The sequence below is a fragment of the Macaca mulatta genome, chromosome 13 (assembly GCF_049350105.2).
Source record: "Macaca mulatta isolate MMU2019108-1 chromosome 13, T2T-MMU8v2.0, whole genome shotgun sequence".
In the NCBI taxonomy this organism is placed as follows: Eukaryota; Metazoa; Chordata; class Mammalia; order Primates; family Cercopithecidae; genus Macaca; species Macaca mulatta.
This window is the reverse complement of record NC_133418.1, coordinates 14,019,747-14,086,121: the sequence shown is the minus strand read 5'-3', so window position 1 is coordinate 14,086,121 and position 66,375 is coordinate 14,019,747. Positions and strand designations below refer to the sequence as shown.

General features: G+C 45.3%; 1 long non-coding RNA gene across 1 annotated transcript; it reads left to right on the top strand.

The window, feature by feature from the left end:
- The first annotated feature begins 48,651 nt into the window (after positions 1 to 48,651).
- On the top strand, positions 48,652 to 57,459 carry LOC144333986 (uncharacterized). Its single transcript, XR_013403117.1, has 3 exons — positions 48,652 to 48,845; positions 56,656 to 56,819; positions 57,279 to 57,459. It is a non-coding gene; the product is annotated as an uncharacterized LOC144333986 (long non-coding RNA).
- The last annotated feature ends 8,916 nt before the right edge of the window (positions 57,460 to 66,375 follow it).

Below are 66,375 nucleotides of genomic sequence, written 5' to 3'. Positions count from 1 at the left end.
GAGGCAGCCCCTTAGGCGGCTTAGGCCTGCCCTGCGGAACATCCCTGTGGGGGACTTTGGCCAGCTTGGGCTACACGGATCTTGAGAGCGTTCCTGGGTAGACATTTGCCCCAATGGAACATCTCATCAGCACGGTGCATGGCAGGCCCCTGCAGAGGATCCACACAGTGGCGTAACACTGGGAAGGAACTGGCACTTGGAGTCCAGACATCTGAAACTTGGTAAGACTGGTCTTTGGAACTTGCCCACTCCATTTGAGTGGAAGCATGGCCTGTTCACCCATGACATGCCTGTACCAGCACTTTGGTTTTTGTTTTTTGTTTTTGACTTGACTTGGATTGCTTGATACTTTGGTTTTGGTTTTGACCTGGCTTGGATTTCTTGATACTCTGATTTTGGTTTTGATTCTGGTTTGGTGCAAGCTGTAAAAGTGTGTGTGTGCATTTTTACCCATTCTTTGTTTTGTGTTGTGCGTGTGGTGTGAGCATGGTGTTTTGTCTCAAGGAAGCATGGGTCAGGCACAAATTAAGCCCACCCCATGAGGAACTATGTTGAAAAATTTCAAGAAAGGATTTAAGGGAGATTACAGTATTACTATGACACCAGGCAAACTTAGAACTTTGTGTGAAATAGACTGGTTAGCATTAGAGGTGGGTTGGCCATCAGAAGCAACCCTGGACAGGTCCCTTGTTTCAAAGGTATGGCACAAGGTAACCTGTAAGCCAGGGCACCCAGACCAGTTCCTGTACATAGACACTTGGTTACAGCTGGTTTCAGACCCCCCCACATAGTGGTTGAGAGAACAGCAGCATAAGTGACTGGCACAGGCAAGGAAAGACCAGCAGAGAGAGAGAGAGAGAAAAGAGACAGAGAGGAAAAGAGACAAAGAGAGAGAGGAAGAGACAGAGAGACAAAGAGGGAGTCAAGGAGAGAAAGAGAGAGATATATATACAAGTAGTTAAGAAAAAAACAGTGTACCCTATTCATTTAAAAGCTAGGGTAAATTTAAAACCTATAATTGATAATTGAAGGTCTTCTCTGTGATCTTTCAATACTACCTTATTGTAAGTGTAAACAAGGGTGTAGCCCAAAAGCACTGAGGCCACTGACAACCTGTAGCCTTCCTATAGAAAATCTTTAATGCAGTAACCTGCAGATGGCCCAAATGCATTCAATCTGTAGTGGCAACTGCTTTGCCTACAGAAGAAAGTAGAAAAATAATTTTTAGAGGAAACCTCATTGTGAGCACACCTCACCAGTTCAGAAGTATTCTAAAAAAAAAAAAAAAAAAAAAAAAAGGATGTTTGTGACAAGTCAGAAAGTTGAGGCATGTCAAAAAATTATCTGTGAGGCCGGGCGCGGTGGCTCAAGCCTGTAATCCCAGCACTTTGGGAGGCCGAGACGGGCGGATCACGAGGTCAGGAGATCGAGACCATCCTGGCTAACACAATGAAACCCCGTCTCCACTAAAAATACAAAAAAATTAGCCGGGCGTGGTGGCGGCGCCTGTAGTCCCAGCTACTCGGGAGGCTGAGGCAGGAGAATGGCGGGAACCCGGGAGGCGGAGCTTGCAGTGAGCTGAGATCGCGCCATTGCACTCCAGCCTGGGCGACAGAGCGAGACTCCACCTCAAAAAAAAAAAAAATAAAAAAAAAAAAATAATTATCTGTGAAAGTCATGGGGGGAAAAAAGGTAATAAAAAGAATTTATGCAAAAAATGTTGTATAATTTAAAAGTAACTAGGCCTCCTGAATATGAAACTATTGAAAAAACAGTTTATATGCCAGGTGTATAGCAAAGTAAAATATGCCTTTGGCAAAGGGATTATAAGGAGGATAAGAATGTCAATCTTTACCTACATTAAAAGGTTAAAAAAATTGTTTTAAAGGATTAAGCAAGTTTTAAAACATTAATTAAAGAAAATTCTGTGTGTAAACATATTAGCTAAAGTTAAAGGGGTATGATCCAGTTTTTCTGTGAACTGGACATTAAAGTAAAAACACAACGGGTTTTGCTTAAAGCACTAACCTGCTCTTCAACAAAGAGTATAAAAGGTTAAAAAGAGTCTATAAAAATCTTACCTTATGGTCCAACATTAAAAATGGAATAAATATGTCTACAAAGTTTTATTAGAAGTAAGTTTAACATTAATAACACACTAATATGAAGGTGAAATTTAGCTTACCTGTTATAAAAATCATACAGGAAGCATTTTCAAATATAAAATGGTATTTATCTTCTTTGGTCCAAAAACTAATAAAAATAGGAGCTAAAGGAAATTTCTCAGTAGAAAGGCACCAAGGACTATAAAGTCCACTGCTGATGTCACCACATTTAAAACAAAAGGTTAAAAATTATATACTTGGTTTATCTTCCACTTTGCTTTCCCTCAAAACCGAAAGTCTTTTAGCACATGTACCGCCCCTAAAATTTCTGGTAAACCAGCACCAGCCTGAAGATCATGTTCTCATCCAAGGGTGAAAAGAAAGGAAACTTGAACCAGCCTAGGAAGACCACTACGTTGTGCTGCTAACCACCAAGACTGCTGTTCACACAGCAAAAAATGGATGGACTTGTCACAACCGAATCAAGAAAGCACCACCCCCTCCAGAGTCATGGGCCATAGTCCCAGGGGAAAACCCTACCAAACTGAAGCTAAGAAAAATTTAACTCTTTCATCTATTCTATTACCCTTTATTCTTTCCTCGCTCTATTGCTGACCATCTAGTTATTAATATAACCAACTCAATTTCGCCTCAAACTATTGCATTTAATGCTTGCATTGTTACACCCTGTGGGGACTTGCCAAGTCAAAGACAGCTCTCGACTTAAGAAAAGTACCTCTGTCCCTCCTGACTCTCTTCAGACTGGGCATTAGTGAATGTGGACCATTTATTCTGGGGAAATTTTGATAAAGACTCCAGTGTCAACTAGGAGTCTTGCCCCCCAATGTAGAGCTTTTATGCTGTAGTTGGTCCAACATTCTGTGGACCACTAAAGAGCAAGGATGGACGGTCCCAACTGGTTTTTGTAATTTCCTAAAATCATACATTCATTTTACTAGAGGATCATAAAAGTTAGAGACTTAAAACAAACTTTGGCAATGAAGACAGGATACCAAGATGCAAATGCCTGGTTGGAATGGATCAAATATTCCATCTGCATGTTAAACGAAAGCAATTGTTATGCTTGTACATACAGCAGGACAGAGGCCCAGATTATCCCTTTTCCACTAAGGTGGTCCTCCAGTAGACCAGGCATGGGCTGCATGGTAGCTCTTTTCCAGGATTCTACAGCCTGGAGTAATAAGTCGTGCCAAGTTCTCTCTGCTATATCCCAAAGTCCGGCACCCTGCAGGTGAGTCCCTGAGGGCTATCCAGCTTCCGTCTCCCAACACTAAGTTCACTTCTTGTCTCTCATGACAGGGAGGAAACTTAGCATTCCTTGGAGACCTGAAGGGATGCAGTGAGCTTATGAATTTTCAAGAGCTTATCAATCAGTCAGCCCTTGTTCATCCCCGAGCAGATGTGTGGTGGTACTGTGGTGGACTTTTACCAGGCACTCTGCCAAATAACTGGAGTGGCACTTGTACTTTAGTCCAGTTGGCTATCCCTTTCACCCTGGCATTGCATCAACCAGAGGGAGGAAACATAAGTCATCATAAAGTGAGAGAAGCCCCTTACAGGTCTTTCGATTCTCTCGTCTATTTAGACACAATTGGAGTCCCACGGGGAATGCCAGATCAATTTAAAGCCCAAAATCAAATAGCTGGAGGATTTGAGTCGGTATTTTGGTGGATGACAGTTAATATAAATGTAGAGTGGATAAACTACAACTACTACAACCAACAGCAATGAGCTTTTCATGAGTTAAAAGAAAAACTCATGTCGGCCCCGCCCTGGGGCTACCTGACCTGACAAAACCCTTTACACTCTATGTGTCAGAAAGAGAAAAAATGGCAGTTGGAGTTTTAACCCAGACTATGGGGCCCTGGCCAAGGCCAGTGGCCTATCTCTCAAAACAACTAGACAGGGCTTCCAGAGGCTGGCCCCCATGTCCAAGGGCCCCAGCAGCAATGGCCCTCTTAGCACAAGAAGCAGATAAACTATCCCTTCGGCAAAACCTGAATATAAAGGCCCTCCATGCTGTGGTAACTTTGATGAATACCAAAGGACATCATTGGCTAACAAATATTAGGTTAACCAAGTACCAAAGCTTGCTATGTGAAAATTCCCACATAACCACTGAGGTTTGCAACACCCTAAACCCCACCACCTTGCTCCTGGTATCAGAGAGCCCAGTTGAACAAAACTGTGTAGAGATGTTGGACTCAGTTTATTCTAGTGGGCCCAACCTCTGAGACCATCCTTGAACATCAGTAGACTGGGAGCTGTATGTGAATGGGAGCAGCTTCGCCAACACTTGCAAAGTGACTGAAGAAGATGACAAGCCCTGCTCCAGTCACACCCAGAAGCTGACTGGTCCATGCACAGCCAAAGCAAGAGGAGACTTGTCACGGGACTCGTTTTCCTTGAAATTTGGACTTGTACAGTAAGGACTTCAACTGACCTTCCTCAGACTGAGGACTGTTCCCAGTGTATACATCAAGTTACTGAGGTAGTACAAAAAGTTGCTACAGTCATATTATTTTATGGTTATTATGAGTGTACTGGGACTCTAAAAAGAACTTGTTTGTATAATGCTATTCTATACAAGATATGTAGCCCAGGAAATGACCAACCTGATGGAGCCTCCCATGACCACAGTTTTTAAAATAAAATTAAAGACTGAGGACTGGTGGGGGCTCATAAATGATACAAGTAAAGTGTTATCCAAAGCAGAAGAAAAGGGGGTGCCCAAACAAATCACCTTGAAATTTGATGCCTGCACTGTCATTAACAGCAATAAGTTAGGAAGGGGATGTGACTCTTTTAATTAGGAAAAAGGCTATATGGCCAAAAATAAGTACATTTGTCATGATTTAGGACTGTGTAAAAATGAATGTGGATACTGGTCTTGTGTCATTTGGACCACTTGGATAAAACATAAAAAGGATCCAGTCCACCTTCAGAAAGGAAAAAATGGTCCTTCCTGTACTAAGGGACAATGTAACCCCTTAGAGTCCCCTCGATCCTTGCTGGAAAAAAGGGGAGCATGTGACCTTAGGAATCAATGAGGCCAGACTGGATCCTCGAGTAAATATTTTGGTTTGAGAAGAAGTTTATAAATGCTCTCCTGAGCTAGTATTTCAAATCTTCTATGATGAACTGAATGTGCCAGTACCAGAAATTCCAGGAAAAACAAGAAATTTGTTTTTGCAATTAGCCAAGCATGTAGCCCAGTCTCTCAATGTCACTTCATGCTATGTATATGGAGAAACTGTAATGGGAGATCAATGGCCATGGGAAGCCTGAGAATTAGGACCTACAGACTCAGTTCCTGATGATAACTTCTGGGTCCTAAAAGCCTCAATCATTAGACAATACTGTATAGCAAGAGTGGGGAAGGACTTCACCCATCCTGTGGGAAGACTCAGCTGCCTTGGGCAAAAACTGTATAACAGTACTATAAAACAGCCACCTAGTGGAGTTCAAACCACACTAAGAAAAATCCATTTAGTAAATTCCCAAAGTTGCAAACTGTATGGACCCACCAGGAGTCCCACCAGAACTGGACAGCTCCCAGTGGATTATACTGGACATGTGGGCATAGAGCTTACACCACATTACCTGACCAGTGGGCCAATGGACACTATTAAACCATCTTTCTTCCTACTGCCCATAAAGACAGGCGAACTCCTAGGCTTCCCTGGCTATGCTTCCCATGAAAAGAGAAGCATAGCTATAGGAAATTGGAAAGATGATAAATGGCCCCCTGAGAGAATCATGCAATATCATAGGCCTGCTACTTGGGCACAAGATGGCTCATGGGGATACCAGACCCCCATTTATATGCTCAACCGAATCATAGGGTTACAAGCTGTCTTAGAAATAATCACTAAGAAATAATCACTAGTAAGACCGACAGAGCCTTGACTAGTCTGGCCTGGCAAGAAACTCAGATGAGAAATGCTATCTATCAAAATAGATTGGCTCTCGACTACTTGCTAGCAGCTAAAGGAGGGGTCTGTGGGAAATTTAACCTTACTAATTGCTGTCTACACATAGATAATCAAGGGCAAAGAGTTGAAGACATAGAGATATGACAAAACTGGCACATGTACCCATGCAAGTGTGTGATGGATTTGATCCTGGGGCCATGTTTGGAAAATGGTTCCCATGGCTAAGAAGATTTAAAACTCTCATAATAAGAGTTATAATAATAATAGGAACCTGCTTACTGCTCCCTTGTTTGCTACCTGTACTTTTTCAAATGATAAAAAGCTTCATCACTACCTTAGTTCATCAAAATGCTTCAGCACGAGTGTACTATATGAATCACTGCCAATCTGTATTGCAAGAAGACATGGGTAGTGAAAATAAAAGTGAGACCTCCCACTAATGAGTGAGGTTCTCAACGGGGGGAATAAGGGAAGAGACCACTCCTCATATTGTCTTATGCCCAATTTCTGCCTTCAAAGAAAGAAGAAGTAAAAACTAAAAGGCAGAAATGAAATCCACAGGCAGACAGCCTGGCACTGAGCCCTGGGCCTGGTTAAAGATCGACCCCTGACCTAACCGGTTATGTTATCTATAGATGCCAGATGTTGCATGGAAAAGCACTGTGAAAATCCCTGTTCTGTTCTGTTCCATTCTGATTACCACTGCATGTAGCCCCCAGTCACATATCCCCTGCTTGCTCAATCGATCACGACCCTCTCACGTGAACCCCCTTAGAGTTGTAAGCCCTTAAAAGGGACAGGAATTTCTCACTTGGGGAGCTTGGTTTTTGAGACTTGAGTCTTGCCGATGCTCCCGGCCAAATAAAGCCCTTCCTTCTTCTACTCAGTGTCTGAGGGGTTTTGTCTGAGGCTCGTCCTGCTACAGAGGGAGGAGAATCACTTGAACCCAGGAGCTGGAGGTTGCAGTGAGCCAAGATTGCGCCACTGTACTCTGGCCTGGGCAGCAGAGTGGGACTCAGTCTCAAAAAAAAAAAAAAAAGAAGAAGAAGTAACATGCCGTCGTTTATGTTGTCTTCTGATCACACAGACTGACCCTGACACATGGGAGGGGTCATCCTAGAAACTGACAACCACAGCTCATGCCTTGGCCACCAGTGGTTCACGTTCCTCTGCATGATAGACACACCCAACCCTTCCCAGATCTTCCCCCTTCCTCCCCCAGCCAAATTGTATCCCCATCACAGAATCAGCTCAAAGTCCAGAATCTCACTCTCAAAATCAGATCCAAGTGTGGAAGAAGTTCCTCAGGTGTAGTTCCTCGGACATAATTCTCAATCTGAAGACCTGTGACGTAAAGAGACAAGATATCTGTCTGTCCTGCACACACCCGACATTGGTGTAACAGGCAGGGAATAACTGTATAAACATTCTTGTTTTGAAAGAGGGAAAATGGGAGCAAAAGGGAGTCCTGGTCCATAGCAGTCCCCCTGGGCAATGGTGGGAGTCCTGTGCTCAGGACTCAGTCCTACACTGCCCAGAAATAGCTCCATAGCTCTTAATTCCATTCTCTGGGCTCTTGGACCCACCTCTGAGTCATCTATTTTTTTCATGACAGGTACTATGTATGGTTTTTTCAGCTTCTTCTGCTTAAAGAAATTACAGGTCCAAAGTTCTCTCTTCTTTGTGAACTGTCTGTGTCAGTCCAAGCTAGAGGTGTTTCTGGTGATGTAATTCTCTTAAAAACATTGTGGGTCTCATGTGAATCTCACTGGGGTTTACTCCATTAGACAAAAGTGACATCCACAATCCTCTTCGATGCAAGTCCTTCTCCATTTTGGATTTCTGCTGAGGAACAGCCCCCTTAAGCATGGTTAGAAGCTCTCTTGTGTGATGGAGAGGATCTGTGAAGCACACTTTTAAAATTTTAGAGGGCCTTTTGTCTGGCTTAATGATATTCAGAGGCACCATCTTTGATCTTTCTGAGGTCTTAACAAAGGATTTTTCAGTCACGCACTTGGCTTCATCTCTGAACTATGCTTTTCTGAGAGTTTCCTGTGTTTGATCTTTGCTCAGAAGTCATTTCTTAATTTTAGCATCAATTGCCATCTGAAGAGACTGGGAATCTTCAAAAACAGCAAATTTTGGCTCCTTTCTCTTCAATGTATCTCTCTTCTCTCATATTTTACCATAAGCAACAAGAAGACACCAGGCAGAACCTTGAACTCTCTGCCTTGAGCAATGTCCTTGGCTAGATCACCTAGTTTATTAAATCATCTCCTAACTCCTGAATTACTGCATGCAGTGGTATTGCTCAGCTTTCCAGCACTGCATAACAAGGACCCCGTTTTCTCTCACATCCAGTCAAATTTTCCTCACTTTCCTTTATGCCCCTCCCAGTCGCCTCCTCAAATTCAAATGCTACTGACAGCCTGTCCCAAGCAATTTAGGCTTTCGTGAATGCTTTCCATAAGGCCTCCCAGCTAGTGCCTGCTGCCTGGTTCTGAAGACACTCATGTTTTAGGTATGTGTTGCAGCAGTGCTCTACTTCCAAGGTACCAAAATTATATTAGTTATCTCTTGCTGTGTAACCTCAACACAGAGTAGCTAGAGATAACAAATGTTTTTGTTACAAGGTTTCTGAGTCAGGAATCTGGGAGTGGCTTTGGTGGGTGGTGCTGCCTCAGGGTCTCTGATAAGATTGCAATCAAGCTATCAGTTGGAGCTGCAGCATCTGAGTGCTTGGCCGGGGCTGGGGATCACGTGCTTGCTGGTAGGAGGCTTCAGTTCCTTGCCATGCAGGCCTCTCTATAGGGCTAAACATGACACGGAAGCTGATGTCCTCCAGACAGCATATTCTAATGGGCAGGGGAGAGTGAGGGCAAGACAGAAACTGAGTGTGTTCTGCAACCTAAACTCAGAAGTGACATGACTTGGTACAGCATGGGAGGTGACACACAAAGACACTACGGAAAGTGGAGATCCTTAGGGGCCAGGTGGCAATCATGCTTATTGCTGACACCTGCTCTTACTGCCAGGCCCCAGCAGCAGGCCCTCGAGTCTGCTCAGAGCTTGTCTCAGACAGACCCGCTACTAATATCAAGGGGCTGGGCTGCTTCCTCCTGTGAATGCTGTACACATAATTTTAATGTAGCAATTCACCTTTTAAATATAGCCGTAAGCTATCTTCTCCACTTTACTGCCAGAGGGCAATGCTCTCTGAAGACTTCACATGGCAAGCAGGCCTAGATGGATACCTAATTTTCTCCCATAGCAGCAGCACACCCCAAACTCTGCAGTCTGACTTGTGCTTCTGAATTGAATTTGGGATTAACTTATTGTTGGAGGGAGCCATCCTGATAGTGGCACCACTGTGTGCACTTTTTTTTTTTTTTTTTTTTTTTGTGACGGAGTCTCGCTCTGTCACCAGGCTGGAGTGCAGTGGCGCGATCTTGGCTCACTACAACCTCCACCTCCTAGGTTCAAGCGATTCTCCCACCTCAGCCTCCTGAACAGCTCGACTGCAGGCGCATGCCACCATGCCAGCTAACTTTTGTATTTTTAGTAGAGATGGGGTTTCACTCTGTTGACCACGATGGTTTCAATCTCTTCACCCCGTGATCCGTCTGCCTCGGCCTCCCAGAGTGCTGGAGATTACAGGCCTGGGCCACCACACCCGGCCACTGTGTGCACCTTTCACTTTTGAGTACAAAAGTTCTGGCTAGTCCTGTATCAAAGTGTTGCATCGGAACATGCAACGTAAGAGTCTTCCTAGCTGGGAGTGGTGGCTCATGTCTGTAGTCCCGGCACTTTGGGAGGCCGAGGCGAGAAAATTACCTGAGGTCAGGAGTTTGAGACCAGCCTGACCAACATGGTGAAACCCCGTCTGTACTAAAAATACAAAAAATTAGCCAGGTGTGGTGGAGTGCACCTGTAGTCTCAGTAACTGGAATGGCTGAGACATGAAAATCACTTGAACTCGGGAGGAGGAAGTTGCAGTGAGCGCAGATTGTGCCAGCCTGGGTGACAGAGCGAGACTCCTTCTAAAACAAAACAAACAAACAAACAAACAAACAAAACCCCCCAAAAAAACCATCTTCCCAAGGCACAGTTGCTGAAGAGGCTCCGTTCTTCATTCATCTCTTCAGAGGGGAACATGAGGGTTCTTTCTGGGGCTTGCCCACGAAAGGAGACCTCATCCTGGATTCAACTGCCCCCTCCCTCTGCAGGTCAAACCCTTCAGGCAAGGAGCCAGGGGCTTCTCTGTGGATCTGGGCAGGCCAGAGGTCCCAGGCCTGTATGGGGAGGCAGGCCTCTGTTAAGGCAGCCTGTGGGAGTGCACATTCTTTGGGGAAACCCCCACATGCACTGCAGGGAACAAGGGAGCTGGTGCAGCCCACGAAAGTATTTGCTTTTAATTTTCTTGATTTTTTAGACCATAGAAGTATTACATGTTTGTTAACATTTTAAGTATTACATATATAAAGCATAAATTCTTACATAAGAGTATAATATTCTAGCATTTTGTTCATGTGTATATGCACATATGTGTTTATATAATTTTGAAATATTTAGCAGATATTTACTTGCACTGTACACTGGGGATATAATAACAAAAGAATCAGACATTATAGAGCGTACATACTTATCTGGAGAGAAAAGCAATGAGCCTGATAAATGAAAAATTATGTAAGATATGAGAAGGAACTAAATGTTCTGGGGAAATTAAGCAGGGAGAAGGAGAAGGAAAGGCAGAGTGAGAGAGGATTAGTTTTGAATAGAATAATTATGAAAGGCAGCACTAAGAAGGTAACATTTGAGCAAAGACCTGAAGGAGCAAACCATGTGAATACCCAGGGCAAAGATCATTCCAGGCAGCAGGAACCACAGGTGCAAATGTCCCAGGGCAGAAACACATCTGGTGAGTTCAAGGACCAGTTACAAGCCTGGCATGCTTGGAGCAGAGAACACAGAGGGGAAGGAACAGGAAGAGAGAGTCAGAGAGGTGTTGAGTGGCAGGAAAGGGGAGGCATTTGAAGAGCCCTTGTATTTTACTGTGAGAGAGATGGAGCACCATTGGGGAATACAGAACAGAGAAACAACATGATCTGACTTCAGCTTTAGAAGGATCACTGTGCCTGCCGGTGACCACAGACTGTAGGAAGCTAAAGCAGAGGCAGAGACCAGTGAATTTAACCTTGTGGGCTCAGGTACAGAGGAGGTGGGAGGTCAGATTTAACCAGGCTTGGGATTTAGCTGAATGAGACAAATTGAGAAAGAGACAAAGGGACTGAGGCTAAAGCAAGAATGGGAAAATGATTGGCACTACAACCCATCTGCGCTGGGGAAGAGGGAAGTGAGGCTGGGGAGAGGGAGAAAAGATGGAGGGACCATCGGTTAGAAGGGGTGTCTAAGTGGTAGAAGGTGTGTGTGGGTTGTAAGTTTGAAAGGGATTAAAAAGTTAATGGAATTGGAGAAAGAGAGGAGTGCGTGGGAAAGATAAGCTGGGGTTACTGGAGAATGGAACACCCCAAATTAAGATTCTAAATAGCGTTGCAGTTTTTGGTAATGTCATCATCAAGGGTATGAACATGAGCTGAGATGGGAAGGAGAACTTGATTATGGGAGGAAAGGACGTCAAAAACTGAAAGGCCAGATTGTAGAAGGATTCCAAGCATGGAGAGAGTTGGCCAGGACCTCAAATGTCCAGAAGAAGGGGGCTAATGACTTTAGGGTAGGAATTTGATGGCTGCAAAGAAAACTAATCATGAATTCTAGTGGTTCCAGCTTCAAAGACGAGGATTTTAGGGAGCACTGAGGGAGAATGGTCTGCAAGTGGCATTGAGGAGCCTGGAGGACCCCCGCCCACTTCCAGACCTGACGAACATGCTGTTCTACAAGCCATAGGCACAATTAATGTCACAGTTCATTTTTATAGCTGCTTCATTGCCCATTTCGTGGGTGTCTCATGATGCATATCACTCTCTCCTCTTGAAGGTCACTGAGGTTGTTTCAAATTTCCTCTTGTCATTACAAACAATCCTGAAATTACCACCTTTGTCAATAATTACAGTGCCCATGAAGGCCAGGCAAATGGGAAGCACGAACCTGGGGCCTCTGAATTGCCCACTGCCCACTAAACACTGGGTCAAGAAGGTGCAGCCTGCTCACAGCCCTCTGCCCTGATGGGGACACCTTGCGATCCAGTTTAATTTCCCACATCCTCCTTTATCCGGGCTCACTTTCTTTGGCACCCTGCCCAGGGGTCTCTAGAGAGACTGGATAGGTTGTTCCTCTGTTTGGGGCATGATGATTTGTGCAGGGTAAAGGCCGCATGACAACCTAGGGAACTGAAAATACAGGACATCAGCCAAGCTTCTGGTGGACACCTGAGAGGGAGTGAAGAGGACTGATTTCAGGCTCACAAACCCAGCATTTTGTGAAGATGACAAATTCCCATGTCTGCATCTTGAGAGAAAACCCCAGACAGGGAAAGGAATCCATTTGAGTGGGAGGAGCCGTGGTTGCCAGCTAGGACCCATGTTCTAGGGACGCTTCTGCCACAATCTCTCCGGGGACCTTGGGCAAACTCTCCATCCTTCTCAGAGCCCAAGTCCCCATTTCTAAGTTGGAAACTGGGATCCAGAGGACAGAGCACCATTGAGAGGAAGCCAGCTGGAGCCAGCTTTCTATTCAGGTGCCCTGATTTTCCTCAGTGGAGAGTCAACTGGAAGTTGATTCCTGGGGCGTGAAATGGGGACTTTAGGTACGTCTTTCCCACCCAGATCCACAAGCCCTTACCCAAAGCCTTAAGCATTTTCGGGATCGAGAACATTGCAGCTCTGGAAGAGTGGCATGCTGCATGTGCCATTTTACATGACACGCTGGTGAAGGGGCGGCTGAGGGGGCACCCATCACCGAACTTGTGAATGTGCTTCACGGAAATGCGTGCATGTTCACTCCAAGTGGGATCAGTGAAAATGAGAAATAGCCTTACGTCGGGTCAGCTCGGGTTTTGCTGTCCAATGAGCCATGGAAAGACTTCTCCTTTTAGGTCCAGTTCTTCCCTCTGGCATAGAAAAGGCAATGGCAGCAGAGCTGGAGAGAAGGTGTCTCATGTGGAGAGAAGGCATCCACAGAACGTGGGAGCCCTGGGCTCCTGCTCCTCTCAGAGCCAGGGTGTGCCGTGCCCTAAGCAAGAATGCGAATGTTGTGAAAGTGTCACATCTAACACTTGTGTGCGTTATTTTCCTCCTGAAGAAAGCACCTGTCCTCAGAATGAGCCCAGAACACCTCAGGGTGCCCTGTTCCCCTGCCTGCCCACGGGCTCCCTCCTGGGCTTCCGGAGAACACAGGGGATCCATCTGCCTGTTGCCTCTACCTTGTTCCCGTCCAGCAGCCTCCTGTATATCACAGTGACATGACCCTACCCTCCTCTGAACCCAGGTGCAGCAAAGGGAGCCAGGGAGACCTTGATACCTCATATGTCTCTTTTGCGCTTGGTCTGAGATGCACCCAGCAAGGGCAGTCGGAACTCAGGCTTCAGTGACGCTTCCTGGCATTTTGCTGTGAAAGGCGCAGCAGCTGAATTGCTTCTTGGTAAACCACAGTGTCTGCCTTTGGATTCCAGTACCAGCTCCACTACCTGTAAGGTGGCTTCGATCCCCCTGTCTGTTAGCATGGGGGTGATAATAGCCAATACTCAGCATGGTTTCATCAGCTCATGCACATAAAACGAACAGCACAGTTCTTGTCATGGTGGCCCCCTACAAATCAATGTTTGTTTTCTTTCCCTTTAACTCTGAGTCTAGACAAACAGGAATCACATTCAGTTAACTCACTTTCACCATTTGTTTAGAAGTCATCTACTTCCTTTCATGCTATTTTTGAATGGTTTTCTAAAACTGTAACCATTAGGGCAATGTAAACTTCTAAAGAGAGATACTTGGAAACTGTTTTGGAACTAATGTATCCCTCAGACACCTTAGTGAGGGAGACTTCCTCCCGGAGCCTTTTGCATTGATCTTCTCAGCATTTGCCTTAGAAAGCTTTCAGAAGTAGGTGTTATCATTTTTGTACAGGACACTAGCGAGTGAAACAAAAAAAAAAGACAGGTGCATTAGTTTCCTCTGCTGTCTGTGCACATTAAGTCACCAGCTGAAGGTGGAGGTAAAACGGGCTGCGGAGGGCCTACCTCGCTCTCCAGGGAAGCCCGTGTTGCTCCAGTTCATTCAAGTCCCCAACTCAACGGGCTTCTGCATGGTGGGGGCTCTGGCCTCCTGACACCGAATGCCAAGCAGAGGTAGCCATCTCTCCAGAAACTTACATAGAGAAAGGCTCTTGCTGGGGACAGAGGAGAAACGAGCTGGTGTGGCCACCCAGGGCTCAGCGGTCTGAATGGGACTTCTAAGTACTTTCCCACCACCCTCATATCCCACCATCCTGGATATGAGTGAACCTCACCTTTTGTGTCACTACTTGTTGTTTCTGAGTCTTGGTTTTCTCATCTATAAAATAAAGACAACACCATCTACCTCAGAGTTCTTGCAAGTTGGAGAGCACACTCATATAGTACCCGGCGTGTAACTGCATCTGCTGTTATTATGGTGGTGTTGCTTACAACGAGAAGACGGGAACCTCCAATTCAGAAGTCCAGAATGTTTATTTGGCAGGATTGATCCAACATAACTGCAGAGGGATTTCCATGTGACTGATATTGAGGGTCACTTTCCAGCTTTCAGCATCAGCAGGATTTCAGGGCTTCCCAAGGGGGAAGGCAGTGAAAGGGCGGAGTCACCAACGTACTTGTCACAACCTTAATGAAGTCTTCATTAGAGGGGGCATACAGTTTGTTCTCAAGTCTGCATGGATTTTTGCATGTGAATGAATATATATGCTTGCCAGTCAAATGAAACAATAAACATGGAAATGCTTTGAATAGAACAACAGCAACCCGTTCATATTCAGGGAAGATATTGTTTTTATGTGCAGACACTCCAACCTACGAAAAACCGGACTGGTGGTGCACTGTACTAGCAGATAGTTTGTGTCTTGCTGATTCTTTCTGCTTAGGGACACTTCCTTTGTGTCCCTAGCACCCCTACGTGCTGCAAGTGGACATAACTTATCTTCCAAAGCTTGGCTTCTGGTTCTCATCAGCTAGACTTGCTGGGTGTATTTGTCAGAATAGCCGTGATCCTGCTCTAAATTCCCCACGTCTCTGTGGCTTAGTACAATGAATGTTTATTTGTCATTCGTGTCCAGCCTGATGCAGGGCAGGGGCCCCTTCTGTGCACTCCGGGTCCTCAGGCTCCCTCGTGGTAACCAGTGCTTCCCCTGCCTTCCATGGGGGTCGCAGCGACCTGGCCCAGCTGCACCAGGCTGGGAAATGGAGGGCTGGCATGGTATTTGGTGAGCTCCCGAATCTCAGAGGCCTGGCACTGGCAAAACTAGAGTGGCCTGCCTTTCTTCCAGCAACATCTTCTTGCTAAATGTGCATCCATATGTCCCACATTTCTAGCGAAGACGCAAGAGGGCCTGCTGCTCCATTCTCCACGGGCTGGCTGGACTCATGTGGTATTGCCCTGTGGTTTCCATGTGAAAGGCACACCCTGGGGGAGGTGCCAGGCTCTCCTCTGGGGTGTAGTGGGAAAGAAGAGTTGTACTTCCTTCTATCTCGCATTCTCATTTCTGTTCTTGTAGGCTTTACAGTGTACACAAGACATGTGTGCCATAGTTCATTGATACACTTTCTAAAGAAATACATAAATATAATGGAGCTACAGCTTCAGAAATTTTTAATGATAAAAATTGTGTTCAGAATGAAATGGAGATGGCTATTTTAGAGATAAGGAGGTAACTTCCTGACTGGCTAAAATACCATATTTAGTTCCTTTCAGTATTCTGTGATTATTCTCCTCTCGTGACAGAGGTTTACTCAAATGTGCATAGTTTTTTTTTTCGTTTTTTTAAATGAGGCCCTCAGGTCTTTGGGAATGGCATCATACTTCACACGAATTTCTTAGTGTTATGCTTACCTTTAAATTAAAAAAAAAAAAAAGTTGAAGTATTTATTTTCTCTCCACTATGCTGTAAAATTTTCCGTGATGGCACATGCAAGCCATTTAGTCTTGCATGGAAGGAGAAGCAAGACTGATGATCTCCAAGCTGGAGAGCTTCCTGTCTTCCTTTTTCTTCTCTTTCTTTTTCATTTTTTGGGCAAGGGGTAAGGGCAGTGGAAGTGAGGAGACAGAAGGCAATGTCTACACTCTCTGGGCCTCTGAGCAAATCCCATCGCTGTCCAAAAGATGGCGCTGTGATCCTGTAGCCAGGGTGGAGCCCTGTGGACCCTGCTGGAGAGCCTGTTCCCAAAGGGAAGGCCGAAAATCACTTGTTTCTCATGCTCGGAGTCCCTGTGTATGATAACTTAAACACAGAAAAATGATCCTTAAAGGTAGGAGGAAGCCAAAGATGGCAAGAGGATGAATGGCCTCTGCAAAGGATCATCAAATATTACGGTCCTGCCACTTGGGTGTAGGATGGTTCATGGGGTTATCGCACTCCCATATATATGCTAAATAGAATAATTAGACTATAGGCTGGTTCTAGAGATAATCACTAACCAAACCACCTCAGCCCTGGAAATTCCTATGCAACAACAAAACCAAATGCGCGTGACAATTTATGAAAACAGGCTAGCACTAGACTACTTATTAGAAGAAAGTGGGGTCTGTGGTAAGTTTAATATCTCTAATTGCTGTCTTAACATAGATGATAACGGAAAAGCAGTTCTAGAAATTGCTTCAAACGTCAGAAAAGTAGCCCAAGTACCAGCCCAAACCTGGAAGGGGTGGGACCCGGCAAACCTTCTAGGAGGGTGGTTCTCTAATTTAGGAGGATTTAAAACGCAGGTAGGGACAATAATCTTCATCATTGGGCTCCTCCTGTTTCTCCTGTGTTATCCCACTTATAATAAAAGCCATTAAAACTCTTGTTGAAACTATGGTTAACCACCAGAGAATCCAGACGATGCTCCTGCTACGACATGGAGGATACGAATCCATCTCTCAAGAATACCCCAAAAACAAAGGTTTTCTAGGTGCCTACACTACTATGTCACACCTGAAGTAGTTATTGAGAAAGTCACCCCTTTTCCCTTTTTTCTATAACGAAATAGACAGGAATGAAAGATTCTCCCTGGGGCCTGAAAGCTTGAAGGGATGAGTAACTCCTCCCTTCTCAGGCCCAGTCCCAAGGCGCAAGGCCACTTGTGTCAGCAGCGTGCGTCAGCAAGATAGCAGAATCAGGAAGAAAGCCAGCTGGAAGACACCTACCCTGACCGGAAGACACATACCCCTGAAGATCGAGAAGGATGCTGTCTGGGTAATATGTAGCAATCACGTCAGACTGGAACACTTCCTGTTTACAGAGGACTATAAAACCCCTGTCCCATCCTCCTTGGGACTATTGCCACTTTAGGCTTCAGCCCGCCTGCACCCAGGGGCTCATTAAAACAGCATGTTACTCCATATCCACACACACACAAAATCACTTGTTCCTTCTTCTACCTGAACATTTCAGACACGGCTGCCCTGGCATCTGTGTACCATTATGAAAACCATGGCAATTTTCAATGCTGGCCTTCAAAAGCTGGTGAAGAGTGAGAAAGTGTTTTCATTTTCTCCCCAAACACAGTCTGACAGTATCTTTTGCTTTGACTGAAATTCAGGGTCTGAAGTTAGCAAAGTCACCCGTGCTACAGGACACTGCCTGGCTGGTGGGCAGTCAGTCTGTTGTGATGTGTGGCCCGAACTTGACCTTGAAAGTGGAGTAATAATGACCAACCCATCACCCTGCTTGCCTTGAGGCTGCTTAAGATCTAACAAGGAAAACTTTGGAAATCCCTGGAGCCCATAGACGTAGGGAGGGCCCACTGGCTGTCCAGGTGGCCGCTTGGGTCTCTCTCCATCAGCAGCCCCCCTTCTTAGCCTGAGCAGACACCCCCAGCTGCCTGGGGATGCCAACTGCCTATGGTACCACCAGTGACCTCTCCTGCCTCTATTCATCCATTAAACGCACTTTTTCAAAGCCTATTCAATCTCTGGTAACTGCAATATTTGATAAGTATTTGAATGGGGACTTTAGAAACCTGTTTCCAATTTAATTGAAAACGTTTTACTTTTAATTAATTATAATTTCACTAAAATTGAAATTCTGGCAAGGCTCAGGGGAGGCCAGGTAGACGTACTTAAGCATAGGAAGCCACTTGGACACCCTTAAAACCAGCGGTTTGCAGCCTCGGCTACATATTAGAACCACCTGGGAAGCTTTAAAAACTCCTGATGCCACAGCGGGGCACCCCTGGCCAGGGCCACAGTGTGAGCTGCCAGGGCTCCTTCATCTGTAAAAATATATTGAGACATTTTATGACTGCTTTGGTATAAAGACAAATACGTTAATTTGGCATGTTAAAACCTCTTCTTTGACACAAAAATCAGTTTTCCTCATTTGATTTCAAGTGAAATGTAAACCTTTTGTGTGTTCTGGGCACCGCGCCTAGTGGGTAAGTCAACCCTGCAGAGAAGGAGTTTATGGGGTGAACTCAGCCTCCAGCATTTTCTTAAGCTCCCCCAGGCCATCCTATTGCAAAGTCAAGATAACCATTTTCAGCCATCTAGGACAGAAGACCTACTTGGCTGGACTGGTCCTAGGGATCCAGAATAGCTTGGAGAGGTCTGTTTCCTTTAGTTCTAATGGACCATGTCCAACCAAGGTCAGCCTGACCTTGGCCCTGCCTGCCCTAGGCCCTGAAATTCTGGTGAAATCAAACATCCCTGACTCCCAGTCCTTACACCTTTGGGATTCTGACCTGTACCTGCTGCCAATGAACCCTCCATCTCAGAGCTGGAAAAACAGAAGGACCTTGTAGACCCGTGTAATTTCTAGTTGCAGAAGCTGTCTTGTTAACATAGCACCTGGTTCAAGGTCATGGAAATGGCCAAAGCTAGAACTGGGCCCAAGCCCTATCTCCACATCTCATGCTAAGCAAACCCTCAAGAATGAATCTCACGGCCCAAATGGGCAAAACCAGTATGCTCTCTTGAGGGTGTAACTTGCTTGGCCCTTCTCTCTGCCCAAGAGCAGGCCCAGTGGTGAAACCATAAGGGGCCAGTTGCTCTCTGGTTGGCATTAACTATAGCTTGTCCAAGAATAGGGTGAATAAGAACCAAAGTGGAAGCCTCCAGAGGCAACACGAGAAGGCTGCTTATTACACCATGTTGATGCCAGGCTCAGAGGAAGGAGGAGATGAATGTTAGTGATGGCCACAAAAGATCTGCAGATGTTCTGAAAGATGGGGGACAGCTGCTTTAGCTGCCTTCACACCCATGGAATCCTTTCTGTCCTCTCCACTTTCCCTCTCTCCCTGCTTCCTTCTTTCCCTCCTTCTTTCCTTTCTTCCTTCCCTGGATCAACAAACACCTGTTGAGAACCTATTTTTAAATGTGTGGGAGACTGCAGGAGGTGTCTAACAAGGAAGAAACACGTCAAGCCTTCAGGGCCTATGGGGAGAAAGCCCAGCACGTAGGTAAATTACAGAACATCAGCAGCAGGTCAGATATATGGGAGCACAGGGCAGGGGGCACAAAGCACGGGGCATGTCATGGCCCTGGGGCTTGCTGAAGCCAGGGTCTCATAGGTAGTACCATTTGAGCTGATTTTTGAAGAAGGCTGTTTGGTTGTCATGGAGATGAGGTTGGCAGGTGAGCATGCACAAGACGGGGAATTGAACGGGAGTCTGAGTGTTCTCCAGTGCTGTTGATTCAAGTGCTTCCCATTAGCAGTTGGGGCATTAATGAAACGCAACCACCTCAGTCATTTTCTTGATATCCTTTCTGCAAATATAGCTAAGAGCTGGAGCTGGGCATTAAAGCTAAAGGACCTTTGTTTTTTTTGCTTCTGAGTACACCCCCTGAAAGCAATTACACCGTTGTCAAAAAGCCCTGCATTTTCACAGGTTCCACAGAGCAATTCAGTGAAGAAACAGGATGGGTGCACGGAGGAAGTGAAGAAACAACTTGCAGGGAGCACAGCTGGAAAGTTGATGGGCGGTGCATGTTTTCCTTAGGGGGTCCTCAACCACCTCAAGCCTGTCTGCACAGCAGCCACAGTCCTCTCAGAACTCATCCCTGTCTTCCAGTTATTTTAGTATCTTCTCAAAGCTACGCTTCATGAAGTACAGCACAGATCAAGGGCCTTAAAATGGTTTTTATTTTGCATTACCATTTTTTTGAGATGGAGTCTAGCTCTGTTGCCCAGGCTGGAGTGCAGTGGCACGATCTCAGCTCACTGCAAGCCCTACCTCCTGGGGTCATGCCATTCTCCTGCCTCAGCCTCCCAAGTAGCTGAGACTACAGGTGCCCGCCACCACGCCCAGCTAATTTTTTGTATTTTTAGTAGAGACAGGGTTTCACCATGTTAGCTAGGATGGTCTTGATCTCCTGATCTTGTGATCCATCTGCCTCAGCCTCCCAAAGTGCTGGGATTACAGGCGTGAGCCACTGTGCCCAGCCTGCATTACCATTTTTAACCATGCATAACAGGAGGTTGAAGAGAAATATACCAAAACTTTAACAGGGTTTGTGCTTGAGTGATGGGCTTTTTTTCCTTCTCTCTCTCATATCTTTTTAACCTTTTATTTTAAAATAATCACAGACTCAGAGTAATTTGGAAAAAATAATACAGAAAATCCCCCTATACCCTTCTCCCAGCTTCCTCCAATGGTACACCTTGTGTGGTATAGACACACAACAGAATATGATAGTCTAATGAGAACAAAGGTTCTCCAACTACTCACAACGGTATGAATGAATGCATTCAGAAACATATTGTACAGCATCAAACCCAGAAAGCTGACCTCAGTGCAATGCTATTAGCTTGACTACAGACCTTATTCAGATTTCATCAGTTTTTACACACACCTATTTGTCTGTGTGTAACCTATGCAAATTTATCACATATAAAAATTCATGTTCTCAGATTTTAATAACTTTTTATAAGTGTGTATTTGTTTTATAATAAAGAAGAAAGCTTTACTTTTCAACTTTTTTTCTGGGAGTCTCTCCAAGAAAAAAGAGATCCTAAATGTGTAAATTCCTAGACACAAAGTTTTTTATTGCTAAGTTACTTACAATATAAAAAAATTAAATCAGCCGGGAGCAGTGGCTCACACCTGTAATCCCAGCACTTTGGGAGGCTGAGGGGGGTGGATCATGAAGTCAGGAGATCAAGACCATCCTGGTTAACACGGTGAAACCCTGTCTCTACTAAAAATAGAAAAAAAAAATTAGCCAGTTGTGGTGGCGGGCGCCTGTAGTCCCAGCTACTCAGGATACAGAGGCAGGAGAATGGCATGAACCCGGGAGGCGGAGCTGGCAGTGAGCTGAGATCGTACTACTGCACTCTAGTCTGGGGGACAGAACAAGATTCTGTCTCAAAAATAAATAAATGAATAAAAATTAAATCACCCAAGCATCTCACTAGAAGTAATTAAATATAATTAACCAGAGAACTTCTGCTTAATGGACTATTGGAAAACTATTTGAAATGTTTCTGAAAAAGGATGTGATAACACAGAAAGATGCTCACGATGAGGTAAAGTTAAAACCAAGCTACAAAACTGTACAACAGTGTGACAATGACTATGTAAAAAGAAATCAATGCATGGAGGAAAAACAGGAGGCAAACACTGATATGGTTTGGATTTGTGCCCCCACCCAAATCTCATGTTGAATTGTAATCCCCACATGTCAGGGGAGGGTCCTGGTGGGAGGTGACTGGATCATGGGGGCAGATTTCCCCATGCTGTTCTCGTGATAGTGAGTTCTCATGAGATCTGGATCTGATGGTTTAAAAGTGTGGCACTTTCCCTTCGTTCGCTGTCTCTCTCCTGCTTCGCCATGGTAAGATACACTTGCTTGCCCTTCGCCTTCCGCCATGATTGTAAGTTTCCTGAGGCCTCCCTAGTCATGTGGAACTGTGAGTCAGTTTAAACATCTTTTCTTTGTAAATTACCCAGTCTCAGGTAGTTCTTTATAGCAGTGTGAGAATGAACTAATACATACACCAAAACTGTCCTTCTCTCTACCTTTCCTATATTTTCCTAAATGTTATCATTGAGAAGGGATTTTCAAATTTTAACATGTGTCCACTGGTGGTCTTAAAATACAGATTCTGATTCAGTAGGTTTGAGGTTTGAGGCAGGGTCTCAGATTCAACGTTTCTGAGGAATTCTCAGATGACACAGAGGCTGCCATTATACAAGAGACACTATGTTTAAACAATGATTATTTTAGAAGTGGACCTTTGGGAATAATAATAACAGGCTTCTTAGGTTGAAACACCAGCCTCAAATGCCAAAGCATATCCACCCCCGCAAACACATACGCACGCACACACACACACACACACACACACACACACACAGAGTTCAATAAAATCCCCTCTTTTTACAGACTTCACTTGGATTTTCCAAGTAAAGGACAATGGAAACTGGGCTTGTCAAGCCCTAGAGAGTAAGATTATTCTTTTGTTCTGAATTTTCTACTGAGATGGGAAGAGTTTTCCTCTCATTGTTAGGTGTACTCCCCTTCAATTCAAGCCATGACTCTTGTCGACTGTGCTTTTCTTGGGAGGTCTTATTTTGTTCCCATATCATCATAATGCCGAAGAACAGGTATCTACCGAGAACTACCCAGAGGATGAAAAAGCACAGCCCACAGGCACTCCTCAGACAGGTAACCAACCCTCATGTTCAACAACCACCTCCTTGTTAAGAAAGGTAATGTGAGGAATTGTAGACCCCATTTATCTCTTGGCAGCCTGAACTCTGAAGCACTTTATTTTTCTTTTAATCTTTCAGCAGGCGCTGTTTCTGTTCTAGCTTTGCCAAATAGATTTCAAAAAAGTAAAGTTCTATTTTTAAAAAACCAGCCAGTCTTCCTTATGAGCCAATCAAGCAATATATAACAGCTTTCATTTATTTTGTAATTTATAGATCTCAATGCTCTTCTAGATATATTATTTGACTTTGACAGCATATTTCTTATTTTTAGAGTAAAGCATTTTCCATGTTGAATGTATGGATTTTTTAAAATGCAAAAATAAGAAAAAATATTTTATAACATTACTACTCATAATGGTGTACTATAGTCTTTTTTTCCCCCAAATAGAATACATTTTTGTCTCTTTTTTATGAAGCTGTATCATATTGTCTTTTATAATATCTGCTCTATCTCACTTGATCCTCAGAGTAGCCCTGGGAGGAGGCAAGGCAGGTATTACTAATTCCATGCCATTGGAATGGATTCATCCATGATAATGCTCAGTTGCAGAAACTCCTCTTTCTAAGGCTTGGTCCAGTACCTTTTCCAGAACCATGCACGGTGAAGGCTGATCACAGCCTGAATAGTTCTACAAATATATCTACATAAAAGAGAGTGATAAAGAAGGAGAAAGAATGTTTCCTAGATATTAGTTGCATGAAATGAAATTTATGGAGTGGCCCCATATTTAAAGAGGTGGCTGCATGAAACCATATTTGGTTTCCATCCAGCCTAGAAAGTGACACTAATCAGAAGTATATTAAAACCAGACAGCTAACAGACAAATTGTGGTGTCTGCTCACAGTGAAATGCGACAGACAACTCACAATATGAGCAAATGCTTTCAGAAACATCACACTGGATATAAGAAGCTTGGCACAAAAGGATCCACACTGCATGGCTACATTTACATAAGAGCAGAAACAGGCAAACCAACTTTCTGGGGTCAGAGGTCAGGGGAGTGGCGAACATAAGGAACCAGGGGTCGTGGTGACTGAAGGACCCAGGCAGGACTCTGGAAGTACTCGTAACAGTTTGTCACTTGATCTGGATGAACACTGGTGTGTTCCTTTTTGGAAATCCTTTGAGCTGTACTTACCCTAAGTTTTCAAAAGCCTCTTGGTTTCCAGTAGGTTGTACCTGCCTTTGCAGCTCTCACAAAATCCGCCCATTTGTTCAGTTTCCAGGATCAGGGATCACTTGCCTTCCATTGTTATTATTTCAGGCCTCACACACGCAAATCTAACTGGCCAGGACTGACCATGAAGGAGGGAGAGCTCTGGTCCATGGGTTTCCCCTCCCCACCTGGAAGGCTTCGGTCAACAGTGCTCAGAATGAAAGGAAGGTGGTGGTGCTGGCCTTCAAGTCTCCCCCAAACACAGAGGACCCAGGTCTGCCTGTCCTCCATTAGCTTTTACTCACTGGAGAGGGATAACACACTGCTAAGGAAAGGACTTGTTCTGAGAGTGAGGACTGCCCCCGGATTTTGTAACCAGTTGCAACCACCTGAAAGTAGTTCTGGGGAAGAGGTCATGGAAGAGTCTCTCCAGGTGAGGGCTTTGTCCTAGATCACCTGCTGTTTTTCAACAATGAGGAAGACTAAATTAGTCCCAGTGTTTCTATTAAAATGCTCTGTTCTCACAGCTGACAGTCAGTGTAGCAGAACAAAACAAACCTGGGACTCAGTTCAGTTCTGCCCCGAGACCAGGTAGGTGAGCAGAGGAAGTCAGTGACCTCCAAGCCTCAGTTTCCACAGCTCTAGAATGGGGATAAGTAACCCTACTGTGGGTTATTCAAGGAGATAGTGTATATCGGAAGGGACTAGTATAAAGGTTGGCACATAGTGAACTATTCATAAACTCTTCTTAGAAATAATATTCCAGCCAAGTGTGTGATCAGGATCACGCCTGTAATCCTAGCACGTTGGGAGGCCAAGGAAGGAGGGTCGCTTGAGCTCAGGAGTTCGAGACAAGCCTGGGTAACATAATGAGAATTTGTCTCTACAAATAATAATAATAATTAGCTTGGCATGGTGGCATGCACCTGTAGTCCCAGCTACTTGGGAGGCTGAGGTGGGAGGATTGCTCAAGTCCAGCAGGTTGAGGCTGCAGTGAGCCATGATTGTGCCACTGCACTCCAGCCTCGGAGACAAAGTGAGACCCTGTCTCAAAAAAAAAAAAAAATTAATATTGCCCTGGGCTTTCATTCATTCAGCAAACATGGATGTGCACCCACTCGGCACTGGGGATGCAGGAGAGGCACCAGGAGGAGGTACACAAGGCCTCCTGGAGCTTACACGCTGCAGGGTGGAAGGCAGCAAATAGGCAGACACGTGAACATACTTTACTCGAATGCGATGGGTGGTTGTGAAGGAAGTAAACAAGGTTGTGAGACGAAGAGAATGGTGGGGTTCCATCCACTTGACACAGTGGCTCAGGGAGGTATCTCTGAGAAGTCATTGTGATCCGAGGCCCTGGGATTAGGAGCAAACGAGTCCCATGAAGAACGGGGACTGCGGTGCAGAGGAAATGCAGGGACAACCTCAGGGAATAGGAGAGGGCTTGGCATTGTGGGAGACAGCAAAGAGGACACCAAGTGTGACTGGAGGGTGGTGGAGAGGATGGGAGATGGTGGGGCTAGAGGATCAGGCAGAATCCGCACCCTGCGGCAAAGCCTCTGGAGGACATCGTGAGGCGTTTGGGAGTTTGGTGCTGAGCAGGAAGGAAGGCTGTGCTGGCTCTCAGCCGGTGTGATGTAACACGACTGGCATTTTAGGCCCCTTGATTTGGATACTGTATGGAGAAGAGACAGCAGAAGAGCAAATGGAGGGGCATGAATGAGGTGGTTGTGATTATCCTGGGAGGAGGGGCGGTGACTTAGTCTAAGGAGGATGGAGGTCAAGGAGATGGAGGGACATAGACAGACTGGAGACAGGTTCTGAGGTAGGAGAGACAGGAGATGAGGAAAGGAGAAAGAAAAGAGGGCTCCCAGACCATGGAGACACCTGGGAGGATGAGAGTTGCTGCCTCAAATGGAAAAGAGCAGTAGGTTTGGGTGGTGGCAGGGGACAAAGGTGGACTCAGGCAGGAGGTAGGAATTTGAGCTGGGAGCTCAGTGGAGGGAGTGGAAACAGAAATTTGGGACTTCTCCACATAGATGCCTTTAAAGCCTGGAATATTGGGTAAGATCCCTTAGAGGAACAAGGCCTGACTCCAGCCACGAGAGTCTCCAATCTTTAAAGCCATGCCAAGGAGAGGCCAGCACAGGAGACTAAGGAATAGCAAATGATGCAGGAGAAAGACGGGATGCGTGCTGTCTCAGGAGCCGAGGGGGAGGGCTCCCAAAAGAGCGAGGGGTGGGGGCCCTTCATGAAACCAGGAGTCTGAGGAGAACGGAACAATGTTCTCAAGTTATAGCACTGGGTTGATGGTGAACTTGACATGGGTTTCAGTGGATGGTGGGTGTGGAACCCCAACTGAGGCTGTGGAGGAATGAATTGGGTGAGGCAGGGTGCTAAAGTTGGCACTCCCCATCTTGCTTGGGAACATGTGTGGGGTTCCTAACCCCTCCAGGAGGCTGGCAGCTCTCGCTGCCGGTCCCCTATGTTCCCACCCGTAGTCAGAGGAGCAGCTCAAGGGCACGGGACATACCCTGGACCCTAGCGGGAGAAGCTCTGAGCTGCTGAGCCCGCAGAGCCACCATTCACATTCTGAACATGCCCTCTTGCTGGGAGTGGTGGTAGCAGGAACATTGATTCCCACAAACCTCTAAATAGCGGATGTGGGATGAGTACGGAATGCTAGCCTTTCTCTGTTTTATAGCCAAAGGAAAATTTTCTGGAAGCCAATACCTCTTTGGGTGGATCTGAAAGGAGGGAGGATGTGGCTTAAGTTGTTTGGTGCAAAGTTTTCCAAGTGTTGTGAAAGATGTATTTATTGGGGCTGGGAGTGAAAACAAGGAAGAAAGGGTAGAGCTGTAATGTGACGGGAAATGTTTGTAAATGGAAATTTTTTTTTTTCTTTTATTAGGTGGAAAGTGAAGTAAATGAACTCTGGGGTGGTGTCTTCTAACTCTCATTTCCAACTCTCCTGTGTTTGTAGACTCCATGTTCCTAAACAAGGGAAAATACAGCCACAACCTCCAAAGGACAAGTGCTTATTCATTCCTTTAATTTATCTTTATTGAGGATGTTCAATGTACAGTGTGAGAAAAACTGAAAGTGAATAAAAGAAGCTGAAGATGTTTAAAGATATAGTTTAGAGATCTAAAACCTAATGAATTGTCTTAGAAGAGGAGTTTAAACAAAATAGGACTAGTCAGGAGGCTGAGGCAGGAGGGTCGCTTGAGCCCAAGAGTTTGAGGTTGCAGTGAGCTATGATTATGCCACTGCACTCCAGCCTGGGCAACGGGGAAAGACCTTGTATCCTTTAAAGAGAAGAAGAAAAAGAAAGAAGGAGGAGGAGGAAAGACAGAAAAAATACAAATAGATGAGAGGCAGAGAAGCTATATTTATAGGATTTCCATACATAATCAAGAACCCTGAGCAGCTGTGGCCTCAGCAAGATAGATATTGATTTCTCTTACAAATAGAAGAAATCAAGCAGGGGATGAGGTAGCCATCCCAGGGCTGTGTTGGTGGCTCTATGAATTTGCCATGGACCTACCCTGTCACACTCAACCTTGTCCCGTCCTCACGGTCCAGAACAGAGCTGAAGCTTTAGCTGCTTTGGCTGAGCTCTTCAGAGAGAATGGCATGAGGGCTTCACTGTAAGGGGATCACAGACATTGCTCATGCATCTTCTAAGCTAGAACATTCATCCATGGCCATGCATGGCTGCAAGGGAGGCTGGGCATGTGTGTGGGTTGGGCAGCAATATGAGTGTTACTATTTTGAGAGAAGGGGAGAAAGTCTGGCACAGAGGCTAATCTACAAAAATCAGAATATGCAAAACAGATGTAAAATTGGTGATTTACTTTACAAGTGATGTCTTATCTTACCTCCATTAGCACAAGCCACAGTCCTTGACTTCGTATTTGAGCCCCTCTACATAAGTGCCTCAATCTACCTCTCCAAACTTATCTCCCTGTTCACATCCCAAACAGCCCTGGACTTCTGCTAAGCTGGTGATCCCTTAGTTCTGGGTCTCTGCTTGCTTTGTACTGGCTTGAGTTTCAATTCATACACAAAGGACTGGATGAAACCACTGTGTGAATCTAAGTGGACAAAAAAAAGGGCAACCTTCAGGAGGGAAACACACATGCACACACATGTGTCGTGACTAGTGGAATCCACTGCACACAGGATCAGAGATGGGATGGAGAGCTGGTGGACCAGACCCACAGAAGGGGGGACCTGGCACATAAGCTGTTGCAACATTCCCCTGGGAAGAAAGGTTCTCAGGGGCTTGCACCATCCCCTGGGAGAAGAGGTGGCTCCCAGAGATAGCCTCACATGCCAGCAGGGTAACTGATCTTGTCATTACTCCCATTTCCAAGAAGGCTTGCCTGTTTGCAAACACTTGAAAGGAACATCTGTCACTCTTGTGGGGCTCTTACAGGTTCCAAATGTCCCTCACAGGGTTTCATTACCTCAACCCTCTAGATTATATTGAAAAGGAGAGGCATATACATGCATGCTTGCAGTTGAAGGAAGGAACCCAGGCTTAAGTTTCTACAGATCCTCAAAGATGTCTGTGCCCCTGAAAGATTAAGAAGAAGGAATTAATTTGTGTTCCAGGGCTGGCTGAGCCTTGCAGCATGACAGTGATCCTGGGGAACTGAAGATCCACACCTGGGAAAAGAGAGCTGGAGAAAGAGACCCCATGGCCACAGGTCCCAGCAGGCTCGTTCAGTGACCCCACCCCATGGAATGCCAGAGACCAGGCTAGATTCCAGATGTAGTGCAGGGCAGCCGGACACGTAGCCATGCCACCCTCACCAGCACACATTGTCAACCAAGAGGCAGATGAATAGGTCTCCGAATGGATGCGTGAGGGCGACTTTTGAATATTTTCATTCTTTGCTTAGTTGAGCTAAGCTCTGGGCTCTTAGCACTGAACTGGAGGTGGAGGAGAAAAACAAAGACTTAGCAAAATGTTTCTTAAATGGTCATTTAAAAACTCTCCTAGCTTCTTGCCGTTAAATTGGACCTTACCATTTATGTGAGACCTGGATTTTAATACATTGCTTTTTGTAAGCCATTAACCATGTAAAATGATCCACAGTCAATTTACATGGTTAGAGTTGAATAAGAGCTAATATTACAACCCCCATTTAATATTGTGGTTACATAGAAAGTTTTATTTTTATTAAAACGAGAGATGTAGTGGGGAGGAAAGCCAGGGGACTGCATGCAATTATATTAAATACGCTCTGACTTTTAATAACACCATATTCACGTGACTTGGGCAACAGCATTGAATGCTGTATTTTCATGCCACACATGTGACCCAGGACTTTATTAAAATATAAGTCATGTTTAATCATACAATATGAAAAGCCATTCTCATGTCAATGGGCCTACTTCCTTCAAATTTCCACTGTTCAACAAAGCGCCCAAGAGCTACACTGAACAGATCATGGGAATTAGAAAAGATCTGTTTACTTCCAGGACATGATTTTAGATTCCTGTCTTATTCATGCAGTCATTTGCTAAACATTTATTGAACACCTATATTTAGAAACACCATCCTAAACTTGGAAATAAGAAGTGACTGACAGCATGTCCTTCCATTGTCATGCCATGGCCTTTCAGGATTTTCAAATCTCTGGGAGAATAAATCTGTGTTTGACCTTGTTGCTTACTAATTAGAGCCCAGTCTCTGTGATGTCACCTGTAGAATTCTGTCTATTAGAGAAACTGTGGTTTCATTGCTCCGTAGAACTTAACCAATGTTCTATAGAACCTAGCAATCATATTCTAACACTCTGTTCCCAAAAAACCTTCTAGAAATACCCAATTCTTAAAAATGTTTTCTGAACAGGCATCACTATTATATGTGTTCCCTTGTTTGTAATGAAATCTCTCTTTGACACAGGTATTCTAGATTGGTGTTTTAGTCTATTTGTGCTGCTGTAACAGAGATACCACAGACAAGGTGGGTACTTTATAAAGAACAGAATTTTATTTCTACCCCGGGATCTAGGAAGTCCAAGATTAGAGCATTGGCATCTGGTGTGGGCCTTCTTGCTCTATTCTCCCATGGCAGAAGTGGACGGGCAAGAGAGAACAAATGCCATGTGCTTATGTGGCAGAAGAGCAGAAGAGCAAGCCAGCCAAACACAGCTGGAGCCCCTTTTATAAGGGCCTTAATCCCACGTATGGGGAAAAAGCTGCCATGGTCTAATCATCTCTTAAAGACCTCACCTTTTAATACGATCACATTGGCAACACCTGGATTTTGGAGGGGACACATTTAAACTGCAGCAATTGAGATGACATCACATTTTTGACTTTTTGAAAGTTATACTCTGTGGTGTGAAAGGTTTACAGATATATAAATGACAATTCCCTGCCCTCAAAGTCTGTCCACAACAGCTGTAATATTAGAAAGCGATCAGTGCCACAGGGAAGGATGGAGGAAGTAGGAAGCAGAACAGAAGCTTGATTTGTAGCTGGAAGCTTAGGGAAATCTTTATGAAGGAAAGGAAAAGCTTCGGCCAGCCCAGGCAGTGAGGAGAGGCACTGGGCTATGACATCCCTGTCCTTTAGGGAAGTTTAATGTCATCCCTCTTCCTGTTATCTCTTCATCTTTCTTTTTCTTTTCTTTCAATCCCAGATCTTCCTTTTTCTTGCTCATCTTTGCCCTTCCTCTGCTGCTCCATTTCTCTTTCCTCCGGACCCCATCCTTCTTGCCACTTACTTCAGAAGATAAGTATTTGGAAGAACTAGGCTGGGACCTCTCTGCAGAGAGGGAGCTGAGCAGGGAGCCCATGCCACTCTCGGGGGGCCTCCTGTGCTGTGGGTGGAAGGGAGCTTGTTTTAGAAGAAAAAGCTCCAGAGGATCACAGGATGAAAAAAGAGCCAGGGAGTCAGGCAATCTACATTTATTTAAAATGGTTTCATGGAGTTGGCCATTCTCTTTAATAGGCAATTTAAAACAATATCAATATTTATGGACATTTATGCAGCAGGTGCTGAGGCAGCCAGCACCTTCCCGAGGCAGCCAGGATTATAAAGACACTGGTCTGATCCTTTGGATGAGGAGAGCACATTGCTCCCTGGAGCTGAAATCACTCTTCCAGGGCCCTGGGGGGGGGGGGGCATTTGGAGTTCAGGAACTGGAGCAAAACTCAGTGGTCCCTAAGAACCCTGCCAGGTTAGTGCAGCTCCCTGAAGCAAGCCGCTCCTTTTCATCCTTCCCATCTACTAAGGCTCATTTTCTCTGATCAAGCCGGGGCCTCAGCGCAGCACAGAGACCACAGATCATTCTCCTAAAGATGAGCAAATGGCTCCAGGATGGAATAGGGCAAAACCAAAGTCCCCACCTCCAAGTCTAAGCTGAACCTTAGTCTTGGAGTGCAATAAACACTCAATGACAGGGAGAAACAAACTCTAGGGGTGCTCTCCAGGAGACACTTGGGCCAAGATCACTTAGGAAGCATTGTTTCATCCCCAGGCCTCATGGATGTTTCAGAGACCGCTTTGCTTAGGCAGTTACAGGCTATCAGGCCAGTAGCCCCAAACAAATGTTCTGTGATTTGCATCTCTAGCAGTGGACAATAAGAGATTTATGAAAGGCAGCAGAAGAGTGATCAGCCCCTATGCAAAGCTTCTCACAAGTGTGGTCTCTGAAAACCCCTTCCTTGATGAAAGGGATCTTTTTCAATGCTCTCCTCTTCTCTCCGCTCCTCTGGACATGTAAATAAGATATCTCAGGCAGGATTCGGAAACACAAAAGCAATCACACAGCAGGTCCATGCTTGAGGAGCTTGCAGTCCAGCTGCGGAGCCAGGCTCAGGAGACGGTGGTGCTTAGCCGGGCAGAAGGACATTACAGACTCCAGGTGGTGAGGATCTGTGGTCCAGGCTTTGGGAGCAGCTCATTGAAAAGGACAAACTGTGGCAATCAGGAGGCAACTTCCAAAGAACTGATGCTCCTTGCTTGAGTGTCTCACATGCCGTGAGGAGGACTGAAGATCATAGCTTTCCTTTCTTAAAATCTATAGCAGACAGTGTTGCTTCCCTACCCTCTGCATCCCTTACCACCTCAAAGCACCCCAGGGCAATACCTGCATTCTTTTACCTGAGAAAGTGGGTTTCTCCTTGCAGCCTACACAGAGGCATGGGGTGGTACAGCCCCCAACTCATGCCGAATGGTGGAGTCATTTAGGAAGTACCCCAGCGTCCTCACCCCAGAGCAGGGGACTCGGAGGTGTGTGTTCCACCCCGGCTTCCTGAGCTCCCAGAAGGACTAAGCTCCTAGTGTCCAGGGCAGTAACCGGCTTCACTTCCTTCCTGGCAGCTTTCCCTCCTTCCCTCCCTTCCCACCCCCATCATGATTGTCTCCACCTTCACAGTGAACTTGCACTCCCATTTTTGTATCTGGGTCTGCTTCTGGGGCAGCGCAAAGCAAAGACATCCCTCCTTTCCTTATTTCTCTCTTCCTTCAGCTTCGCACCCCTTACTCTAGAAAGTCTCGGAGGAAATTTTCTCCCCCGGCCCCAGGCAAAGTCATACTCCCCTCCCGCAGGCAGGAGCAGAGGAAGGCAGGGAACATTTACCTTTCCATTCCTTTGGTCTGCTCATTGAAAATATGGCGCTAACCAAAGTCTGGGATTATGTAAAGAAACCAACGAAGGGAGGTGAATAGTGAGTAGAGTGTTGACAAATAACGATAATAAGAAATATCTAGTCAAGACCTATGTCGTAGTCTATTCAGGGTGCCATACCTAAATACTAAAATTGGGTGGCTTATCAACAAGAGGAATGGGTTTGTGGAGGCTGAAAGTTCAAGATCAAGGTGCCAGCAGATGGGCTGTCTGCTGAGGGTGCTCTTTCTGGTTCTGGTTCATAGACGGCATCTTCTCCTTTAGTCCTCACTGGTGGGAGGGAAGAACTCTGGTCACTTTGGCCTTTTATAAGAGCACTGACTGCACTCACGAGGGCCAACTTTCATGACCAAGTCCCCTTCCAAAAGCCCCACTCCCTAATACCATCACCTTGGGGATTAGGTTTCAGCACGTGGGTTTAGGAAGACATAAACATTGGGACCATAGTAACCTAGTCCCCTGCCTGATCAGGCCTCCCCTGGCAGCAGCAGGAGACCCAGCAGTTGAATCCAGAGTTCTGCTCCCCTCACCCAGCTCCCGCACTGCCTCCCTGGAAGGGAGAGAGGAGGAAAAGAGCTCTGGGCAGGAGAAGGGGTGAGGAAGGCAGGAGGAAGGGAGCTGGCCGTGGAGCTGCCGGGGCTGGTAAAAGCACGACTGATGACTGTCATGCTTGGGAAAGAGGAGGGACCCATCTTAGGCTCAAGAAGGAAAGCCCCAGGGTTGTCTATATTCTGTCCCTTCAGGGGAAGCGATGTTTATCATGCACTTGTGCAAAACACCAGCACCAGCACCAGAAAATGAAGACAGAGTCTCAGCGTCCTGGCTGCCGTTCTTAATCTGCACCTCCCCACGCTTATCCCAGCAGAGGGTCATTGTGGTGATGTTCAGACAAGAGAATTCTGCCGTGGCGCCTGGCGTCCGAGCTTCTTAGCTTCTTCGTCTATCGGTCAGGTCAGTTTGTCACTCTTCCCCATACCCTCTGTTTCTTTCTCTTTTCCTTCCTCTCTTCCTTTTCCTTCCCTCTTTCTGGTGCTTTTTGCTTTCTTTTTCCATTTCTTTCTTTTCTTACTTTTTGTGAATATTTTCAGCTGCCTACTTTTAGCCAGGTATGGTGCCCAGACAACAGCACAGGGGCATCCAGCAGGCGTCTGCTGGGCAACTGGGGAGGAATTTGGTGATTTCCCACGGCCAAGGCCAGTTCCTCAGCTGGTGGCACGCAGATCTCTCTCAGGGGAGGAGGCTGGGGAGCCGCTGGCCAAGGGTAGAAGCTTGCATGAGCCTGATTGGTTAATGAGAATTCCACTTCATTTGTTTCTGTGGGTGATGGACTGGTGAGGATCAGTGGGACCCAGGGATCCTCCCCGTGGGAGATCAAGTCAAAAGGCACCCAGTTAACCAGGGAAAAGGAATTTGGATATTCTTAGCATATTACACATACCAAAGAATTTAGATATTCCTAAAGGGACATTTCCTTCCAACCAGGATATATATCATCATAAAGCTCATCTGGTTTAGTAAACCGGAAACAAACATTAAGAAGTCTCCCTCTCCCTACTCAAGACATTTTGCTTCTCTTTCGAGGAGACTCCAGGCAGATCTGTGGAGCTGCCTGCTCCTTCCCCACAGGGGTGTTGGACGTCGAGCGATCCCATGGCAGTCTCCTGGTCCTCAATTCCCCCACCTCACTCCCACCTTGGTCTTGTCACCCCATGTAGTCCATGCATGCTAAATGCTACAATATACAACCTCTCAGGTGCAGTGGCCTAATGCAGTCAAATGTTATTTCTCAGACCAGTGCAGGTTGGTGGCAATGGGAATGGAGACTTGGGGATACTTGGGCAGGGGGAGGGAACCACTCCACACAGTCTGCTGCCATCTATGGCTTCCCCTCTTCTAGAGCAGTGGAATCCTTCACTGGGTCTTACCTAACTCTATCTAGAAATTCTAGACAGCAATGAGAACCAGAATTCTAATCTCATTTCCTGGGGAAAGCTCACTGCACTACACACACACATGAACTCTGGGGACGATGCCACCTTTATCACAACCAGTGATTTGTGACATGGACTGTCAGATTCTACTAGCGAATTCGTATTTTGATCTGGCCAAAAAGCTTTTACTAAACAAACTCTCCTTTCCCATGGAAAAAATGATTGTACTTTCTCTCTTGAAAACACATTTTGTTAAACTTCCTTTTTACAGAAAGACTAAAAGCTCTACTGTATCCAAAAATGGCTCAGCCGAGGGGGGTTGCGATTCAAAGGACGTCTTCCTCTCAAATTGACAGAGGCTCATTACTCTAAATTGCTTCGAGCGCCACGAAGATTGGAATTCTTCAGCAGCCTGTGTTGATTCAGAAAGATGTCGCCTCTGAAGTTACAAGACACCCTGCTGCCTCTGAATCTGTGGGGTCTCTAGGAGCCTCTAATCAGCTGAACATCAGCTGCCTGACCTACTTGAAATCTGGACCAATGAAAATTGTGTATAGTCTTGTAGAAATCGGTGTTGGATTATAGGATTAACAGGCACTGTTGGGGGTGGGGCGGCCTTTTACTGAGCTGACACAGGGCCAGTGACTCGGGCTTTTGTCTAAGAACAATGCTGCCAAGGCACCACAGGGTCTAAGAGGTATTTTGATGCTTAAAAACCCAAATGAGGCTGGTTGCAGAGAAAAAGCGAGGAAAAAAAAGAGACGAAGAGACCAGGAGAGGAGGTCACAGAGGAAGGTTGGGTTGAAAGCAAGATCAGAGATGAGAAGAGCGATGGACAGAAGCAAAGGCTGCGTTTCTCTGCAACATTGTTCTGTGGGCCTGGAAACAAACTGCTTATCTGGCCTGAGATCATTTCTTTGTTGAAGACTGAGAATATCAGAATGGTCAGGAGCACAACAGTATTATGGTTCAACCCGATGGCTCTAAATTCTCCTTCAGCCCTGAATTATCCTGGCTTTCATCTCCCTCCTAAAACAATCCCTGTGGTTTCTAATGATGGGTGCTTACTGTTTTCTATACTTTTTTTTTTTTTTTTTTTGAGACAAAGTTTCACTCCTGTTGGCCAGGCTGGAGTGCAGTGGTGTGATCTCGTGATCTTGGCTCACTGCAACTTCTGCCTCCTGGGTTCACACAATTCTCCTGCCTCTGTCTCCCGAGTAGCTGGGATTATAGGCATTCACCACGCCTGGCTAATTTTTGTATTTTTAGTAGAGACAGGGTTTTACCATGTCAGCCAGGCTGGTCTCAAACTCCTGACCTCAGGTGATCTGCCCGCCTCAGCCTCCCAAAGTGCTGGGATTACAGGCGTGAGCCACTGCACGTGGCCTGCTTTCTGTACATTCTAAAATGTAAGCAGCAGCTAATATCTTTCCTTCCTTCCTTCCTTCCTTCCTTCCTTCCTTCCTTCCTTCCTTCCTTCCTTCCTTCCTCTCTCTCTCTCTTTTCTTTTTTGACAAGGTCTCACTCTGTCACCCAGGGTGGAGTGCAGTGGCACGATCTCAGCTCACTGAAGCCTCTGCCTCCCAGGCTCAGGTGATCCTTAGCCTTGGGCTCCCAAAGTGCTGGGATTACAGGCATGAGCCGCCATGCCTGGCCGACAGCTAATATATTTCTGAAAGCTCTGTTTAGCCTGCCTTTTTGTTCAACTAGAGGGATTGACATATTAGAATGTGTGGTTGTGGTCAGGGGTCTCCAGAGAAACAGAACCAACAGGATGGAGATACATATATATATATATATATATATATATATATATATATGAAATGTTGGCATATATGACATATATAACTAATAAATATACTAATACTAATATGCTAATATATTACTAATACTAGTATGTATACCAATATTTATGGTAAACATATTCTATACTGTTATATATATTTAATAGTATATATGCTAATATATTAATTAATATAACTAATATATATTAATATAACTAATATATTAATACTAGTATAAGTATGTTATACTGATATAAATATATATATACACATATGTGTACTAATACTAATATGTGTGTGTATATATATGCATATATATATAGAGAGAGAGGGAGATTATAAAGAATTGGCTCACAAGATTCTGGAGACTGAAAACTCCCCAAATCCACAATCTGCACAATGAAGATCCAGGAGAGCCAATGATATAGTTACATTCCAGGTCCAAGTCCAAAGGCAGGAGAAGAACAATGTCCCATCTGGAAGACAGTCAGGCCAGAAAGCCTGAATCGTCCCTTGCTCAGCCTTTGTGTTCTAGTCAGGCCTCCAACAGACTGGGTGATGCCCGTCCACCCGCACGGGGGACCAATGAAAATTAGTCTTGATTTGACTTAGTCTACTGAATCAAATGTTCATCTCATCCAGAAACATCCGCCTATGAACAACATCTAACCACACCCAGGCAATGGTTAACCAAGTATCTCAGCCCCCTGTGGCACAGTCAAGCGGATACTTAAGAATAACCATCACAGTAGTCATGAAAAACCGCGTGGTGGTGCTCAGGTAGCCTAGAGTAGTGCTTCGCAGTGTGTGTGGTTCAGGAACCAGCAGCACCAGCAACAGCTGGAACTTGTTAGAAATACAGATTCTCAGCCGGGCGCGGTGGCTCACACCTGTAATCCCAACATTTTGGGAAGCCGAGGTGGGCGGATCATGAGGTCAGGAGATCTAGACCATCCTGGATAACACAGTGAAACTTTGTCTCCACCAAAAATACAAAAAATTAGCAGGGCGTAGTGGCACACACCTGTAGTCCCAGCTACTTGGGAGGCTGAGGCAGGAGAATCACTTGAACCTGGGAGGCGGAGGTTGCAGTGAGCTGAGATCTCGCCACTGTACTCCAGCCTGGGAGATAGAGCAAGACTCCATCTCAAAAAGAAAAAAAAGAAATACAGATTCTCAGACTCCAACCCAAACCCACTGCATCAGATCCTCTGGAGACAGCCCAGAAATCTGCATTTTAATCATTCCCCAGGTGACTGTGATGCTCATTTATGTTTGACAACCATTGACCTAGACACTACAAGGCTGCATTGTTTTTAGTGGGGCTGCTTGACTCTTGGAGCATGATGTAATAGTACAAGCTCATATTTGTATAGTTCTGTGCAATGCATTAAGGGCTTGCATAAATTTGATCCTCATAATGGCTTTGTAAAATAGGTAAAGATGATCTTATTTGCAAATCGAGAAGTTGAGACTCAGGAAGATTAAAATGACCTAGTGATTCCTCCCATCATAACACATTGCAGTACAGCCACCTCCTTCCCTCTTCCTCCCCTCCCCTCCCCTCCCTCCCTCCCTCCCTCCTTCCTTCCTTCCTTCTCCTTCCTTCCTGTCTTCCTTCTTTCCCCCTTCCTCCCTCCCTACATTCCCCTCCCTCTCAGTCCCTTCTCTCTCACTTCCCTCTCTCCCTTCCTCTGTCCCTCCCTTCCTTCTTTCCAGTCATTCATTCTCTTGGTAGACGTAGCGATGTGAAGCCCAAATTCCCTTTCAGGAATTGAAGGTCTATTCTCCCAGTGGCCGGAAGACCACCCTCAGCTATCAGCCCTCTTTGGAGGCTGCCTTGTATGAAGACTGTCCCCTTGCCCAGTGACAGCCCCCTTGCAGGGAGTGATGGATGTGGGGGTGTAAGAGCCTGGCCAGCACCTCCTCCCTCCCCATACAGCACACATCTGAAGGGCCATGCTGCTCAAAGCTCCCTGTGACCAGCTGAAGCCTTAGCATGGCAGCCCACCTCCTCCCTCTTTGCATTTTGGCTTCCTTCCCCTCCAGAAGCTCCACTGGTGTCAATCCTATGCCCCTAACAAGCATCCTGCACGCTGACCACCCTCTCAGTGTCAGCCTCCCAGGGCCCCCAACTGTGGCAGGCACCAAACTGACACTGGCTGTTATTTGCAATGAAAGAAACCTGTGCTGTTGCTGCCAACCTGCTTACATCTGACGTGACACTTAGTTGAGTACCTTCACTTACACACACACACACAGACACCTGCGTGTGCACGCGCTCTCACACACACACCAATTCTCTAGACGTTTTGACACTGCTTGGTAGATACCAAGGCAAGATAGACTGCGAAATGCCTCCGAAAACAAAAATCAATTATGTAAAGTCCCTCATATGAGAGAAATGTTTGTGTATATACATCTATACATACATAGATGTATATATGTATGTATATATATTTAACCTGTTTTCAGGTTGCTGCTTGCAAATCTGGAATTCCTCTAGCCATCCAAGGCTTTGGTTTTCCCTTGAAAATCTTCCTTTGACCTTTGAAATGCTTAGTTTCTGCAGTGCCTTTTGAGAGCTTGCATCATCTCAGCATTTCTCACAAAAGACCTCAGATCTGACCCAGCGCACAACCTTTCCAGCTACCTATCCTTCAGCTGTCCATGTGGAAATCGAGGTGGTTCCTCCACTCCATCCTATTGGCTTTCTGCAGAGCGTAGATCATCCTAATGGAACTACACAGGCTGCTGCCTACGGCATAGGGAAACCAATTGTGTCTTCTTGTTCAATGACAAACATTCATATCTTTTTTTTTCCTTGACAGGAAAGTATCCCCAGGCATGCTTTAAGGCATGACACCGTTGGCACCAAATCTAGCAGAAACTTATTCTGCCTTTGTTGTAAGAAAGAGATTCCTAAATGAGCTATTGTCTCTGTGAAACAAGTACTAATTAGCATGGCTTTAGTGTGGACCTTCCTTTTCCAAAAAATCATATTTTCCTGATAGAGGAGCAGGCATGCTAGAGTCAAGGGAAAACAATGAACAGCAGGTTAATTGTGAAGCCCAAAGCTATTGGATCAGAGCAACAGGAAAGAATCCTGCTGTCCTAAGTCTGCAAAGCGATTTCACCCTGCAAGAAGGGAGACCTGTTGCCTGTGGGAGCCTGGACTGGCATTGACCTTGTACATGGGTCAGCCAAAGAAGGATGACATATAACCTAACTCATTCTGCCAGAGACAACGAGGCTTTATCGTTAGGGCTGATCCCTTGAATTAAGATTATGCCACACAGGATCAGAGAGGCCAAGTATGCCATTCAAGGTCACACAGAGCTTTTCGGCTTACAGTGTGGTGGATTAAATGTTTACAATTCATTTAAAAAAATGTTTGAATTGTGGTGAAATACACATAACTTAGACTATACCATCTTCACCATTTTTAAATATATAGTTTAGTGGCATTAGGATCATTCACATTGTACAACCATGGCCACCATCCATCTCCAGAATTTTTCATCTTTCCAAACTGAAACTCAGTCTCCATTAATTCTGGCCCCATTATCCTTGGGGCCAATCCCTTAAATTAAGATGATGTCACCCAGGATCAGAGAGGCCAAGTGCCCCAGTTGACATCACACAGATCTTTTGTACCTAGGCTTTCGTTTTCCTTGTCTGCCACCCGCCTACACCCACACACACAACTACTTTGAACCAATTAACTTCTTATTCTCCCCTTCCCTGCAGCCACTGGCAACCGCCATTCTACTTTCCATCTCTATGAATTTGACTATTTCTGGTACCTCATAGGTGGAATCATACAGTATTTGCCTTTTTGTCAGTAGTTTACTTCAGTTAGTATAATGACCTCAGGCTCATCCATGTCGTAGCACGTGCCAAAATGTCCTTTATTTTTTAAGGTCAAATAATATGTCTCACATATATATATATACACTATATGTATAATATATATATAATTATATGTATACATATAGATGAAGAAATTCTGTTTATCCATATGAATGAACAAAATATGGTATGTATATACACACATATACACATACATACACATATGTGTATGTATATGTACACATATGTGAGTATATATACCACATTTTGTTTGTTTATTCATTTGTTTGTTTATCCATTCATTAATCAAGGTATTCTTGAGTTGCTTCTGCCTTTTGGCTATTGTGAATAATACTTCTATGGTAACCCAACTGGGACTATGGGCCAACATGGGTGTACAAATATCTCTGTAAATTTAAAGATAATTTTTTTTTTGTTTTTTTGAGACAGAGTCTTGTTGTGTTGCCCAGGCTGGAGTGCAGTGGTACAATCTCAGCTCACTGTAACCTCTGACTCCCAGATTCAAGCAATTCTCCTGCCTCAGCCTCCGCATTAGCTGGGATTACAGGCGTGCACCACCATGCCTGGCTAATTTTTGTATTTTTAGTAGAGATGGGGGTTTTACCATGTTGGCCAGGCTGGTCTCGAACTCCTGACCTCAAGTGATCCACCCACATCTGCCTCCCGAAGTGCCTGGATTACAGGCATGAGCCACCACACTCTGCCTTAACGATAATTTCTAAGTTTAAATTGATTTTTAGAAAATATAAAATTGCAGCCGGGCGCGGTGGCTCAAGCCTGTAATCCCAGCACTTTGGGAGGCCGAGACGGGCAGATCACGAGGTCAGGAGATCGAGACCATCCTGGCTAACCCGGTGAAACCCCGTCTCTACTAAAAAATACAAAAAACTAGCCGGGCAAGGTGGCGGGTGCCTGTAGTCCCAGCTACTCCGGAAGCTGAGGCAGGAGAATGGCGTAAACCCGGGAGGCGGAGCTTGCAGTGAGCTGAGATCCGGCCACTGCACTCCAGCCTGGGTGACAAAGCTAGACTCCGTCTCAAAAAAAAAAAAAAAAAAAAAAAAAAAAAGAAAATATAAAATTGCATTTCCTGCTGGTGGAGCCTAATTGATATTTGAGCTAGGCTGTCACCATTTTATGGTCTGTTTCTATTCTATTCACCCTGCTTGGGTGACTTTACAAACACAGGCTGTGGCTCTTCCTTTAGTCTAACCAAAGACATAAAGACAAAGTGGGCACAATTGGCTGAAGAGTGGCTCAGCCCTTGCAGAATGTCCCTCCCGAGGACAGGGTGTGATTTGGTCCCCTGCTGTGCCAGTGTCTAAGACAGTCTCTGGCCGAGGAGACTCTCAATACATTCTTTTTTTAGTGGATAAATGAAAAAAAAAAAAAAAAAAAGGAACTTTTAAAAATCAATTGATTGTATTGATCTATTCATTTTTAAACAAATTTATCTTTTACCAAGCTTTAACGTGTATCTAGTTGTAGAACATATTTTCTGTAATAACCATCGAGGGATGGGAGCCGTGAGTTTGTGAATAAATAGACAAAAACACGCCTGGGAAACAGAGCGAAGTCTCCCTTGTTCCTTTAGCGCTATAAGGAACCTTATATCAAAAAACAAAAGGTATAAAAAAAAATTTGATACCTTGCAGCTGTACTAGAATGGCTTCAAAAAATTATAAACGCTCATCTCTTAACTGCAACTCAGGTTGACAACTCCCCCAAAATTTGTTAAAGAAGATGCCTGTGCGTCAGGTGACTAGGGTCACGATTCTACTGTGTAACACGAAACCACGAATCGCGCAGCGTACCGGAGTGGGTGGTTTCGTAGCCAGGAGCCTTGGGGTTGGACACACAGAAGTCCACGGTTCCTTAGCCGGGGAGCCTCCAGGTTGGCTGGGGCGTGGCTGATCTGGGCTGGGTTTGGCTGCGCCATCTGCTTCTGAGCATCAGCGAGGCGTGGCTTCTCTAGGGGGTCTGGGCTCAGGGTTACTTGAGACCCTGGTGAAGGAGCCAGCGCTGTCTGGGGGTAGCTCTCGGCGTGGCCAGGCACAGGCACATAGAGTGAGAGGGCGAGTTTCCGGAAGCAGCAAGGCCTGTAAAGGCGTGCCTTCATTTCCGCTTCCATTTATTGGCCAACGCTAGTCCCATGGCCAAAGTTAAAGGAAGGGGAACAAGTGGGAAATATGTTCTACCTTTTGTGGGAAAAACCGTAAAGTCACGGGGAAAAGATATAATACAGAGAGGGCTGAAGAATTGGACCAATAATGGCACATTCCACCTCCAGCTATTGAAGAATAGCAAACGACAGCTGTCTGTCCAGAAGATACAGTGGCTTGCTGGGGAGGTGGCTGCAGCGTGAGATCCACGCAGCTCAGCATCCCCGCCATCGCCACCATGAAGCCCAGGGAGGGAAGACTCTGAGGGGATCCTTTGACAGAATCCGGTTGTCATGGACTGAATGTTCGTGTCCCCCCACAATTTCTATGTCCCCCCACAATTTCTATGTTGAAATCCTAAAACCCAACGTCATGGTATGAAGTGGTCGGGTATTTGGGAGGTGGTTAGGTCAGGAGAGTGGATCCCTCACGAATGGGATCTGTGCCCTCATAAGAAGAGACCAGAGAGCTCCCTCGCCCCTTCCACCATGTGAGGACACAGCCTGGAGGCGCCATCTATGAACCAGGAAGCAAATTCTCACTAGACGCTGAAACAGCCCGTATCTCCATCTTGGACTTCCCGCCTCCAGAACTGTGAGAATAAATGTTTGTTATTTAAGCCACAAATATGCCCAGCCTATGATATTGTTGTTATCATAGCCTGAACTAAAACACTAGTAGTAAAATACAAAGGTAAGATTTACAGTAGTACTTACAGTGCTCCTTAAGAGTGTGCCTTTGCGTTATTGCCACACCAGGCCTCACGTAGCAGCTGACAGGTTAAGGCTCCTAACACCTAAGCAGGGAACAACTGTCACTTTGCCTTAGCCTTGACATAGAATCCAATCCTTAGAACCTCACTGGGTAGCACAGATGGTTTTCTGACTATTAATGACAGTAAACCTTGCTCTTCCCTGTAAGAAGAAAGGATGTCAGCCGGGCGCGGTGGCTCAAGCCTGTAATCCCAGCACTTTGGGAGGCCAAGATGGGCGGATCACGAGGTCAGGAGATCGAGATCATCCTGGCTAATACGGTGAAACCCCGTCTCTACTAAAAATACAAAAAACTAGCCAGGCAAGGTGGCGGGTGCCTGTAATCCCAGCTACTCGGGAGGCTGAGGCAGGAGAATGGCGGGAACCCGGGAGGCGGAGCTTGCAGTGAGCTGAGATCCGGCCACGGCACTCCAGTCTGGGCGACAGAGCAAGACTCTGTCTCAAAAAAAAAAAAAAAAAAAAGAAAGGATGTCTACCCTCACCCTGAGCATGGAATCCCCCATGCAAGGATAGTCACTGTCAGAAGCTATTTTGATTTCACTGCTCATCCGGCAGCTGGAAGTGAACATATGTGATTAGCTCAAAAGCCAACAGCAAGACTTCTCCGGCTGCTGGCCCCGGAAACCAGGTATAGGGCCAGGTAATTACAGTAACATTCCTTTAAGCTCATGTAACTGTGACGGGACAGGTTTCATCAAAAACGAACACGCTGGCACAGTCTCTAAGGCTGCTTTCTGGGCAGATGCTCGAAGTGGCCTATAGCAGGGGTCCTGAACCCCCAGGCCATGGACTGGTAGAGGACCTGAGCTCTGCCTCCTTTCAGGTCAGCAGCGACATTAGATTCTCATAGGAGCTCAAACCCTATTGTGAACTGCACATGTGCAGGATCTAGGTTGCACATTCCATCCTCCTCCCCCATCTGTAGAAAATTTGTCTTCCATGAAACTGTTCCCTGGTGCTAAAAAGGTTGGGGAACTACTGGTTACATCAGGCGGGCCAGCAGTGGGCCCTGGGCAGCCCAGGTCTACCCACTGTCTGGTTCCTGTAACAGCAGGAAGTGTTAGGGACAGGGGAGAGAGGGAAACCAGGGAACACCTATCATCATTGGTCCATTTCTGAGTGACTCAGACTTGAGTACATTTCCCTGAAGGTCCTCCTTGGAGTTCATTCTCCTCCATAAAGGTCTCAATGACTTCGATCAATCAGAAGGTGACTTGGGAAGCTGGGCCTGGAAAGCAGAGTTTATGTAAAAAAAAAAAAAAGTTATGGAGGTTGGTAGTGATATTGTGAAAACAGACAACAGAAATAAGGACAGAGACCCATTGGTCTAGAAATGACTAGAAAGAAAAAAACTTATTAGTGTCAACTTTGCTGATCCATTCTGGTGGACTATAAACTTTTCCATTCCATGAAATGCATTATTGAAGACTGGCAGACGTTGACTAATCTGTCACAAGCAATCTTAAAATACAGAAATGTAGGAATGTAGCCTCAGCCTTTCTGTGTTTGTGCAGTCACGGGCCACATAACGTTTCAGTCAACAACAGACCCCATATGCAACGGTGGTCTCATAAGATTATAATGGAGCTGAAAAATTTCTGTCACCTAGTGGTGTCTAGCTGCTGGAACATGGTAGCACAAGTCACTACTCATGTAATTGTGGTGATGCTGGTGTAAACGCACCTACTGCCCTGCCAGTTGTGTAAAAGTCTAACACATACAATTATGTATGGTACATAATACTTGATAATGACAATAAACAACTATGTTACTGGCTTATGTATTTACCATACTATACTTTTATCATTATTTGAGAGTGTATTCCTTGTACTTAATCCAAAACAAGTTACATGTAAAACAGCCTCAGGGAGGTCCTTCAGGAGGATTCCAGAAGAAGGCATTGCTATCACAGGAGATGACAGCTCCATGTGTGTTATTGTCCCTTAAGACCTTCCAGTGGGACAAGATGTGGAGGTGGAAGACAGTGATATTGATGACCCTGACCCTGTGTAGGCCTAGGCTAATGTGTGTGTTTGTGTCTTAGTTTTTGACAAAAAAGTATAAAACATTAAAAAAAATTAGAAATAGAAAAAAGCTGATAGCCTAAGACATAAAGAAAGAATATATTTATACAGCTGTACAATGTGTTTGTGTTTTAAGGTAAGTGTTATTACAAAGGAGTCAAGATGTTAAATTAAAAAGTTTACAAAGTAAAAATTTACAGTAAGCTCAAGTTAAGAAAAAAGTATTATAAAATAAATTTTTAATAATTTTTAGAGGCCAAGTGGACAGTATTTTTAAAGTCTATAGTGCTCTACAGTGATGTCCTAGGCCTTCACATTCACTCACTGACTCACCCAAAGCAACTTCCAGTCCTGCAAGCTCCATTCATGGTAAGTGCCCTCTACAGGTGTGCAGGAGGTTATACATCTGCATCTGTGTGAGTGCACTAGATGATGTTTGCACAATGATGAAATCACATAAGGACACATTTTTCAGAATGTATCCCTGTCACTAAGCAACACATGACTGTATTTAAATGTTACCGAAGACACTGGTCCTCTTCCCGGTAATTGCAATTGCCTTCTTTCCTCTCAATCAACTCTAGGTTTTCTACCTTCCCTGGCAAGCTAGACTGCAAGGTCCTTGAGGACAGGTATCTTCCTTGCCACATCTTCTCACTGGGGCACCTCAGGTTCCTGACATGAGTCTGGCACATTAGAAGTGTTCAGTCAATATCTTGAAATGAATGAAGTATAGGAACACGCCCAGGAGTCACCACCATTGGCCCCCACTGAGAGAGAGACTTAAACAGGGATTGGTCCCCATTGAGACTTAAACGTCCTGCCAGCATCTTTGAAGTTTAGGGTGGGAAGTGGCAGCAACAACAGGTCCCCTTGATGCAGGTGTTCTTTGTTGAGTGAGGAGGCACTTGCGTGACTCATGCTATGTACTGAATTGAGTATCCCCTGCTCCCAAATCTTTACATTGAAACCCTAACCCCTAATGTGACTGTGTTTGGCAATAGGATCTACAGGAGATAATTAAGGTTAAATAAACTCATAAGGATGGGTCTCTAATAAGACAAGATTTGTGTCCTTTTAAGAGGAGACACCAGGCGAGGAAAAGCAAAAAGGTGGCTGTCTGCAAGCTGGGAAGAGGGCCCTCATCAGAAACCAGATCAGTTGGCACCTTGATCTTGGACTTCCCAGCCTTCAGAACTATAAGAAAGTAAATTTCTGCTGTTTCAGCCACCCAGCCTATGGCATCCGATAGTTCAAACAGACTCATGCTCATCTTAGTTATTCAAAATTTCCCATATTCAGGGTCTTGCTGATTGAATCCTCCTGGTGCCTTTTACTATGTTCCTCTTTCTCCTGTATTTCCAGGAACTTGGTAGTTAGAGCTCTGGGCTTGGTTAGATTCTGACTGATTTCTTCTGGCAAGAATTCTCTCAGGTGGTGCTGGGCATTTCACACTGCATCTCATGAAGACATGTGTGATGTCTGGTCACCCCTTGCTTGGTGACATTAGTGTGGCCCAATGGGCTCAGATGCTGTCAGCCTGCTCCACCTAACAAGTTTCCCATTCATCCCTTGCCTAAGTATTCTAGCATCTGTTGTTGATTATTGTCTGGATCCATGATCTCATGAAAAATAATACCTTCTTCTAAACAGGCCTCATCCTGGGCCATGATCCCAAGTTTGTGGCCACCTGTGGGTGGGTTGGAGAGGCAGGCAGCTATAGGACAAAACAAGAGAGGATAACTCAACAGCAGGGGACTTCATGATTGACGCTATTCCTTTCCAATTGTCAGTCACCCTATATTGCATGGAGGACCTAGAGGCTGGTGACTTTTGTAGGCGCTGCCATTGTCAATGCATAGAGATACCTTCGTGTCCCCCTTAAGCTCATCTTCAGAGTAATTTTACCTGATGACCAACTCCCTGCTCCACACCCCCATGCAGGCATTCTCAGTAGAAAGGCAGTTCTGGACACAGCACCTTGTCATAAAATTCAGATTTTATTGTTGTCCTTGCCATAGCAGGTGGCCCCAAATGAAAATTGTGAACTTATCTCTTATTTCTTTTCTCATCTGTCTTATCAGTATGTAATGTGTCTTAGTTAGGTTGGATTAGATTATGTATTCATCCATTTGCATTGCTAATAGGACACCTAAGGCTAGGTAATATATAATGAAAAGAGGTTTAATTAACTGACAGTTCTGTAGGCTGTACAAACATGGCACTGACATCTGTTTCTGGTCAGGGCCTCAGGAAGTCTTCAATCACGGCAGAAGGCAAAGGGGGTGCCAGCATGTCACATGGCAAGAGCAGGAGCAAGAGAGAGAAGTGAAATTCCACATACTTTTAAACAACCAGATCTCAAGTGGAGTCAGAGCAGGAACTCTCATTACCTCAAGGATGACATCAAGCCATTCATGAGGGATCAGACCCCATAACTCAAACACCTCCTAATAGGCCCTTCCTCCAACATTGGTGACCACATTTCAACATGAGATTTGGAGGGGACAAATATCCAAACCATATTAGGTGATAATCTATCTGGTAAAAATTAAGCCCCTAAATCCGAAAGGCTTAACACAACCTAAGTTTGCTTCTATACTTGCAGTACATCTGATCCGTGTCAGATAGGGAGCGTTGATCCATGCAGTCACTCAGGGACCCTACCACATCTGCCTTCAGGAAACTCTTCATGGAACAGGGAGCCTAGATTTCCCTGAACTTACACAAAGAGCTCACAGGACTCCTGTATTAGATGGTTCTTGCATTGCTGTAAGTCCCTGAGACCGGGTCATTTATAAAGAAAAGAGGTTTAATTGACTCATGGTTCTGCAGGCTGTACAGGAAGCATGATGCTGGCATCTTCTCTGCTTCTGGGGAGGCCTCAGGAAACATACAGTCATGGTGGAAGGCAAAGAGGGTGCAGGTATGTCACATGATGAAAGCAGGAGCAAGAGAAAGAGAGTGTGTTTGGGGGTGTGCTACACACTTTAAAATGAACAGATATCATGAGAATTCACTATAACTAAGACAGCACCAAGCCATGAGTGATCCACCCCCATCATCCAAACACCTCCCACCAGGCCCCCCTCCAGCACTGGGGATTACAATTCAATATAAGATTTGTGCAGGGACAAATATCCAAACTATTTCAACTCCTTTGGGCCTGATTACGAATGAAAACCATTTCTGAAGTCAGCCTGATATCTGTTGTTGCTGTAACCTTGGGATGACCTGTAAGCCCCCTGCCTGTGTCCATTGAAACAATGGCAAGCATTGAAACACACTCTGAATGGGCAACTTGGCTGGGTCAGTTCTTCACAAGGGCTTGGCCCAGTGTCTGGCAGACAGGAGGCACTCAATAAATAGCAGTTGTTTTTATTTTATAAATGAGACACCTGAGACTCAGAGGGTCAGGTAACTGACCTCAAGTTACCCATCAGTGAGTGGCAAAACTGGGAAAAACCCCAGCTCAGCTTGATCTGGAAAGTTTGGCCTCATTTCACCCAGCACAGTGCCTCTGCAGAGACACGGGCTCCTTTGTGGAGCCCTCGAGTGCTAGACAAACCCACAAAATTACTCATCAGCTGCAGGTGAGTGGGAGCCATCGATAGCTGGGTGAGGGGTAACAAAAAAAAGTGATAACTTAAGAAACCCCATCTGGCAGCAGCACAGCACAGGGTAGATTTCAGTGAACAGAAGCTAGACACAGGGAGACCCACCAAGATGCCATTTAAATAGGAAGCTGGACTCAGCTTGGGGTGTTAGCCAGGGAAATGCCAGATGACTTCTGAAGAGCTTGCAAAGGAAGCAGGAGCAGAATGTGGTGACTGGTCAGGGAATAAGGAAGAGACTGTAAGATGACGTAGAGCTTCTGTGGGGTCACAGGAAGATCATCCCAATATTGGCGGCGGGCACACTTGCTCCCAGGGTCTGAGAATCAGCTAAGGTACTAGTTAGTTGGGTCACCCGGACTTGAAGAAGTCTGGGCAGATCCCATTCATAAATGTGACTCAATAAGAAAAACGGCTATGTCAATGGGACAAGATGGGGCTGTGAACAGAAAGGTAGGTGTGTGTGTGAGTGTGTGTGTATGTGTGAGAAGGGCGATGTGAGTAGAGGTGTGTGTGTCTGTGTAAATGTGTAAAAATGTGTTTATGAGTTAGTATGTGTTGAGTAGAGGTGTGTGTATATGTGTATGTATATTTGTGTGTTGGGTAGGGGTGTGAGTGTATGGATATGTGTGTGTATGTGTTGGGTAGGGGTGTGTGTGGTAGGTGTCTGAGTGTATGGATATGTGTGTGTGTTGGGTAGGGGTGTGAGTGTATGTGTGCTGGGTAGTGGTGTGAGTGTGTGTGTTGGGTAGGGGTGTATGGATGTGTGTTCGTGTTGGGTAGGGGTGTGGGTGTGTGTGTGTGTTGGGTAGGAGTGTGTGTGTATGGATATGTGCGTGTGTTGAGTAGGGGTATGGGGGTATGTGTGTGGTGGGTAGGAGTGTTTGTGTGTGAGTGTGTATGTGTGTTGGGTAGGGGTGTGTGTGTATGGATGTTTGTGTGTTGGGTAGGGCTGGGTTATGTGGATATATGTGTGTGTTGGGTAGGTGTGTGAGTGTATGAATGTGTGCATGCTGGGTAGGGGTGTAAGTGTATTGAGTAGGGCTCTGTGTAGATGTATGTGTGTTGGGTAGGTATATGTGTGGATGTTTGTGCATTAGGGCTCTGTGTAGATGTGAGTGTGTGTTGGGTAGGTGTGTGAGTGTGTGGATGTGTGTTGGGTAGGGCTGTGTTTATGTGGGTGTGTGTTGGGTAGGGGTGTGTGTGTGGATGTATGTGTGTTGGGTAGAGGTGTGAGTGTGTAGATGTTTGTGTGTTGGGTAGGGCTGTGTTTATGTGGATGTGTGTTGGGTAGGGGTGTGTGTGTATGGGTGTTTGTGTGTTGGATAGGGGTGTGAGTGTGTGGATGTTTGTGTATTGGGTAGGGCTGTGTTTATGTGGATGTGTGTTGGGTAGGGGTGTGTGTGTATGGATGTGTGTGTGTTGGGTAGGGCTGTACTTATGTGGATGTGTGTTGGGTAGGGGTGTGTGTGTATGGATGTGTGTGTGTTGGGTAGGGGTGTGTGTATAGATGTTTGTGTGTTGGGTAGGGCTGTGTTTATGTGGATGTGTGTTGGGTAGGGGTGTGTGTGTATGGATATATGTGTGTTGGGTAGGGGTGTGTGTGTATGGGTGTTTGTGTGTTGGGTAGAGGTGTGAGTGTGTAGATGTTTGTGTGTTGAGTAGGGCTGTGTTTATGTGGCTGTGTGTTGGGTAGGGGGTGTGTGTATGGATGTGTGTGTGTTGGGTAGAGCTGTGTTTATGTGGGTGTGTGTTGGGTAGGGGTGTGTGTGTATGGGTGTTTGTGTGTTGGGTAGAGGTGTGAGTGTGTAGATGTTTGTGTGTTGAGTAGGGCTGTGTTTATGTGGCTGTGTGTTGGGTAGGGGGTGTGTGTATGGATGTGTGTGTGTTGGGTAGAGCTGTGTTTATGTGGGTGTGTGTTGGGTAGGGATGTGTGTGTATGGGTGTTTGTGTGTTGGGTAGGAGTGTGTGTATGGATGTATGTGTGTTGGGTAGGGGTGTATGTGTGTGGATGTTTGTGTGTTGGGTAGGGCTGTGCTTATGTGGATGTGTGTTGGGTAGGGGTGTGTGTGTATGGGTGTATGTGTGTTGGGTAGGGGTGTGTGTGTACGGATGTTTGTGTGTTGGGTAGGGATGTGAGTGTGTGGATGTTTGTGTGTTAGCTAGGGCTGTATTTATGTGGATGTATGTTGGGTAGGGGCGTGTGTGTATGGATGTGTGTGTGGTGGGTAGGGCTGTGTTTAGGTGGATGTGTTTTGGGTTGGGGTGTGTGTGTATGTGGATGTGTGTGTGTAGTGGGTAGGGGTTTGTGTGTGTATGTGTGGTGGGTAGGAGTGTGAGTGTGACATATGTGTGAGTGTGTGTGCTGAGTGGAGCGTCTGAACAGAACACTTACAAGCAGCATGGGCATGATTACATCTGGAACTGAATATTCAGAATGAAACCTCCCTTTCCATTCTTTGATAGCTGAACGTCCAAGAAAGGTATCCTGTAATTGAGCCCCTCAACTCTGAATATCCAGCTTTCTAATCAGCAGGAAAAATAAAATCCTGTCATCTGCCTGGGATCATAGGGATTTACTTTGCAAGTAGGCACACACTCCTTTCCCAGTCAACTAAAGATTTGAGGTGGCAAGGATAACACGGTTGGGTTTCTCTACCTTGACTCTCTGGGATCCCACTGGGCATGTAGTGAGGTGGGAAAAGGTATGAAACCCACTTCAGGACACCAGAAACTGGCAGTCACACTACAGATGGAGTGTTCAGGGCAGACAGGGGAAGCTTTAGAAGTTATTTTGACAGGCTTGACAAACGCAAATTATATTAAGAGCTTAGCTCTATGATAGGTTGGTCGGAGAGGGAGAATTTTTTGTTTTTTCAAGTACAAGGAACTCTAAGCTCAGAGGAACAGATGTGTAACTAAGAGTTATGCTTAACCCATTTAGCAGTCATTTCCTGAGCACTTCTAAAGCGATTTGCTTTTAGGTTAGAAAGATGCTGTGTATTGATCTCAGGAAGAAAATTGGACTCAGGCTAGGTTCTAAGTTTATTCAGATAACTAAGAGATCCAGGGGCATTTTAAAATATCACAGTTGGCATGCTAATTACTTACGCAACTTTCTAATTGTCCTATTGTTTTTGAGCAGCCTTTCTAGCTTTTAACATTTCTTATCCAGCTGTATTATTTTTAAATTTTTTAAAGGTATTCTGTCTTTTCTCATAGTCTTAAAGAGATCTTTGTTTTTTCAAATGGAGTTTGGCAGAAAGATTTGTTTCCCTCTAGGCTGATTTCATTTATCTAAAGTTGGCCAAGAAAATCATCCCCCTGCTGAAAGCACAACGGGTTAACACTGAGGTTGACTTTTCACTTGTAAGGTTGCAGATTCGCCTTTGATTTCACTGTAAGCAGCAATTTTAACCAGCTTCGCAAGTCACAGGCCTGGGCGCCAGGAGGGTCAAAGCTCAGCTGCAATTTCTCTGCTAAGGATCCCTAGCAGACATGCCCTTGGGAGCCTTTCCTTAGCGCCAATGTTTCCGTGCTCTGTATGTCAGGCAACAGGCAAGGCGACAGCTCCAGGTTCATTTAGTTCAGCTGTGAAACTTCCAGAGTGCCCAAGTGATATAAGAGTTAAGAAGAAAGTACTTAAGCAGATAGTGAGGGTACAGAAGTCCTCAGTAAGGTTTTCCTTTTAATAAAAAAGCAGCCCCCAAATCATTTTATTTTCTAACAAACAGCAGCCTGTAAAATCGAGCTGCAGACGTAGACAAGCAAGGTAGAAGCTCGCATGGGTGAATGCTGGCAGTTGGGCCAATAGAAAAAGACTACCTGTGACTAGGCATGATCAAAATGGTGGCTCTACCTTCTCTTCTCTTTTCCAGCCATGTGTATAGTAAGGAACAGACAAGATGGCACTGAGGAAGTGGAAATCCCACTTACATAATAAGATTAGGGTGGGGCACCAGCCTTCCCTCCCAGGGAAACGTCACATCTGGTCAAACCAATCTGTGGGCCTTATGTAAATCAGACACCTCCTCCTCAAGCCTGCAGTCCACTGTGGGATGGCTTTTCCCTTTCAGATGCCTCTTTCCGGCAAGAGAGAGCTGCTGTCCTCTCTCTCTCCTTTCTTCTGCCTATTAAATGTTCCACTCCTTAACCCATCCACTTGTGTTCGTATCCTTAATCTTCTTGGCGTGAGACAATAAACCCCTGTATTTACCCCCAGACAATGATGCTGCTTCACAAACAGCATCTAGCGGAGTGCTTAGATCTTGTAATACCATCCTCTGACCCTGACACCTTTGGTTTTCTTAATGGTAAAGATCAGCTCCGGAAGTGGGGGCCCCAGGAGGTGAGAGTCAGTAGCCTGATGATGATTTCTGTGTGAGGACATTAATGACTTTGTCGGATGAGCTGAAAATTTCTGAAATTTATCCAGGGGTCCCTACTTTTCCCTTAACTCCTGATTATGGATCTATCATTCCTGAGTTCATCTAGAGTTGGAAAACTGAAAGGGATCTAGGAGCACATCCATCCGGTCACATCACTTTTTGAAGACACAAAAGCTATGGCCACCCAGAGGCAAAGACACTGCCCCTTTTCTCTTTTCTGGCCCCTTACTGGTCTCAGGGTCTGCACCCAAACCTGGAGTTACCAGCACCTTTCCACAACTTGACATTGTCATCTCTTCCACCTCTTTAACCTGTTGGAATAAGAAAGCCTCGAGTTGTTCTACCAGCTTCTTAGAGTGTTAACTGTCTTGTCCCAAAGCTGTGTTGCTGGAGGATCAAGAGATGCTCTCTTTAGAATTCCCAGACTGGAGGGGCAGACATGATTGCTGGCCATCTCCATTGCAGAGAGTAAGCTTTACAAGGGAGGGTCTGGGGTCTCCAGCTATTGTATCCTGAGTACTAAGCACATCACTTGGCACAAGGCGGTCTTTCAATAAGTGCAGTCTTCTAGAATAACGAACAAATGAAGTCCAATCACTCCCATTAGCATTCCTTCTCAGGAATATTTCCTAATCTTCTCAGAATGTCTACAAGTCCAGGGAAGAAGAATGGTAGTTTTGTTGCCACCAAGTAAACTTGTCTGTCCTTTCTGCTCATTGTGCTGGCCTCTGTCTCCAAAGAGAGAATAGGGCACCATTGGAAGCTCCAGAATTCAGTGCATTGGATCAACTCATGCTGAGTCCCGCCAAGGCTAATGCCTCAAGTCTTCCTTATTTCCCTTTGAGCAGGTGATTGTGTGTGGCCAATCCTTCCTTGTTCTTCTGCAGCTTTTGCACCCATGTGACCCTGGCCCCAGTGAAACAGGTCTTCTGGATTTATCTTGTACTGACTGCCCTGCGTGTGAGCAGGATCAGGCCTCCAAAACACACAATCTTGTTCTTGCAGCTTTGTTATTTTTTTTTTAAGGGTTAGTGAACTAGGCTTTGCTTTTCAACGTCATTCCCACGGAACTTCAGAGAACAGAAGCTTTTTACAGCGCACACGTCCCGGCCGGGCGCGGTGGCTCACGCCTGTAATCCCAGCACTTTGGGAGGCTGAGGCGGTCGGATCACAAGGTCAGGAGATTGAGACCATCCTTGCTAGCATGGTGAAACCCCGTTTCTACTAAAAATAGAAAAAAAATTATCTGGGCGGGGTGGCGGGCACCTGTAATCCCAGCTACTCAGGAGGCTGAGGCAGGAGAATGGCATGAACCCGGGAGGCGGAGCTTGCTAGTGAGCTGAGATCACGCCACTGCACTCCAGTCTGGGCGACAGAGCAAGACCCTGTCTCAAAAGAAAAAAAAAAAAAAAGCACACACTTCTTTTGGTGACATCAGCAGGTTGCCTAGGTCCCTGAGGACAGCAGCCACCACTGGGAGGACATCTGCCACCACCCGTAACCCAACTCAAGCCCAGTGCGCAATGGGAAGGAGGTGGGCAGAACCAGATGCTGGCCAGCTTAGCCATGTGGCCTTTTCCTTTTTCCTCTTTCAGAAGGAGAAAAATCAAGGTCCGCTTTTTTTTTGTCACATACTCCTGGGACAGAGGGGGGTTTTCCTTTGGGATAAAGTCTAAACAATGAAGGGGGCCGTGGGGCCAGCTTTATCACCTGAGGAAGTAACCAGACTCTTTTTTCTCCCCTCCCTGCAATTTAGCAGATAGGTGGGTCTCTTGGCCTGTGGCTCCCTCTTTACCCAGCAAGTCTCCCTCCCCACCCAGCAAATCTCCCTCCCCAGAGATGAGGATCTGTGTAATTACCTGAGGTGAGGTCCCGGCACGGGCTCCTGGAAGTCTCCCTACACACCTAAAGTTCTGTCTCAAGGTCACTTTGTGGATTCAGGGCCCTGAGATGTGTTCTGAGTGTCAAATACATATTGAATTTCAAAGACTTACTCAAAGAAAAAACCTCAATAATAATTGTTTATATTGAATATATGTTGAAATAAAAATTTGTTGTATATCAAATTAAATGAAATACATTATTAAATTAATTTCAAATATTTCTTTTTACTTTTTTTTCCCCCAAGACCGAGTCTTGCTCTGTTGCCCAGGCTGGAGTGCAGTGGGTAAGCTCAGCTCACTGCAATCTCCACCTCCCAGGTTCAAGTGATTCTCATGCCTTAGGCTCCTGAGTAACTGGGACTCAGGTGCACGCCACCATGCCTGGCTAATTTTTGTATTTTTAGTAGAGACGGGGCTTCACCATGTTGGCCAGGCTGGTCTCGAACTCCTGACCTCATGATCTGCCCACCTCAACCTCCCAAAGTGCTGGAATTATAGGCATGAGCCACTGTGCCTGGCCTCTTTTTACTTTTATTATTAGGAAATTTAGAATTACATCTCGGCTTGCATTATTTTCTATTGAATCAGCACTGCTCTGGAAAGAAACCTAAGATCCCCTTTCACAATTTTTCTTTTCTTTTTGTTTTTGAGACAGAGTTTCCCTCTGTTGCTCAGACTGGAGTGCAGTGGTGTGATCTTGGCTCACTGCAACTTCCACCTCCCAGGTTCAAGAGATTCTCATGCCTTCGCCTCCTGAGTAGCTGGGATTACAGGTGCATGCCACCACACCTGGCTAATTTTTGTATTTTTAGTAGAGACAGAGTTTCGCTATGTTGGCCAGGCTGGTCTCAAACTCCTGACCTCAAGTGAGTCACCCCCCTCGGCCTCGCAAGGTGCTGAGATTATAGGCATAAACCACCATGCCTGGCCCACAGTTCTTCTTAATCCAATACCCTAGGAAGGACCCTAACGCGAGTTCAATATCTTCTTTTCTGGTCTCTCCACTGCCCACCCTCAGGCCCTCTTGGGTCTTCAGAGTCAGAGACCATGCAAGCAAATGCTACCGTAGTCAAAATATGCCTCCCATAGTGGCCCTTCACAAACGGACTCCTGAAACGGCCTGGAGAGGTTCTGCATCAGGGACCCCCTCCTCCCCAGACAGAGGCCCCAAAGCAAGTTTTGTTTTCCAGGAGGGCATTCTTCAGTGTACTCTATGGTGTAAACTGCAAAATGGTGTTGGCCAGCTTGTAACATGCTGGGCTGACCCAAGTCAGATTTCTTTGTTGCAGGAATGCTCAGAGCGTGTGTATATTAATAAATACTGTGACTCCCTGAGGGCAAAACACTTTGCGTGACTTCTAAAGTTGTTGAAGACAAGCTCCTTCTGCCTTTCTTAAGCACCTGCAGTGAAGATACATCGAAAGGGACTCTATTATTTTTGCCCTTCTACTAAAGGTCCTCTCCCTCCTCTGCCCCGACCTTGTCCTCTCCCTCCCTTGTCCCCACACCACCTCCCAGGTCCTCTCCCTCTCTAGAAGAAATGGTCCAAGTTACAAGGCAGACACTGCTGAAGCTCCGGAGAAGACTTAGGAGCTTCTAGTTTCTGGCATTTTGGTCACTGGCATTTGGCAAAATGGCTCTTGATTTAACCACAAAAGAGGAATTTGCCGATACTGAACCAGGTGAGTCTATTTTGCTCTGCCTAGTTTTGACATTCTCCCCTCCAGACCGCAGAAGAACTTAATTGCCCTCTGATTTATATGATCATAGAATATCTCAAAAAATATATATATACACACACACACATATATATATATAAAAAATGTATGTACCGAAAGAGAGCCTTTTATCAACGCCTAATTCATTTAACTCTGGGGAACAAATATAATCAATTTCCAACAGACAGCTCTAAGATTTGTGAAGTGTTGGATGAAGGACCTTACTCAATAATCATTTATATTGTTTTATATCCAAGCTTCAACCCTCCAAGAAGGTGGGGGTTCTGGAAGAAAGGCTGCCTTTGGCCAGGCTGCAGGAAGCTGCCAGGAAGCTGGGGCTGGGGCATGGCTGGAAGGGGGCCAGGAAACTCATTCGCTCCGCTCCATCTCGCTAACATTGTCTGCTGGTATGTTTCATTACAGTCCCGCATCCTGCTCACCTCTGCACCTTTGAGATGCCTCCCACATCCTCGATACAGGTTACACTGAGGCTTACTGCTTCTGCAACCAGCTTCTATCACCAGCTTCCCACACCTGGCCCACTTTTTGAAAACAAAACAGGTCGGGAGCAGTGGCTCATACCCGTAACCCCAGCACTTTGGGAGGCCAAGGCAAGAGGATCGCTTGAACCCAGGAGTTTGAGACCAGACTGGGCAACATAGCAAGATGCTCTCTACATAAAATTTTAAAAATTAGCTGGGCATGGTGACATGTGCCTATAGTACCAGCTACTTGGGAGGCCAAGGTAGGAAGATCACTTTGAGTCCAGGAGACCGAGGCTGCAGTGAACCATGATGGCACCACTGCACTCCAGCCTGGGCGACAGAGAGAGACCCTGTTCCAAAACAAAAACAGAAACGCAAACAGATTTCACCTATAAGAGGTAGGTCTTGACATCTCAGGCGTCTTCTTCCTCTTTGCTCAGCCTTTTGGTTCCATCCTCACTTAACCAGCATTTATCACACAGAGCAACCTCACTGTGTGGCAACGTCTGCTCCTACTGGGTCTGCACAAGTAAAGGAAATCGGTGGGCTTGGAGTTTAAAAATAAAAGCTCTGGCCTCATTTGGTTGAATTAATTATTTGTTTTCACTTGTTTGAATCTTCATGACAACTAAAGTCCACCTCGACTAGTCGTGGACCATGTCTGCCAGCTGCCTACAGAATCCACCCCTTTCCTTTGGAATTCTCTCCTCCTGACGCTGACAATGCCCTTGCCCTTCAGAGGACCTGCCTTCCCACTCTCCATTGGACACTGTGGAACTTCTTGGTGTCCAGTCCCAAGGGCGCAGCCACAGCAGGACTTCACGTCTGCCTGCCTGAGCGGGGCTGGTGTCTTATGAACGGCAGCTGAGACCCAGTTTGGGCTCACGATCTCATATCACAGGTCAGAAAACAAAAGAGCAATTGAGTTCTTATGAAAACTTGCCAGATTTCCATACAACAGTTTCCTTCTTGAAACCCCCCCCTTTTTTTTTTTTAACTTTTCATCACAGAAATGAACTCAAAGGAAAATGACTAATCACCAGCCTACTCAGAATCACTGGTCCCCAGCAAGCAAGGGTGATCCTGCATCAATCTATTAATTTTCATTTCCAGGGTTCTCAGATGTAAAACAAATGTTTGATGTAATTCACAACACTGCTCCCTTATAATTAAACAACCTCCTACTGCCTAAATTGGCAACGCACTCCATCAATCAGTGATAAATGTGGTCCTTGGGAGACTGCTCTTATGTTTGTTTCACTCATGGGAAAATGGCCACAACCCTTTTGTAAGATTCCTTGGCTGCTGCTCTCCCCCAGGTTACAATCATAGTAACTGCTGCTTCTGGGATGCCTTGTTGCAATCCCCATGTTCAATGATGGCTCAGTGGATATGTGCTTGAAGGAGAGTGAGTGATGGGGAGTCTCCAATTATGAATAAAATATATTCAAGTCAATAAACCCTTCCTGGGTTCCTTTGCCTCACCCTATGCACAATTTATGAAGCACTCTGTATGTATCAGGAGCTATTTGCAATGTTTAACATGGGGGAGCCCCCATAATTCTAAATATGTCACGTATCATCTACTTTCCTCTTTGCAAAGTGGGGAGGTTGGATTGCTGCCAGGCCTGATAATATAGATCTGCCGTTCACACATAGCATATAGGAGGCCCTGATGACTTCCTACTCATCACTTTCCTCGTTGTCCGATTGTTGGGGCCATTGGGCTGCTATATTCAGGCCAGTCCTTGCCCTAGATCCTAGGATCCAGCCAGACTTGAGGCAAGGAGGCACACTGCTGTCAGTGTTCCATCACCCCTATGGTTGGGCCTCACTGACTCTGCCACAGTTCAGACACCAAGGCTACTGCCTTAGTTTTCTAAGAGAGGTTCCCCAACATTGCACCTGAATTCATCCAGTTCAATTTCACAGAATATACTTGACCTAGTTTAAGCCGAAAGGGATGTATCAGAGGCTACTAACTATGGCTCATGAAATCCTTGGAAAAGCTGAATAAATAGACCTTAGGGGGTCTTAGCTACTGTCAAAGCTATCTAGCAGAACCTGGCCACATTTCCAACCAGGAAGCTGCCTGCAGAATCAGCAAACAGCCCCCACACCCGCTGGCTTCAGAACCACCCACCTCTGCTCTCCCCACGCAAGTGAGCAGACACCTCAGCCCTGCCTTTCTGGCCACCTGACTGCTTCCAAATTAAATCTCTCCCATTTGCACCAGGAAGAGGACCCTCGATGATGTCTAGAACTTTAGTTTCTAATGACTCTAAGGAATGGGATTTTTCGCCTGCCCAGCCTCTGCAGTCTGGGAAAAAATAGAAGTGTGTTGTAAGTGATACTGAGTGATCTGGCCCTCAGATTTGTCAGTTTCCCAAGCAGCAACTTGGCCCTTGCATATATTGATTTTTAAATTTCTGTAGTTTGCTCAGTCCCCCAGGGCTCTGGGAGCCCATTTCTATTGGCTGGAAACCCACTGGGAACCAGCTACCTGCTGACAAATTCCAATCCTATTACTATTTTGTATTGAATATTTACTCTGCACAGTTCCTAATTTTCTGCAAAATGCCTTTTCTCTTTACCATCCCTTGACACAGTTGCTGGTCTATAAACTGAAACACCACTTCTTATGGCCACAGTTGTTTGTGCCAAGAATAAGTAACTCCCTAAGCTCAGCCAATCAGATTTTCTCTCGAATCTGTGGGCTGGAAATCAAGATGGTTGAGAACAACTCTTCTCCTAGTGGCGGAAGTGGTAAAAATAATCTCAGTGTGGGTGTGGTGGCTCATACCTGTAATCTCAGCGCTTTGGGAGGCTGAGGTTGGGGGACCACTTTAGGCCAGGAGTTTGAGACCAGCCTGGGCAACAAGGTAAGACCCCATCTCTACAAATAAAAAATTACCTGGGCATGGTGGCATGTGCCTGTGTTTCCAGGCACTTGAGAGGATGAGGCAGGTGGATTGCTTGAGTCCAGGAGTTCAAGGCTACAGTGATCTGTGATTGCACCACTGCACGGGCAACAGAGTGAGACCCTGTTTCTAAAAAAATAAAATAAAATAAATACAATTTTTAAAAAAGAATCTCAGGAGCTCTCGGGCATCCAGCTCTCAGGATACCTCGTCCTGTAAGGGCCTCCCAGAGTGGCTGGAGGGCAGGGCGTGATGCCTCTTGGGCCACCTTGCAAAGGGTTCAAGAGTTCTGTCATGAGGATAGAACCATCTATCGTGAGAGTAAAGAATCGGTGGATGAGAAGATGGAAGTAAAGCCATGAATTGGAGAGAGTGTTCCAAGGCCATTTCCATCTCTGGTTTCAGCTTCTTCTGCATCCTGGCTACATGCCAGTTTTGGGGCTCCATGAGGTATCTCCATGTCCTTGTTATGTTCCCATTTCTCTTATTTTGCTTTTGTTTGAGTTGGCCTCCTCTCACATGAAACAGGGAGTCCACAATACCATTGACCCTTGAACTACACGAATTTGAATTGTGTGGGTTCACTTATACATGGATTTTCTTTTACCTCTGCCACCCCCGAGACAGCAAGACCTATCCCTCCTTCTTCTTTCCCTCAGTGTACTCAACATGGAGATGATAAGAATGAAGACCTTCATGATGATCCACTTCTACTTAAGGAATAGTAACGATATTTTCACTTTCTTATAATTTTCTTCATAACATTTTCTATTCTCCAGCTTACTTTATTGTAAGAATATAGTACATAATACATATACAAAATATGGGTAATAGACTGTTTATGTTATTGGTAAGGTGTACAGAGCACCCGTGACATAAGTAACTCCATCTTAAAAAAAGACTCCATCTTACATTTCAAAAGGCATCATGCCAACAGGACCAGATGTTCCCCTAATCAGTAGAGACAGCACCTGACTGTCTGTATGGCCAGAGCATAGCCAGACACACTCTTTATTATCAATCAGTCCTCACCAGAGGACTCAAGGGCTACAGAAGAGCAGGAGTCCACCAGCTGTACACGGCTGTCTTACGAAATACCGTCCTGCTATCACTCGTGATCAGCATCTGGCATCTGTCAGTGAGGGCTCTGTTCAAATTGAGGGCTCTCCCTTACAAGACACTGCTGTGCATCTAGATCTGCCCAGGACCCTCTCCTTGTCCATGTCACTGTCCTTGGCCTGATGAACCCCTTTCCTATCCCTTTTTCTCTTGATGTTAAGTGTTGCTCTGTTGGATGTGGCATGTTTAATCTATAACATTTATATATTGATTAAGTATACTACTAGGTATGGTTTGCAATATCAACTGACCTGTGGAGTGGCTTGAATCTGTGCACCTGTAGCCCTGACTCCTGAGGGAATGAAGTGCTAAGGAGAATCACCTTCTTGGGAACTCCATGCAGTTTGTGGGCTTTTATGACTGAAATAGCATCAATAAAAGCCTGATCTTGTGGAAAGATACAAATGTGCATGGATCTGGTTATATCTGACCTTGTGCCTCTCCCAACAGTAAGGCTTCCAGTCAACAGTAGTAGGCTGTTAGTAGTTACATTTTGGGGGAATATGAAAAGTTTTACTGGGATTTTCAACTGTGCAAGGGGTGAGCGCTCTTAACCTGCATGTTGTTCAAGAGTCAACCACAATGCGTACGTATTGAGTGATTAGAGGGGGACTCTTGGACCATTCTCACTGGCCTCCACAGGGATGATTTCTCCTAACTTAAACACAGGTAAACTTCTCCCAACCTTGCTAATTCTTACAGCTCTTGCACTTTGTGGCACAACCTCAGTAGTAGCTCCTGTACTTCTGGCTCCAGTTCCTCTCCTTCCACAGTCTCCTTAGCAGACTTCAGTCAGGTTTCCCCTCTGCTCACCACCAGCCTCCATGTTGCTGAATTCAGTGTTCACTGTTCGGCCTCACTGTGGCTCGCCCTGTATCCCTGAAACATTTCCTTCATCTGCCTTCAGCTGGCCTCCCTTCCACCAAGCAGTGACCCTTCCCGGTCTTCCCAATTGCTCCCTCACAACCCTGATGTCTTAATATCCATGCTGGTTCTTGGCCTCTTTGCTTCCCTTCTCCACTTTGCCCTTTGTGGGCTCCCGTCCTATGGCAGGCTCTGCAGGCTGTTTCCCACACCCTAGGCAGTGGCTCCCGGCCACTGGGAGGGACTAGTGGGAGGCTGAGGAGAGCCTCGGGTGGCATCTCCAGCAGCAGCAGCAGCTGTTCCTTTTGTTTCCACCTCCTGGAGTCTGCATGGAGTTTAGTTTCTGCTGGGTGAGCCCAGCTCCCGGGTTCTGGTAGCACCATCTCCTCTTTATTCCCAGACCTCATGATTCTCTGTGGAGAAAATCTGATGGAATCTGCAGAAAAGCTATTAGAATTAATGAGCTTAGTAAGGAGATTGCAAATACATCTTGCTAAAATCTCTCAAATCAAATTTTAAAATAAGGATCTTCATTAATGACTTTTCCTATAATACACTGAGTTAGGGAAATAGCACTGAAATCTCAAGAGTGAATGAACAAATTTTTTATTACCATGTATTATCTTTTGAGACAATACGGGCATCGACTGAGAAACTGCGTGCAGTAGGCCATCTAGTTGCCTCAGTCAAATCTGATTTAGCTCTACTGAAAGTTCTTTTTTTTTTTTAGATGGAGTTTCGCTCTTGTCACCCAGGCTGGAGTGCAATGGTGCAGTCTCAGCTCACTGCAAGCTCCACCTCCTGGGTTCAAGCAATTCTCCTGCCTCAGCCTCCCGAGTAGCTGGGATTACAGGCCCCAGCCCCCATGCCCGGCTAATTTTTGCGTTTTTAGTAGAGACAGGGTTTCACCATATTGGCTAGGCTAGTCTCAAACTTCTGACCTCAGGTGATCCACCTGCCTCAGCCTCCCAAAGTGCTGGGACTACAGGCGTGAGTCAGTGCGCCCGGCCTGAAAGTTCATGTTCATGCAGACAAGAAGAACACTGTTCTAATGCCAATGAGCTATCAGGTTAGGAGTCTTTAAAATAATTTTCTGACACAAAAATGAGCATGCTGTTGTTTCTTATTTCCTCTTTAGGATGCCTCTCAGTTTCTGCACAGGAATTGTCTACAGCAGTAGTTCACAAAGTTTGATTTCTATTAGAAATGAAATTTTTCGGTCTCCACCCAGACCTGCTGCATCAGAAACTGTGGGAATGGCATCCAGCATTCTTTATTTAATACTCTTTTGAGGGGATTCTGATGCCTGCTAAGCCAGAACCACTAGTCTATACAAGCTTGGGGTATGGGAAACAAACTCACTTATGAGGTCACTTTTACTATCTGAACTAAAGTGAACTCCCTGAAATAAAATTGGCAAAATGTTCCCTACTTTTCAAAGTTTTGTTCTGTCTTCAGTTTTCTTTTCTTTCTTTTTCTTTTTTCTTTTCTTTTCTTTCTTTCTTTTTTTTTTTTTTTGCCAAGCAACTCTTTGGGGAAGTACATTAAGCTTTAGATACACTATTCATTTCCAGTAAGCAGGAAAGACTCATCAAAAGTAGAGGGAAGAAATGCATTTTTATATGTTAACACAATAGATTTACTATTCAGTTATAAAAATGATACAGACACACACACACACACACACACACACACACACACACACAGGCCCAAACCCAGAGGGTTTTTATTAATAGAATGTGGAGGGAAAGAAACATATGCAAAATAATATAGTATGATTCCATTTATGTATTATTTAAAAATAGACTCAACTGAACTACACTGTTCAAGGATGCATACACAGGTGATAAATCTATTAAGGAGTCAAGAGCAGGATTTTATTTTTAAAAATAATTTCAACTTTTATTTTAGATTCAGGGAATATGTGTGCAGGTTTGTTACGTGGGGTTATTGTGTGACACGTGGTTTTGGGTATAAATGATGCTGACACCCATGTAGTGAGCATAGTATCCCATTGGTAGTTTTTCAGCCCTTGCCTCCTTTCTTCTCTCTTGCCTCTAGTAGTTCTCAGTATCAATTGTTCCCCACTTTATGTCCATGTATACCCAATGTTTAGCTCCCACTTTATAACTGAGAACATGTAATATTTGGTTTCCTGTTCCTGAATTAATTTTCTTAGAATAATGACCTCTAGCTACATCCCTGTTGCTGCAAATGACATGATTTCATTCTTTTTTATGGTTTCATAGTATTCCATTGTACTAATCTGTCCTCAGGCTGCTATAAAGAACAGCCCAAGACTGGGTAATTTATAAAGGAAAGATGTTTAAGTGACTCACTGTTCCTCATGGCTGGGGAGGCCTCAGGAAACTTACAACCATGGCAGAAGGACAACATGTCCTTCCTTACAGAGCAGCAGGAAGGAGAAGTGCAGAGCAAAGTGGGGGAAAGCCCCTTATAAAATCCTCATATCTTGTGAGAACTCACTCACTATGAGAACAGCATGCGGGAACCGCCCCCCAAGATCTAATCACCTCCCACAAGGTCCCTCCTTCAACACACAATTCAGATTACAATTCGAGATAAGATTTGGGTGGGGACACAGACCGTATCATACATGATGTACATGTAACATATTATCTTCATCCAGTTCACCATTGATCAGCACCTAGCTTGATTCCATGTCTTCGTTATTGTGAATGGTGCTGCAGTGAACATACGCATGTATGTGTCTTTCTGGTAGAACAATTTGTTTTCCTTTGGGTAAATATACACCAGTAATGGTGGTTTTGATTTGCATTTCTCTGATGATTAGTGATGTTGAGCCTTTTTTTATGTTGTTGGCTGCTTGTACATCTTCTTTTGAGAAGTGTCTGTTCATGTCTGCTGCCCACTTTTTAATTTGTTTTTTTTTTTTTTTGCTTGTCAAATTGTTTAAGTTCCTTATAGATTCTGGATATTAGACCTTTCTTGGATGCATAGTTTGTGAATATTTCCTCCCATTTTGTAAGTTGTCTGTTTAGAGTATGATTATTTTAAAGTCAGAATAGTGGTTACATCTGGAAGGAAGGATGGTGCTTGGGTGGGGAAGAAATTTATGGGCAGGGGGCTCTGGGAACTTAATAATGCTCTATTTGTTGACCTGGGTGGCCATTATGTGGGTGTTTGAGTTATAATCTGTCAAACTGTGCATTTAAGTTTTTGCTACTTTGTAGGCATATTTTACAATTCAAAACTGTCTTTAAAAGAAAGAAGGCCAGATGCTGTGGCTCATGCATATAATCCCAGCACTTTGGGAGGCCGAAGCAGGTGGATTGCTTGAGCCCAGGAGTTTGAGACCAGCCTGGGCAACAGAGTGAGACCCTGTCTCTACAAAAACTACAAAAATTAGCCATGAGTGGCGGCAAACTGCCTGTAGTCCCAGCTACTTGGGAGGCTGAGGTGGGAGGCTCACTTGAGTCCAGGAGGTCTAGGCTGCAGTGAGCCGTGATTGCACCACTGCACTCCAGCTTGGGTGACAGAGCAAGACCCTGTCTCAAAAAACAAAGCAAAACAAGAACCAAAGACAGAAATAAAAAACAGAGTTAGGGATCCTCCACTGTAGGCTGAGTAGTCTGTCTCTTTCTTGCCAATTTGTAATGCCAGCACTTTCTCTTTCTTTAGAGACCACCACTTTCAGCATTTGTGGTCACTTCCAGACCAAATGCCCTAAGAATACAATTAGACTGACTTTTCTCAGTTTTTAATTGACTTTCCATGATGACAGATGAGGATTTCACTTTTGGCCCCTCCCTTGTGTGCCCTTCCTCTATCTCCTAGGACTTTTGATAATTTTCTTTCCACCATTTTCTTCCCTTCTTTGGGGAGTGAGAATTCCTAATGGTTTGATTTTTAGTGCATCTCGTATCATTTTGTTATCTTTTCTCTCCAGTATAGAAGATTACCTTATAATTATGCCCAATTATTCTAATAAATCTATTAATAGACCCATCTTGTTTTTAATATCCAAGAGATCTTTTTCGTTCTCTAGCTATTCTTGTCTGATAGCATCCAGTTCTTTTTGCAGATACACTATATTCTAAGAAGAGTATTGCACAGCATTACAAAGATATGGAGGTACCCTGCTGGGGG